Source organism: Arachis hypogaea, chromosome 14, assembly GCF_003086295.3.
Source record: "Arachis hypogaea cultivar Tifrunner chromosome 14, arahy.Tifrunner.gnm2.J5K5, whole genome shotgun sequence".
NCBI classification, from domain to species: domain Eukaryota; kingdom Viridiplantae; phylum Streptophyta; class Magnoliopsida; order Fabales; family Fabaceae; genus Arachis; species Arachis hypogaea.
The window spans coordinates 8,433,948-8,506,036 of NC_092049.1; the positions used below are offsets into that span (position 1 = coordinate 8,433,948).

The 72,089-nt window shown below is 32.0% G+C and overlaps 7 protein-coding genes, 1 long non-coding RNA gene and 1 pseudogene across 9 annotated transcripts; 5 read left to right on the forward strand and 4 right to left on the reverse strand.

Moving 5' to 3' along the window:
• Nucleotides 1-7,216: 7,216 nt before the first annotated feature.
• LOC112740252 (uncharacterized) lies at nucleotides 7,217-9,793 on the forward strand. The gene is made up of 4 exons (XR_003171060.2): nucleotides 7,217-7,386; nucleotides 7,478-7,521; nucleotides 7,610-7,747; nucleotides 9,529-9,793. It is a non-coding gene; the product is annotated as an uncharacterized lncRNA (long non-coding RNA).
• A 2,321-nt stretch (nucleotides 9,794-12,114) lies between these two features.
• Nucleotides 12,115-15,654, reverse strand: LOC112741357 (equilibrative nucleotide transporter 4). Its single transcript, XM_025790307.3, has 6 exons — nucleotides 15,247-15,654; nucleotides 14,143-14,284; nucleotides 13,870-13,975; nucleotides 13,599-13,766; nucleotides 13,197-13,388; nucleotides 12,115-12,691 (listed from the first exon to the last, which is right to left on the reverse strand). The coding sequence occupies exons 2-5, from the start codon at nucleotides 14,182-14,184 to the stop codon at nucleotides 13,351-13,353; spliced, it is 354 nt and encodes a 117-aa protein (XP_025646092.1). The 5' UTR covers nucleotides 14,185-14,284; nucleotides 15,247-15,654; the 3' UTR covers nucleotides 12,115-12,691; nucleotides 13,197-13,350.
• A 5,043-nt stretch (nucleotides 15,655-20,697) lies between these two features.
• LOC112742180 (uncharacterized) lies at nucleotides 20,698-22,507 on the forward strand. The gene is made up of 4 exons (XM_025791423.1): nucleotides 20,698-20,937; nucleotides 21,082-21,597; nucleotides 21,763-22,098; nucleotides 22,415-22,507. Exons 1-4 carry the CDS (start codon nucleotides 20,698-20,700, stop codon nucleotides 22,505-22,507), a joined length of 1,185 nt encoding a protein of 394 aa, XP_025647208.1.
• Nucleotides 22,508-25,909: 3,402 nt separating this feature from the next.
• On the reverse strand, nucleotides 25,910-28,692 carry LOC112741358 (phosphoglycolate phosphatase 2). Its single transcript, XM_025790308.2, has 9 exons — nucleotides 28,349-28,692; nucleotides 28,196-28,267; nucleotides 28,059-28,130; nucleotides 27,487-27,546; nucleotides 27,344-27,396; nucleotides 26,934-27,031; nucleotides 26,745-26,844; nucleotides 26,543-26,646; nucleotides 25,910-26,312 (listed from the first exon to the last, which is right to left on the reverse strand). The coding sequence occupies exons 1-9, from the start codon at nucleotides 28,589-28,591 to the stop codon at nucleotides 26,212-26,214; spliced, it is 903 nt and encodes a 300-aa protein (XP_025646093.1). The 5' UTR covers nucleotides 28,592-28,692; the 3' UTR covers nucleotides 25,910-26,211.
• A 5,063-nt stretch (nucleotides 28,693-33,755) lies between these two features.
• On the forward strand, nucleotides 33,756-34,439 carry LOC114925178 (uncharacterized). Its single transcript, XM_029292424.1, has one exon. It carries the CDS (start codon nucleotides 33,756-33,758, stop codon nucleotides 34,437-34,439), a length of 684 nt encoding a protein of 227 aa, XP_029148257.1.
• A 13,118-nt stretch (nucleotides 34,440-47,557) lies between these two features.
• LOC112741359 (serine/threonine-protein kinase D6PKL2) lies at nucleotides 47,558-51,426 on the forward strand. 2 transcript variants are annotated; one of them, XM_025790310.3, is made up of 3 exons: nucleotides 47,558-47,746; nucleotides 48,622-49,627; nucleotides 50,376-51,426. In XM_025790310.3, exons 2-3 carry the CDS (start codon nucleotides 48,708-48,710, stop codon nucleotides 51,253-51,255), a joined length of 1,800 nt encoding a protein of 599 aa, XP_025646095.1. In that variant the 5' UTR covers nucleotides 47,558-47,746; nucleotides 48,622-48,707; the 3' UTR covers nucleotides 51,256-51,426. The 2 variants fall into 2 exon arrangements, with proteins under 2 accessions (XP_025646095.1, XP_025646094.1); XM_025790309.3 differs by having other exon boundaries at nucleotides 47,563-48,028.
• A 3,804-nt stretch (nucleotides 51,427-55,230) lies between these two features.
• On the reverse strand, nucleotides 55,231-57,737 carry LOC112741360 (U-box domain-containing protein 54-like; annotated as a pseudogene).
• An 850-nt stretch (nucleotides 57,738-58,587) lies between these two features.
• Nucleotides 58,588-59,385, reverse strand: LOC112742181 (uncharacterized). The gene has a single exon (XM_025791424.1). The coding sequence runs from the start codon at nucleotides 59,383-59,385 to the stop codon at nucleotides 58,588-58,590; it is 798 nt and encodes a 265-aa protein (XP_025647209.1).
• A 4,364-nt stretch (nucleotides 59,386-63,749) lies between these two features.
• LOC112742182 (uncharacterized) lies at nucleotides 63,750-65,787 on the forward strand. Its single transcript, XM_025791426.1, has 6 exons — nucleotides 63,750-63,894; nucleotides 64,006-64,244; nucleotides 64,323-64,538; nucleotides 64,814-64,906; nucleotides 65,248-65,349; nucleotides 65,458-65,787. The coding sequence occupies exons 1-6, from the start codon at nucleotides 63,750-63,752 to the stop codon at nucleotides 65,785-65,787; spliced, it is 1,125 nt and encodes a 374-aa protein (XP_025647211.1).
• The last annotated feature ends 6,302 nt before the right edge of the window (nucleotides 65,788-72,089 follow it).

Here is a 72,089-nt window from a genome sequence, read left to right on the forward strand (position 1 = left end):
ATATTTTTAAATTATTTAAATATATTTTTGTTGAGAATAAAATGCAAAAGCATTTTTATTAACAACAAAATACTTCAAATGTATTTTCGTGGTTTACCCCTCAATTTAATTACCAATAATATTTTTTGGTTTTCTTTTTTATTTTTTTAACGAAAACTAGCCCTAATTTACCGGCCAATGATTATCTACTAATTTGTAACTCTATTATGACGTATGAGGAATCTTATTTATCTAACCCAATTCAAGTGAAATATAAAGGTATGTACACAACATTTTTGTTTTCCATTTTTAAGATTTAATTGTTAGACCTTTCTTAATTTCTTTTAAAGGATCCATGTATTATCTAGCATCTTAAGTCTTAACCATTTTCAAAATTATTTTGATTTTTGCTCTTCTCGTTAATGGAAGGCATCGGTGATAATATTCACTACAAATTACAAGGTTAGTAAGGTAATGATAAAAAAAATTGTTTAGACAAAAAGGCTTTTGAAAAACTAATTCATAATTTATAGAAACTTGAAAGTGTGTTTGGAATGCTGAAAAATTAAACTTATGTTAATAATTTTTATTTATATAATCGTTTTTAAAAATAATTGATTAAGTGACTAATATTTGGATACTTTAACTTAAAAATAATTTTGAGATATTAGGGTTTGAATACAATTTTTAAGTAGTATTTTTTTTTTTATCAAAGATAGAAGGTTCGAACCCGCAACCTCTTAATTGAATATGGAGAGACTATGCCATTTGAGCTATAACTCATTTGCTCAATTTCTAAGTAGTATAATTATGAAACTAGGTATAAATTAATTTAGAGAAAAATTAAGGTGTAATTAATTTTATATAAAATTGATAATTAAAAATTATTAAATAAAAATTTAATCAAATCAATTAAATTATTTAACAATTTTTAATTATTAATTTTAAGTAAAATTAAATTTACCTGAATTTTTACTATAATTTATTTATTTTATGAGGTAAATTATATAGTAAAGATATAAGTTTACATATTTTTCTTTTTATGAGATGAAAAAGAGATTGAAAAAAATAGGATACACACTTTAAATAACAATAAAATAATAAAAAATAAATATAAAAAGAATTTATTTTCTCTTCCTATACAATTTTAATATGTATAATAGAGTGTCTCATTTTACGAAAATAGGTGTAAAATCTAGAAGGGAGAGGATGAAGTGAAGTGAGGTGACACGTGTTAATCTGCTATTGGAAGGTTAGTTCCTCGTGTTAGTAGTATCTGATTGGATTATGGGAAGAGGACGAAGATTCTCCCACGATGCCCTCGTTTGTTGCAGCTTGCATTCCACGAGGAATGAGAATCAGATTGTTTTTTATTAGGTACTTCCTAACATTTTGGGTGTTGGATCTCATATTTTTATTTCCAAATAAACGAGTGGTTCAGATTAATCCCAAAGCACTATTAGTTGACAGATCAGTGGGCGGGATGATGAATCGTGTGGTCATGGTGTACTGTTTACAAGTGCGAATGCTTAACCTATCTATCATCAAATCAAAGCTAGGATTAATTTATGTTCCGTATGGTTCACGTGGCACGCTTTTTTAAATATTGCTTTTATGTAGAGCTATTCTACTTTGTTTTGCATCCATTACATCTTGGTCATGCCAACCCCTCAAGTACAAAATACCAAATACTTGAAGGGAAGGTGGAGAATTACACTTTTGACACAAAAGTAAGAAAATGCACTTGATCAAAAACTTGCTGAAAATTTTTAATTTTTTGGTATGTTTAACAAATTTTCTTCAGTAAAGATAAAGCATTTGATAAATAATAAAAGAAAGCATTCTTAAACATGCTCTTTTCATTTTTTCAATTCATATATATGGAATTTGAGAGCCTAGCAGTAGTAAGTGGGAAGGAATTTTCTCGGTTTTTTTTTTTTTCAACAATTGTAATAAATAATAAGCCATATTATGCACGTAATAAAATTATAATTATAATTTTAAATGATTCTATTAAAATTAATTTAAATTATAATAATTTAATTAATAAATAAATAATATGATGTGCATTGTTCGTATTTTTTTAAATATAATATTAAATATATTAACTCAAATGTAACTATTAAGTGTATAAAAATTATGTTTAAATTATAAATTTTTTAAATAAAATTATTCCGTTTAAAATATTTAAATTATGATTTCAATCATAATTACAGTTATGATTTAAAAAAAAAATTAATATAATATTATATTTTTTTCTCTACTTTATTATTAATATATTAATATTACAAGTCTAAATTACAGTATTTTACTGAATTTTGACTGAAAAAGAAAATAGTTACGTATTTCTATTATTTAATTTATTTAATACACCATATGCTAACACTAATGGTATTTTTTAAGAAAATATATTAATAAAAATAGATATAATATAATTACAAATATAACATAAATAAAAAAAATATATAAATAAATGTGAAAGTAAATATGTTTACTAATGCCTTTGTTAAATTTTATAAATTAGAAAATAAATTATGTATTCAGTTGCTAGGTGATCAGATAGATGATCAAATAATTGGATCGTAAATTGATCTCATAGTGTATATCTTATTTTTTTTTCTCATTTTTAAATGAAAGCGAAAATTAAAAGAGTAAATAGTAATACATAAAGAAAAAAAATTTTGCACCACAACACATAATTATTACCAAAATAAATGTTTATATTAAAATATTAAAATTTTACATACTGAAATCATGAAAATAAAATATAATGTACTAGTCATTTCTCTTTATTTTTTACTATGATATAAGTTTTTCTTTTTCAGTCAAGAGTCCAATAACATCCAATTGAACAAAAAAAATTGAATTAAAAGTACCAAATTAAAGACAAATGAGTGAATAATATAAGAAATTATAACTTCGTACGTGTATAAAATAAAGAGAATTTAGTGATTTATTTTATGTTAAACGATAAAACTAACAACAGTATATTAATAAAAGGATATACCTTTCAAAAAAAGTCACAATACAATTTCAAATATTTTCAAAAATAAACTGTTAAAATTTTTGTTATCGATAAAATGATGCTATTACACAATTTGTTGGCAAAACTTAAAATCAAAAGAAAAATAATTTTGTGTGGGTTAATATAAATTAATTACGTACCAAATAAGTAGAATCGTTCATTTGTTTGTTTCAATATATCAGCATGGACAAGTAAATTAAAATGATTATCCGGAATTTTACGATCATCGACCATTCGACCGTATGTACACTCCTTCTCAAAAGATATTCTGCACATGTGTATAGTCAGAAGATATATTCTGCTTGATTTCTCAATCTCAAAATTTGAGAAAACATAGACCTTCCTTTCTACCAATTCATTCTCAAATATTTTTGTCAAATAATTCTTGATTGAACCATGAATTTTATTGTACTGCAAAATAAATTAAATATAAAAGCTATTAGCATTTACAAAGCTATTAAAAAGAATTGTCTTTGACTTGTGAAATGGTGTACTTATAAAATTAACTTAAAATATGAACTACAAATGTTTATAAGAATTTAATTTTGATGCACTGACAGTGTAAAGTAGTTTTACACATGCATCCAATTACGTAATGACACATCAATAAAAATAAATACCTTTCACATTGACCGCGTGAATGGTCATCCAAAAGAACGGATGTGATTGCACGATTGTGTAAAATGCTTTACACTGTCAGTGCATCGAAATTAAACTCTATTTATAAATTAAACTTAGCATTACTTAAAAAAATTTAGTAAATAAATCAACTAATCTTATCATCTATTAAAACTATTTCTATGTAAGCCGTCTTATTCTTGTCAAACTTGGATGGGATTTTCTATAGCCTTATAATTCTTGTCTTTATTTTCCATACTTTCTCTTTGTATAATCTACTATAGGTGATACTATTGATATGATCGTAGTCAATAGTCATTAGGTATGGAAAAAAAAAATAGAATAAAGACTATGTCAAAATTATAAATTTTTTAAATGATAAATATGAAAGAAAATTTACTATTGCTTATTATATATACTAATAATATGTCAATAATTTTAAAAATATACTAATAATATTAATAGTTTAAAGATAATTGTACTACAGTTATAATAAATTTAGTTATTACTCTAAATAAATAAAATAAATAATATATTTGAAAACTAAAGAAAAAAAATTAGCGGTAATTATGTTTGGAATGTTCTCATGTTTTTTTTTATTTTTTTGCTTGCCATTATTTTATCGCAACGTTAGATCAAGAAAACTCTAAATTTAAAATATAATAATAAATATGTCATGTGATAGAAAAATAATAAACTAAAAAGAAATATATATATATATATAAAGAGAGAGAGAGAGCCAATACACAAAGATATGTTGTCGTAATAAAATATCACACTATGATTAATTATATTTGTCAAGTAAATTTATTTATACTCTATATTTATTATATTATTTTATATAAAATTAAAAGCTACTCTTCTAATTTAATATTATATATATATATATATATATATATATATATATATATATATATATATATATTTGCTCTCAACATGGTCCAAAATTAAATTAAAATTATGTCTAAAATCTTAACAGGTAAACGGATATAATTAATATATAATATTTTAATAATTAAATACCTAAAATAAGTTAATAAACAACAATAATTAATACCTAAAATATCATATATATATATATATATATATATTTATTTTTGATATTGTCTAAAATTAAATTAAAATTATGTTCAAAGTCTTAGGACCCGTTTGGAAAGTTTGAAAAGTAACTTTTTTGAGCTTTTGACTTATGAAAAGTAATAATATTAATGTCTGGTGCAATTTTTAAAACTAAATTGCAGTTTTTTAAGAAACTATTTAGGAATTTATAGAGAAGTTAAAAAAATGACTTCTCTCATAATACTACTATTTTTTATCACATTTTTATTAAATAAGCACTTTTAAAACTAAAAATCCAAACACAAAATAACTTATTTATAAGTTACTTTTAATATAGTCATTTATTGTTTAAGTTATTTTTTTAAAAATAGCTTAATTAAGTTGATTTTCCAAACTAGGCCTTAATACCGTAATTGAGGTATAATTAATACCTAAAATTTTAATTTAATACCTAAAATAAGTTAATTAAATAACAACAATTAATACCTAAAATATTGAAAAAGAATTTTTAATAAATGTGAGAAATAAAAATAAAAAAATTAATAAATAATATTAATATTTAAATGAAAGAATCGATAAAGAATAATAATTATAAGTAAAAATAGTATTTTTATTTTGGAAAAAAAAACACATAAAAAATTATTTAATAATCTCTGCCATGTACATGATAATAAATTGTTCAATAATTCATACTATGCACATGATAAGGTTGAAATTATAATTTTAAATTATTTTATTGAAATTAATTTGAATTGTACTTAACTTATATTATTTACGTTTTATTCCCAAAATTAAAAACATACTATATCTTTTTTATTTAATGATTTTTTTTATTTATACTACCAGTATATATTGATCGATTAGTCAATAATTTTTTTATTCATAGGATATATTTATTTATTTTGTTTAAATAATTTTAAATTTTTTCTTATTTAAGTATACATATATATTAAGTCACATATATTAATTATTTTTTGATTTTTTTTATTATAAATAATTTTTTTAGCCTACAATCATTCAATGATTTTGTTATTCCATTAATACCATCATACGTGTAATAATATTTATAAATCATACTAATTTCTGTATTTATTTATATGTATATATATCAATTGTTTAGTTAATAATAAAAATTTTTAGAATATATTTATTTTGTTAAATAATTTTAAATACTTTTTTATGTAGTTTATATATATATATATATATATATATATATTAATTATTTTTTGATCATGATTATTTTCTTTTGAGCTTACAATAATTCAATAATTTTTTTATTCTTTATTATTAATGCCATGGTATGTGTAATTTTCATAAATTATAATAATTTTTTATTTATTTATACATATATCTTAATTTTATTAAATAATTTTAAATATTTGTTTATATATATATATATATATATATATATATATATATATATTATTAATTGTACATATAAAAATTTAAGTCACATATATTAATTATTTTTTTGTTATAATTATTTTTTTTTATATATAATTATTTTTTATTCTACAATCGAGTAATAGTTTTTTATTTTTTATATCCATGCATGATTAACAATTTTTTTTAAATGGTGATATTTAATTTTTTTTCTTTCATGTATTTTTATATATTACCAAGAAAGCAAAACCACATATTGTGATTCTTTTTTCCTTTTTCACGCCTTAATCTTAATTAATCAATCTTATGTCCACATAATATAATTAAAATTTTAATCATTCTAATCTATAGATGAATTACATTTCTCTTAATAATTCTATTACTAATCTGAAATACAAAAAAAAGGTGATACATATATCCAAAAAAAAACAAACCTAAAAATAAAAAAAATGAAAAAAATTCATATTAAAAAGTTTAAAAATAACATATCCAAAAAGAATAGTCATAATATATAAATTGAGACAACAATTTAAATTTCTCTAAAACTAACTTAATCAAATACTAATATTAGAACTAAATTATTTAAATAATATTTAATCTATTCTAATACTTAGATACGTATAGATTAGAGTCATTCTCGTAACAACCAACCGAAATAACATCATAAGATCGAACACTTAGAATCCGTACAAATTCAGACTATCTTCTTGTTAAAATTGTCAAACTAAATTGACTTTTATTCTCCTCAATAGCATTGCATTAATGCACCAGAAGGCTAGTAGTTTCTGAAAAAAATCACAACATGTTATAAAATTATTTTTAATACAAAAAGCTTAAGAGAAGAAAATTTAAATATAGTACCAAACTACCAAGTACCAATATTTGAATTGCATCTTCAAGGTTGACACGTGTAAATCCCGTTAAATTAGAAAATAATTAGTCAATAAATTAGTTTTCAATAAAGAAGATTAAAAATGCGAATATTATATCAAATTAGGATAGAGCTCATCGAAATGAGAATTTTGACACTAATTTCAAAGAAAACAGACTAAGATTGGACCAAACGAACCGAACCGGTTGAACCGAGCCCAAACCAGATAGTAGACCCAACCAGCCCAGCATTAAATGAACCCAAGCTTTGTCTTCTCCCTCATTTCAGCAGCAAAAGGCTTCCACGGAGAAGAGAAACGAGAAACACTCCCGAACCCTTACGCTAGTTTCCAAATCCCGTAACTTCTCCGTCCGAGCTCTGATTGCCGCACCGTTTGTGGCCACGTGTCCACCGCGTTGAGCTCTACGTTTTTACCAGAACAATTTTATAGGTAAGTCATTAAATACTCTCAGCCACTCCTTTCCCCCAATTCTTGAAAGTATGGTACGGGTATTGAATTTCTTTACTCTTTGATGTTTTAGGATCCAATTAGCTATCACTCTTACTTATGTGAAGCTTGGGTAAGGTGAGGATACGATAATTCTATTTTAATTTCATTGAATTTGAGTTTTGAGTATTAAATTGGATATATATGTGTTATGAATGTGTATTAGGTTGAGAATAAATAATTGGAACTTGAAATTGTCAATATTGGAACTTGGAAGAAGCTGAGCTTAGAGTTTATTGAGTTTTGAGGGGCTGCCTTGGTTTTAAATAAATTGCTTTGGTCGCTACGTGAAAAATCAGCTAAGGTATGGTTTAGTTTTCTTGCATTTAATATATAATGTTCTATGAAAACTTAGGCTAGATGACCATAAGATAAGTTTGGAATGCAGGTGTATATTGAATGTTTAGTAAATTGTGAATGAACATGCTTGGTGGGTGCTTGTTGGATAATTGGTGATTTGATTGTGTGATGAAGTTTGTTATTTATGTTGATGTTGAAAAAGAATATGGTTGCGTTGTTGATTGTGAGTTTACAAGAATATTGATTGAAAGTATGATGGAATTGTTGAGAAATGAAATTGTCTAATGTTATTGATTGGTGGTTAGTAGAATGGTGTAGAGTTTTGTTAAGAATTGTTGCTGGCAATTGTATTGGTATTGGCAGGTTTGATATTGGAAGGAATGGAAAATTTGAATGAGTATGAGGTTTTAAAAGTTTGCAAAAATTGGTTTTTGAGCTGAACTTCGGCGGGCTATAATTTGGTTTTCGGAACCCCAAACTGATTCCAACCAGTTTTAAATGAAAATTGAATTCGTGAAGTTTATGCCGTTTGAAGAACGGAAGAAAAATGATTTAAAATGATTGAGTTATTCCCGTTGGAAGATTGAATCTATAAACTGTGCTTATAACAAATTTTGCAGCTTTGCTTCTCCAACTCTGCTATTGTAACTTTGCTAGTGCATCTGCCTTATTTTTTTTTGAAAGAACGTACGCCCACGCGTATGCGTGGAGTGGATTTTTGGCGATGCGTATGCGACGGGTCCCATGTGTGCACGTAAGGAGAAAACAAGCATGTCCACGCATACGCGTGACATGAAGTTTACACCCACGTGTACGCATGACAAGGGACGCGTGAGCCATGCGTACGTGTGGCCTCTATTTCAGCAAACATAATTTTAAACATTTTAAACTGAATTTCAAACTTCTAAACCTCTATTTTCATTCCTCTAATAATTAATAATAGTGTTAAACTTGATATTTAGATGAACTTAGGAAATGGGGATAACTTGGAGATGAAATAAAGCTGTAAAGTGATGAATTAACTATGAAATGTTACGGATGATCATGTATGATACTTGACTTGATAATCAAATGAATGATAATGTATGATACTTGGCTTGAAAGATAAAATGATATGAGATACGAGATTCCCTGGGTAAGTACCATGACTTGCCACCATGTGTACCAGGTTGAAAACTCGAAACTCTGTTGACCCTATGACGTAAGGGTGATCAAAAACTATAAATTCCCGAGAATGTTAACCCCCATTGAGCAATGTTGATTATTTGAGAAAAAGCTATGCATATACTCTTGGGGATGCACGTCGAAAGATAGTCTAAGATTTTCGGACTTGTCGGGTTGGCTGGATAACCGACAGATGAGCCTCATCAGTCATAGGACAGGCATGCATCATATGCATACTACTTGAATTACTTGATTGTGCATTAACTGGGTGTGCCTAAGTGTACTTGCCATGCTAAATGTATATTTGTTACTTGCAGTATTTGTAACATTCTTGTACTTGCCTTTATCTGTTTAATTGTCTGTGAAATGCATGATGGAGTTGGAGGTATGGAGGAATGGCAGTATGGAACTTATATTTAAGGTTAAGTTAAGTTAGATTTAGATACTCTTAGAAAACCACCTTTTGTGACTTCTGTTTAATACTTTAAGCTCTATAATCTGAGTGTCGGCGTTCTAGGAATTGCCTCTGGCATTCTCAGGACCTTATATATTATGTGTGTGGCACCTTTACCATACTGAGAACCTCCGGTTCTCATTCCATACTATGTTGTTGTTTTTCAGATGCAGGTCGAGAGACATCTCGTTAGGCGTCTGGACTCCTGAAGTGAAGTGGATACTGGATTATTTTGTTGTACAGAGTTGTATATATATGCGTACTTAGCTTTCTCTCCACATAACTATTCTTTTGATCCTCTTAGAGGTTCATGGAGAGACAGGATCTTGTTTATGTATGTCTGGAATTTTGGATATATATGTATATATGTGTAAATATTTTCCGGCCAGCCTTGGTTTCGCGGGCTGAGTTAAGAGCTCGTTATTTTGTATCTTTGCCGCTCTACTCCTACTTTTGCTATCTTATGTTCAATAGTTATGGTTTTTCTGATGCGCAGTTTAACTCGTTTCTTGAGCGTTGCGCTTTTATTTCACAATTTTTATTTCCTCTATCCTTCAAGGCTCCTAGTGTATTATAATCTTTCTGCTAATACATGTACATATTTTATTTTAAAGGTCGTAACACCACACCACCTCTGTTTTACGACTTAAGCGTAAAGCTCAGTGTAGTAGGGTGTTACAACACGAATTTTTCAAAATTGAACCTAAATTGAGGAAATTCAATCTCATTATATGCTCCACTTCGAATATTTTCGGACAAACGTAGAAAACGTGGAGGAGATGTGACTTGAACTTGACCTACAAAGCTCCTTAGAAACAATTTCCCAATCAAAGAAAAATAACAAATTAGAAAAAAAGAATACTTTGACTCTTAGATTTAGACTCACTAACCACAAAAAAACACTATATGTAGCCATTAGTAGTACAAAAATAATTATAGAAATTAATTATTGTAATATCAATTTACCACTATGAATGTTAGTATCATATTTATGGCAATTAGAATTATAAATTTATGTTTAATTTTTTTATATAATTATAATTAAGATATTTTTTAAATTAGTATAATTATACATTATTCATTAAATGCTAATTGTAATATAATTCTAATAAAGATATTTTTTAAAATAAATTTAGAAGAGAGATAGAATAGTGCTTTTATTTTGAAAAGAAAATAAATTCATGAGGAATTGACACCTTACTTTCATTAATGGGAGGAAAATTCAATTTTAGTATATTAAGTAGATTATTTTATATAATTATAATAAAAATATTTTCCTAAATTAGTATAATCATGCATTATTCATTAAATGCTAATTGTAATATAATTATAATAAAGATATTCTTTTAAAAATAATTTCAGAAGAGAGAATAGTGCTTTCATTACATGAAAATAGTATTTTCTAAAAATAAAGATATTTTCCTCAATTAATATAATCATACATTATAACTTAAATGCTAATTATAGTATAAATATAATAAAGATATTTTTATAAAATAAACTTAGAAGAAAAAATAGTGCATTCATTTTAGTGGGAAAATGGATTCATGAGGAATCGACACCTCACTTCCATTAGTTGGAGGAAAACCCAGTTTTAGTATATTAAGTAGATAGATTATTTCGTCAAGTATATTTTTTATTGTTTAATATTTGTTTACATATTTTTTTCGTTCCAATTTAAAAATATATGGTGAAAATTTATATTTAATAAAATAATTTGAGAAAAAATAAAAAATATCCATTTTCGTAATAAAACCATTTTATACGGATTTTTTTCTAAAATAAAATAAAAAATATATTATTTCTCCAAACAAATAAAACAGACATTATATACGAGGATACGTTTTTTATTTTGGGTCGCAGGCAAGTTTGCGCGCAGTGCAATAAACTTTGAGTTTTATAGGGTTTGTTATCTCTCGCACTACAAGAAACGTCGTTAAAATCGACGGCTAAACCGTCGATAATATTGAAATTCGACGGCAAAATAGACGACGTAGTTGGTCGCTATAAAACTTGTCGATTTTTCAAAATGCTAATAAAATCGACGGCTTTCATGGTCATCGATAATAATTTAATAAAATCGACGTTTGTTCCGTCTGTACTATTGGTGTGAGAATTTTACATTCTTAATAAAATCGACAACATTGTCGTCGATATTATAATTTAAAATCGACGTCTTCTTTGTCGATAATTGATTCAATAAAATCGACAGCCTTTGTGTCGATATTTAACTCAATAAAATCAACAACACTTTTGTCAATAATATGTTTAATAAAATCGACGACAACGCCGTCGATATGTGATTGAATAAAATCGACACAGTTGCCGTCGATTTAATTATTTAGATAACTTATAAAAGCGACAACTTTGCCGTCGATTTTAATAGTTATATGTTTTCATTATTTTTTATTTGAAAAATAGTAAACCGTTAATACAAATAAAATTTTAAATATAAAAATAAAATTTATACAGAATTTTAGATAACAAGACAAATAAATTTTTAAATATAAAAATAAAATTTATACTAAATATTAAATAATAAGTTTACAAACTTATCAAAATAATAAATAACCCTCTAACATAAAGATTTAAGACAAGATAAATTTTCACAGTAGCCCTTTTTTATTAGTCAACTTAATTCTTAACAAAAGCACTAAAATATTAAACTACAAAACTTAAAAGAATCATTATTACAAAAATTAACTATTATAGTTGAAGGATCAAATTCCTCTAAAGTAAAAAAGTTAATAAGATGATAAAATAATACTCTAATTATCTTGGAATATCCTTTGCTGGCATCATTTACTTGTCCAAGTAACTCAAATAGATAACAGCGATAAATCCTATATAATAGACTACAGTCACACCAGTTAAAAACACCAACCCAAAAGTAAGTCAACTAATTAACTAAACTATCAAATTCCAACCATGAAAAACTACCATTCCATTGCAAGAAAATTGGTACAAACTAGGAACTGTTACCCTCCATGAAAATGATCCTATCAAATCATGTTAGGCCTCTGTGGTAGAAGGAGATTATAAAACATGCAAGAAGAAATTCTTTCCCTTGCTATCAACAGCTTTCTTCCACCCACACCATCCACCATTAACGATTTTTTCAGCCTTCTTCGCCTAGGGCTCAGCATATGTTGTCCAGTTAGAACAGAAAAATCAAAGATTAACGTTTAATCAATTAGCGTTTAATTAACCTAAAGGTTAATGTTACAAAATACGGAACATAGTGAAAATTGAGTGGTAAAGGATGACTTGCCTTGTAACCTTGAAGGCCCTCTAAGCTGCTTGGATTAAGTTTTGCATCATACCAATCACCTTTTTTATTAGCAATGAGTGCCCACATGACACCCCATGAGAGAATTCCACCAATCAGTAGGGATACATTGATTATATATAGGCAAATCATCCCAACCCCAACATAAGTAGCGGAAAAATCAAAGTAGAACATGTTATGCACAAGAAAATAACAAATAGATAAGCAAGTGGTTAAAGGAAATGAAAAACAAAGTACAAATCTATTATTATATAACAATAAACAATTAATAAAAAATGGCATTATTTCATTCAGGATCAATAAGTGCTACCCCATCAAGCTAAGACTAACACTAGAAGGTGAAATGCTTCATCTTAGTTTTTCTTTTATTGGTTTATTATTATTACAATACAAAGTTGGCTAATATTTGACATTCAAGAAGCATATTTTTTAGAGGATAGAGGTTTTGCGAATATATTTACATGTCCTTTATTGAAATAAGTGTTTTAAACACTTCTTCTGTTTGATACTTTGATTCATCAATAAGATATAGAGTGAGTCACATACTTGTTCTTATAGGCCTGTAGACCAAATGTAGGGAAGCTTGAAAATCCGCAATCATCACCAGCAGTGAAAACCATTGGAAGAAACTCCATAAAAAACTCCATAAGAAACCATCAGTGAAAAGCCCTGAATGCTCACTTAGCTAGCTCTGCGCCTTCTAGAGTATGGAAACCATTGATAAGATTGGCTGTAAACCTGAAGAGAAAATACAGAAATAAGCTAAGATTAAATTACTTCTAAGAAATATTAAAATGAAATGACATATCCCCTAGTAACAAAATCCATCCTTAAGATGAGGCAAACTTAAAATGAAATGACATTGCTGATGTAGCACTAATTGTGGTAGCAACTGCAATTTAAAACCATGTTGGAATTGAAAAGAAAAGAAAAGAAAAAGTGGACTACAGATGAGGGTCTGGATGCCAGCGGCTGCAAGATCAGCTGAAACAGTTTTTGCTCCTTCTGATGCTGCTTTTGATCGGTAATACTTCACAATTGGTACTTTGGGAAACACAAATGCATAGAGAATGACACAAAGAAGCTCAAAGAATGTTGTTATGGCAAAGAACAGAACTGCAAATCAAAGGATCAATAAAAAAGAAAGAAAGCATGATCAGTGATTAGTAGTTTAACTAAATTTTTATGTTCCAGAGAAGTTATGTTAGTTGGAATTTACATGCTCCTTTGCGAAGACCATCTTTGGAGTTTTCAAATGCAGCTTTTGTAATTAACCTCAAAGTAGAAGTTAATGCACCTGATGCTGCTCCACCAGCAAGGAAAGACTACAACAAAATCACACCACATAAAAAAGCATGCAGGAGTTAATGGGATTATTCAACACATTCAAAGACACAAATTTGTTTACAGAAGAAAATTTTTGTCGGTTAAAAAAAGAAAGTAACATTGTGAGGAAAGTTATAGAGAGCAATTTTGCAATGGTGATGTTGACCTGAAGCAACTCAGGATGCATATATGAAAGGTCTCCCACCATTCCACCTTGGACATGAGCATCTGCTATTCCAAATGCACCACTTACTACACATACCAATGAAAGTTCCAATTCTTCCTCTACCAGATGTTGCTAAATCTATCTACAAAAGACATAAGCAAAAATCATGTTCTGACTTCTGATGAATTAGAGTGTAAGGAAAGTTCACTGACTATAATGATCAAGACTTACAACTAACACCAAAAGAGTGGTTGCGAAGAAAAGAATGTATCCAAATGTTCACATATACAAATTCTAAAATCACAATGAAATTATCTCATCAACTCATTACATGTTTAAGCTACAAAGAGAAAATAAACTGCTCCATGTTGTTAAACCGATAACCTTTTTAGTTCTTATCAATGCTTTTAAACCGATAACCTTTCTAGGTTTATTGAATGATATTTTTTTTTCATGGATCGGATTTTACTTTCTATCTTTTATTTATTTGTTTTGTTCCAACAAAATACACACCTAAAGACATACAAATTAGTTGTCAGAAAAAAAAAGATTTTAGTCACTATAACCCCAAAAGGACCAAGACACAATACAAATACAACAGAATACCAAGGCACAATACAAGTTAGTTGTGCATACATTATACCAATCATTTGTTAGAAAGAAGTTTACATAAATCAAATTTTTAGGTCACTCGCCTTTGTTTGTTTGGTATATGTCCTAATAAGTTATCCACGCTTACTTATCAAAGTGTTGAAAACTTTCAAAAGAAACTTTAGCTTACATAAGCCACCAGCAATATTACATTTACTTTAATTAAGCTAAGTGTTCCATAATGTAAAGCCTATGCTGATCAAACATAGAAATTAAATAAAAAAATTCCATTCAGGCATTTCTCCGAACATGTGGTGTGCAGAGTTCAAAACAGTAAATTTTAGTTCAATCTAAGCAGCATTCAACCCAGTAATTTCAGAAAGATACATCCAACAACAATTTCAGTCCAGAAACACAAGTTTAACAAACCTAAGCCTAACCAAAATTTCTAAAAACAGAATTAAAAAACAGTGAAAATAAAGAAAAGAAAGACAGGGAATAGGGGAAGGGAACCTGCATTGATGAAAGGAGGAAGAAGAAAGGAGAGGTGGTGGGGTGGTGGTGATGTCGCGGTGGCACAGAAGGTCGCCGCCGCTGGTGGTTGCTTGTCGGTGCTTGAAGACGCGGACAGAAGGTGACTCCACGAACAGGGGTGTCGCACGCAGGAACGAAGAAATGGAGAAATGGGGAAGAAAGAGAAGAAGGAAGAGAGAGAGGGTAGGCGATGGTGGTCGCCGGTGGTGGTGTCGGACGGAGGCAGTGGTGAAGAGGAAGCGAAGTCAACCAAAGGATACCTAGCTTGAAGAATACCTAGCTTGAATTTGGGGAAGTTTGCGTTTCTGAACTTTGGAAGCGGGTGCTGACGCGAGAACTTGTTTTTTTTAGTGATAAAAATCGACGGCATATTTGTCGATTTTAATTAAAAAAAAAACAACACATATAGGGTCTATTTTATAGATTAAATTTACATCATCCATTCTATTTTAGAAAGTAATCAAGACCGTTCAAATTTATCAACGGCAAAGGTGTCGATATTTTAAATAATAAAATAGACCCTATATTCGTCGATTTTAATATAAAAACAACACATATAGCGTCTATTATATAGATTAAATTTAGACCGTTCATTCCATTTTAAAAAGTAATCTAGACCGTTCAAATTTATCGACGGCAAAATTGTCGATATTTAAAATAATAAAATCGACGCCATATTCGTCGATTTTATTTTCGACTTTTGGTTCGCCTATAATATGACGATAATAGGGAAATAAATTAACGCATTATAAAAATATCGACGACTAGGCCGTCGATTTTAATATTTTTATTTTTAATTATTTTTTTTAGTAATATCGACAGCAGGCTGTCGAAAATTATCGACGGCAGAAATAGCCGTCGATTTTTGCCGTTGATAAACACGCTTTTTCTTGTAGTGTCGGCAAACTTATTATTTAATGAGAAGTTTGCCTACCTTTCGGCAAATTTGGGAATGGTTCGCCACACTATATAAGCCGTGATCCCATTCAGTTTTCACCTTTTCAACTTTTTTCGTCTGCATTACGAATAACCAACAAGGAAGCTCGTTGTACAATTCTTCCCTGTTTCCATAAATCCTTGCAATGACTCTTTGTTTCGTAAGTCAAACTTTTCTATACAACGTCTTGTAACGAAAGTGGTTCTCCACAGATCCTTATAGAACTCTTATGTTGATGGTAGAGTCTGCTTTGACCATTGTGAATATGTGTTGAGCAATCACCTTCGATGGTCTTGACTGATGGATGTTTGCATGCAAGTGTAAGGACCATTGTATCTCCTCACCTTCTATTTTTCTTGCTTTCGGCGATAAGATATACGCACGCTCTATTGACAACCCTTTTTCAAACTGAGTGCACTTCACATCATACTTCAATTGGTCACTCTCTATGATCTTATACTCCACGGTCCTCTTAGTGCTATACATCTTGACCGCCATAATAACTTCTTCTTTGTTTTCATATTGTTGCCTAATCTCAAATTCTTCGGTGGAATCATCTTCAGGACCTCCTTGACTAAACGAGTAATCTCGATTCATTGCCTTAAGATTCAGCATGGAAAAGTGATTCGACCGATCATATGGTTGAGAAATCGCAGGCTATGTCAGCGTCAGATCTCTATCAGTGAAGTAGTTCATCTGCTCCTCCTCCTCATCCGAATTTTTCATCGGTTCAGCATCTGCATCTTCACAGTCATCAGGGTTAACTTGATACGGATTTATCATTGGATCTCTAATTTCAGAACATTCGTAACTTTCAAAATCTGCTTGCATCATACTATTATCAAAAGCATCGATATTTGACCCCTCTTGACTATCCTCAGGTGGCATGTTAAGGTCAACCATCGTCTTCCTAATATTTCTTTTGATTGCCCCACTTGATTGGGTTTCATCACCAGTATCCATAGAGGTCCATCCACACAAATCGATCAGAAACACGAATAACTCCAACAAATGGACATTTGGCCCAACGGTTATACTAGATCCTTATAAGACGTAAGTTCTCGTCATCACGTAATCGATACTTAATTCGCACAAAACATAAAATATATGGTCAAATAATAAAATAATAATAAAAATGACATCTACGAAGTATAAAATAACTACAAAACTTAGTAAATGTTAAAAATAATACGATTATACCTCTTGTAAAATAAACTGTCATTCACTTTTGTCGGATATTTATAATAAATTTTTTTACACGACTTTTTGTCTGTACTTGGTGAATGGTATACACTATAAAGTTCTTTAAACTTGTTAGACTACCCACTTCAAGTGGCATGTATGCAAATATTGATTGAGCAGAACTAAATATAATAGATCTATCGTGATGATATAGTATTTCACTATCGTAATAAACAGATAATAATAGAATTTTAGACATTTTATAGAGTAACTAGATGAAGAAAATAGTAGATGAGTGAATAAGAAATGAGTGTCGAAGGTGATTGACCCCCTCTGACACCAAAATTGTCCTTGTCCACTTTGACAATTTTGCCATTGACCCCCGTGTCATTTCCCGCCCCCTCTCCCATCGCAGCGCTTACTCTACCTCTTAGCCTTCACCCCTTCGACACTGAAGTCGTTCTTGTCTACTTTGACAATTTCGCCAATGACCCCGTGTCATTTTCTCTGTCAAGTTATTCTCCGTCGATCTAAATTCCTACGACATCACTTGGCTTCCTCTGGAAAAGAAGGTTCTCGACAGAAAACGTGAGAGGACAATCATCGGTGGCTGCATCAGTGAGGTCGAACGCTCCTTCCTCTTTCTCTTTCCCGTTCAGATCCAAGTTGTTGTCCCACTCCATTCCCCTAATCTCCCCCTTAAAAGTGGCGGTTGCAGTACCTATACACCATCAATGACTGAACCACCGTAGTGATAACTATTTCAATCGGAGTAACAAGAAGCAAAATAAAAAAGTTGATTACTGAACCAACATAGCAATAACTAATTTTTTAATCTATTTTGCTTTTGATTGCTATTGTGTTGATTACTAAAGAGGGGGGATTGTGGCAGCTGAAGAAGATGGGGGCAACAACTGCCGAAAGGAGAAGTGGGGGATGGTGGGACTAGAATTTAAAAAGTTGAATGAGAATATTTTTTTATAAAAAATATTATTAAAATTTTAGTCTTCGTCTCCAAAATTTTAATCCGGATAACAACCATCATAAAATCATTATCAATGCCATTCTCATTGGTGGGAGCTGAATTTATAATAGCTTTACAAACTTTGATTGTATACATGATAATGGAATCTAGATCGGTAATTCTACCATAGTAAACATTAAAATAGTTATCTGAATCGGTCTTTAAGAATTTTAAAAGCAAATACTTTAGTCTCTAATAAAAATTAATACACAAAAATATCTCCAAGATTTTACTCCAGTAGACAAATCAGTCTCCAATTTATTTTCTAGTAGAGTAATTATTCTAATAAGTCTCCAAAGATTTTAAAAGCATACATTTTAGTTCCAAAAAAAATATTACACAAATCAATTCCCAATGTTTTTCTACGTCAATCATAACAATCTCCCATCTATTTTTCAGCATGACTCACTAAATTTTTCAAGTATTTATTAGGAAAAAAATATTAGTAAACATTATAATCAAATTAATTTTTAAGGTTAAATTAAACCTATTTGATTTCTAATATGGTATTTTTTCAAAAAAAATTAATTATTGAACCATCCTCACTACATACACAATTCCAAATCCAACAATAACAACAACAAAGGTTGAAATTATTTGATATTTTTATATTTAATATAACTTAACTTAGTGTGATAGCTAGGAATTAAGTATAATCAAAGTTATTCTTCTATTTTCACTTGAATCTCAATTTGATCACCAAATTATCAATTAACTAAAAAAGCTAACTAAATTTCTACTTCATAATTAGACTAACTTAACATACACATCTATGTGGCACATACATATTATTTTTCTTTGATTTATAATGTGTGCAAAAATCATGTTAACTAAAAAAGTGTCAAATTTCAACTTAATTCCATATGCATAATGTCAAATTGTCAACAAGAATCCGACAATAACCTATTTTAAAAAAACGTTAGTATTAAAAGAAAATATTTTAATTTAGATTTCAAAACATCATTATTTATCTTGCTTGTTTCCAACGAAAACAGTGTGGCAATATACTAGTGTCATCATCCACATACACAAAATTAAGCTAATAATAACAACGATTGACATATAGTAAAAGTAATTATTCTACTGGAAAATATACTGTAAACTGATTTGTCTATCGGAATAAACCTTGAAGATTGATCTTTATATTAATTTTTTTAGGACTAAAATATCCGCTTTTAAAATCTTTGGAACTGATTTGGGTAATTACTCTAAATAATAAATAGTACATTATAATATCAATTATGATCCGGTCGTTACAAATCCAATGTCTTAACTCGGCATTATACACCATAACTCGGCAATTTGCATCATAACTCGGCGGTTACATGTTGTAATCGGACTCAACGGACAACATCCTAGAATAAAACTGTCTAACCAGGTATTTATTACTTATTAAATCTAATAACTGCTCATCAATTCAGATAAAGAACGTAACTGACCTATCTTACGTCACCTATAAAAGTATGATGTTTTATCCTCAACAAGGACACATTGAATTCTCAATACTAACTTAAGCTTCGGAGTACTTTTGCAGGTACACTCCTCCCTTTGCTCATACTCTCCGTGACGTGACACCCCTCTGGACGAGAAGCTCGGACCATCCCAGCTTATAGCTCGGTGCTGAAGGCCAAAGCTCAGTGTTAAAGGCCAAAGCTCGGCGTCAACTCCTATAGCCGAGGTTACGTCCAGGTTGTTCACACAAGAACAATTGGCGCCCACCGTGGGTCCCGAAAATATAATTCTTTTCATTTTCATTGGCCTCGACATTTTCACCTCCAACCATGGCTGAGCAACTTCCACTTCCACCTACACCGTCCGAGCTCCTTTGGATGGTGACTGAGTTACAACAAGCCAACCAGCGCATGACGGAGGAGAATCAAAGAATGGCGTATCAGATTGCTAACCTAACTAATGCTCGGATTGAAAACAATGACGGACGTCAAGAACGAACCGAAGAAGCCGAGCATCAATCTGTTCCAACACATGTCTCTGAAACTGCTCGGAACAAAGAAGTTCGGAACGAAAGAGTCCAACCTGAGCACAATGAGGAAGCTCGGCCAGAAAACGAGGATGGCGAGACAGATAACTCGCCTGGACCATTCACCGCCGAGAAAGAGAAAAGGCGAGCACAACCCATCCTGAACAATCAAGAGGAGTCATTAACTATATTTCTGGAGGTTTTGCAGGTGGAGGCAGCACAAGCTCAGCAAGAAAACGCTCTTACCGAGTTATGTTTTCAATCAAAGCCAGTCCGAACAACCTTCAAACGCCTCCACGCTTCCCCCAGATGACGTTTCAAGCATCCGACTTCAATACAGCTACAACAAATCTGGATGATCATGTGGTAATCTCCATTCAACTTGGAGATCTCCTGGTAAAAAAGGTACTGCTTGACCCGGGGAGCAGCGCCGATGTCCTTTTTTACCCCACTTTCCAGAAGATGAAATTAAGCAACAACCTTCCACCGGATTTAGGCGAACGAGTCCCAGTATTGGGATCTGCGTGGTTACAAACCACACTCGGTGATGTTCCCTTATAAAAAACTTTAGACATTCAATATTTAGTAGTTGACTGTTTTAGCCCATACAATATGATCCTCGGCCGACCTTTTTTGAATAAGTTTGGCGCTATTGTTTCTACAATTTATCTCTGTGTTAAGTTTCCCTTGCAGGATGGCACTATTGCAACAATTCACAGTGACAATCGTGATGCCAGACAATGTTACAACAATAGCCTCAAAAGGCGCAACCGAAATATAAATGCACATGTTCACACCATTAGCAATCAAGACGAATCCCCAGTGTTGGCCGACCTTGACCTAAAGGCCAACGTTCTCGAACGACCAACCCCTACGGAGGACTTACACAAAACCTTTTTTGCAGATAACTCGGAAAAATTCACTTACGTCGGATTCACACTAAGCTTGGAAGAGAAAACCTCATTTCAAAAATTTCTACAACAAAATGCCGATTTGTTTGCTTGGACCCCAGCAGATATGCCAAGCATTGACCCTTCTGTAGTTTCTCATAAGTTAGCATTAAACCCATCTGTCCGACCTATAGCACAAAAGAAGAAAAACCTCGGACTTGAACGAAAACAAGCCTTTTTGGAAGAAACCAAAAAGCTAATCAATGCCGGCTTCATACAAGAGATCAGATTCACAACATGGTTGGCAAATGTCGTCATGGTAAAGAAACACAACGGTAAATGGCGCATGTGTATTGATTTCACGGATCTCAACAAAGCATGCCCAAAAGATTCCTACCCCTTACCATCTATTGATTCCTTAGTAGATAATGCTTCAGTCTATAAAACCTTAAGTTTCATGGACACATATTCTGGTTATAATCAGATTTTAATGCATCCTTCTGACCAAAGTAAGACCGCTTTTATTACTGAATTTGGAAATTATTGTTATAAAGTTATGCCATTTGGTCTTAAGAATGCAGGTGCAATATACCAACACCTTATGGACAAGGTATTTGCAGCACAAATCAGCAGAAACCTCGAAGTTTATGTCGATGACATGGTAGCCAAAACAAAGCTCGGTCACAACCATCTTGACAACCTTGCAGAAATATTCAAACAAATCCGAAAATATAACACGCGGCTAAACCTCAAGAATTGTGCCTTTGGTGTACAAGGGGGCAAATTTCTCGCCTTCATGCTTACCAACCGAGGAATCGAGGCAAATCCTGAAAAATGCCGAGCTGTTTTGGAGATGACAAGCCCACAAACTATCAAAGAAGTCCAACAACTGACAGGAAGACTTGCCGCGCTCTTTAGATTCCTCCCTTGCCTAGCTTCCAAATCTTTCTATTTTTTCCAAACCTTAAAAAAAAGAAAAAAGCTTTTTACTGGACTGATGAATGTGAACAAGTTTTCACATCTATAAAAGAAAATATTTTCAAAACCACCTGTTTTACAAACACCCCTTTAAGGGGAACCGCTTTTTCTATATTTATCTATCACTGACTGGGCTATAAGCTCTGTTCTTATTGCAGAATGGCAAAAGTAGCAGCTGCCGATCTATTTCATCAGCAAGACCCTACAAAATGCCGAACTTTGCTATCCGAAGATCGAAAAGCTGGCTTTAGCTCTAGTATTTTCGGCACGAAGACTTCGGCCATATTTCCAAAGTCATGCAATATATGTTTGAACAGATCAACCCTTGCGGCAAGTCCTTCAAAAGCCAGAATTAGCTGGCCGACTAGTAAACTGGTCGGTTGAGCTCTCCGAGTTTGATATCCGGTATCAAGGACGCGGACCAATCAAATCTCAATATTTAGTAGACTTCATTGCTGAATTCACAGTCCCAGAGACAACCGAAGAATCAACCCAATGGTCTTTATACGTAGACGGTTCTTCTAATCCACAAGGGAGTGGAGCCGGAATCATACTTGAAAACGAAAATGGTAACGTCATCGAACAAATCTCTACACTTTTACTTCAAAGCAAGTAACAATCAGAGTGAGTATGAAGCTCTTATTGCTGGCCTCAAACTCGCCGCCGATCTAAACATTGCCGAATTCAAGTTGTATTGTGATTCCTTGCTCATCGTACAACAGGTAAACGATTTATACCAGGTAAAGGATCATTTATTATCCAAATACCTTGCCATTGTTCAAACCTTACTTTCAAAAGTTCGTAAATATAAAATTCAACATATACCTCGGGAGAATAACAGCCGAGCTGATATCCTATCTAAGCTCGCCAGTACTCAAACAACCAACTCCTCCCTTTACCAATCAACATTAGTTAAACCCAGTATAGATTTACCAAAAGTTCTAAGTGTCACACAGGATGCAGATTGTAGAACACCCTACTAAAACTATCTCAGGAAAGGAATATTATCAGAGAGTATCGAAAATGCTCAGCATTTTCGCCAACAAGCTTCATTTTTTACAATATATAATAATTACCTATATAAACGAGGATTCTCTCGTCCCCTGCTTAAATGCCTTTCCAAGTCGGAGGCCGAACTTACTCTTACCGAGGCACACGAAGGAATTTGTGGCACACACCTCGGAGTCCGTAGTTTATCATCAAAGATACTCCGAGCTGGTTTCTATTGGCCAACATTGCAACAACTGCCAGCAAGACTGTAAAACAAAGCTGTGACAATTGCCAGAAGTACAGTTTGATCACACACCTTCCAGCCGAACTCCTCCATAGTTCCGAGGTAAGTCGGCCCTTCAATCAATGGGGGCTCGACATCCTTGGTTCTTTTCCTCTAACGGAAGGGCATGATTTAAAGATCAGACAACATTTTTAATCAGTAGAGCACCCGTAGACCAATGGCTTGGCCGAGGCTGCAAACAAGGTTATCTTACATGCGTTGAGAAGGAAACTTGACGATGTCAAAGGTCTCTGGGCCGAATTAATACCTGAAGCCATATGGGGATACAACACCACCATCCACTCAACAACAAAGGAAACGCCTTTTCGACTGGTATATGGGTCAGAGGCAATGATACCTGTGGAGATCTCACAATCCTCCCTGCGAACTCAATTAGCCGCCTATACTATAGCAGATACAGGTCGGCAAAATGACCTAGACACCACGGAGGGAATCCGGTCCTCAACAGCAATCACACACCGAGCTATGCAACAGCATATAACTCGGCGGTACAACAAGAAGCTCCACCCAAGGTCCTTCAATGTAAACGGCTTGGTGCTGAGACGAACCGAACAAGCTAGAAAACCACCTAACCATGGTAAAATAGCAGCTAACTGGGAAGGCCCTTTCCGAGTTATCAAAGTCGTCAGGAACGGAGCCTACCGATTACAAACCATAGATGGTAATTCTGTGCCTAACACTTGGAATGTATCATCTTTAAAGTTATATTACAGTTAAAAGCCAGAGCCAGACAAGTACTCTTTTTTCTACTGCCAAGATTTTTTCCAAAAAGAGTTTTGTTTGGAGAGGTTTTAACAAGGCTTGCCTACCTGCACCTTTGTAATCAAAGGTCCATCCATACATCTGAAATCTTATACTTTCTACTTTACTATATCTTCCATTGAGCATTTTAATCTCTTTTCGAATTAAAGATATTATTCTGCTGACTTCTATTCAGAGTCGGGCTCATCAGACTCCGCCAATCAAATTACAAATTGCCAATCTTAATCCAGAATCAAACAAACTGGATAAACAGATAGCCATCTATAACCAAACAAATCGGATAAACCGATTGCCGATCTTAATCCAGAATCAAACAAATTGGGTAAACAGATAGCCGATCTATAACCATACAAATCGGATAAATCGATTGTCGATCTTTATCCAGAATCAAACAAACTGGATAACAAACTACGAACTATCAATCAAATCGGTCTTCGCCAAATTACCGATCTATCAATTAAATTGGTATGCACCGACCATATAACAAATCGCCGAACTTTATCAGATACCCCTATCTCTTCAATTATATCTTTATTAGATATACATATCAGACACCTAATGACTATGGTCATACCAGACATACAGTCAAACATACTACCATCAGACACCTAATGCAAACGCATCAATCAAACAAATAGATACCAAACACATTTTTAAATGTTGCATCTATACCATCACATTGTGTTTAGATACCAAAAATAACATGTTTCAAACAGTCACAACAAGGGCTAAGCATCTGTCGAATGAACAAAGTATAAGAGTTCAAAACAAATGTACAAATTCCACCAGATAACAAAATCTACCCAACATTTTCATCTTCTTCAGCATCACCATCATACCACTCTTTAGCATAAATAACCGTTTAATAAAGCAACCATCATACCACTCTTTAGCATAAATAACCGTTTAATAAAGCAACTTGAACTGGAGGCTCCAAGGCCATATTAGTCATCGAGTTATGAACTCACTCAGAAGCCGACTTATGATTCATTACAAGCTCAACTTGCTTCCTTAAACATATTCTCAAGCTAAGCTTGGGGGCTATGATCCGGCCGTTACAAACCCAATGTCTTAACTCGACATTATACACCATAACTCGGCAATTTGCATCATAACTCGGCGGTTACACGTTATAATCGGACTCAACGGACTACATCCTAGAATAAAACTATCTGACCATGTATTTATTACTTAATAAACCTAATAACTGCTCATCAAGTCAGATAAAGAACGTAACTGACCTATCTTACGTCACCTATAAAGGTATGATGTTTTATTCTCAATAAGGACACATTGAATTCTCAATACTAACTTAAACTTCAGACTACCTTTGCAGGTACACTCCCCTTTTGCTCATACTCTCCGTGACGCGACACCTCTCTGGAGCTCGGACCATTCCAGCTTAAAGCTCGGCGCTGAAAGCCAAAGCTCGGTGTTAAAGGCCAAAGCTCGGCATCAACTCCTGTAGCCGAGGTTACGTCTAGGTTGTTCACACGAGAACAAATTACATTGGGGAGGTTTGAAATTGGTGGAAGATCATAGGGCCATTATTCATCTCTCTTTCTTCATCCCTCAAAATATTAAGGAAAATACATAGTTAGGGAAGAAAGGAGATTCTCTTTGCTTTCTATTATGGTTATTTACTCAAGTTTTGTCTTGATGGTCTACAGCCATAAAAATCAATGCTATTTTGAGCAGCATATCACTCTCACTATGAGCCTCCTATCTTATGTTATAACAGTGACTACTCATGCTACAGCATAATCTGAGTACGGCTCAATCATAACTATTAAATGTTCATGCCATTAAAATCTTCCCAAAAAAATATCCCATGCTTATTATTAATCTACATGGGAGAACAACAATTACAGTGTCATCTGAATTGGAAAGAGAAAAATCTTATGCTTCCAATAAGTCGAGCATATCAGAAATCTTGCTTGTGTAAAAATCAGGGTGAATATTATTTGAAGGGTCTTGCAGAGCTGATTGAGTTGTGCAACCTGTTACCACAACAGTAGTTGTAACATTTCATGAATGACTTATGTGGTTAAGTGTATGCAAAGGTTATCAAACTCAAAGAGTTCACTTAGGTAAATTTGAATCATAAAACTCTTGTAAGCTCATAAGAGTATGAAACCTAAACATGTAAACTCATGAGAGTTTATGATTTAATACAAGTGTTTGATAACTTATGAGTCTATGATGCAGAAAAAAAGGTAAGTTCCCTTACCAGATAGAACAAGAAGAGTTTTGCAACCAGCATTCTGTCCAAACAATATATCGGTATCTAGTCTATCGCCCACCATGCACATCTTGGAGCAACTTACGTTGAATCTGCTTGAAAGAGTGGGTTATATGCTGAGGAGGGAAAAGTAAAACAAGAAAGTCCCTGCCACCAAAATCAATTAATTCAAGCATATTTTAACTCTTACTTCTGGAGTAAAAACTCCATCAGAAAGGTTGATGGTTTTCCAACTACTATAGGCTCCTTCTGGGTTGATCCACACATAGCAGCAACCATACACCCAGCACCTGAAATCCAACTTTTAACCATTATGGGGTCATACAATAAGATAGCAAACTAATTCCACTGTGTGAGATAATGGAATAAGAGATAGAACCAGGCCATTCTTGCCAAGCAGTCATATGTCCAACTGCATCACGGTTGGTAGCAATGAAAAGGCATCCCGGATTCTCACGTATGCAAAGGGTTCCATACCTATTAGATGGAATTTGAACATCACGGTTAGAAATTAAAAGTGGATAGAACTAATTCTACCATCGAAATCGAAGAGGATTTTGGTGAATATCAATCAATATATGATCAATCTATCTTGTGATGATAATATTAATCAGGAAAAAAATGGTATTGATATTGTATATAGTATATACTCCTTCAGGAGTCCATATGTTTAGTTCTTTAAAACTTCTAAGTAATCAAACGTTCTGAATTTGAAATTTCAAATAGTCTGGAACAATAGAAATTAGAAGGTAATGCTGAAAAGAAGAACAAGCGAAAATGTTTTCTTACTGAAGCTTGTAATAGTTAATGTTAGGATCAATGCCAACCACTACAGCCCCAACCTGCAAGAGTGCACTCCTCAATCCTCAGTTAAACAGAAGCATAGTCTCAATGAAGATACTCAAAGAACAATGGGGAAGATGTTACATTACACTCTTATCGTGTTCAAAAAAGATGTTCTGCTTCAGGTCCACTGTTTTATTGGCATCTGCCTGCAATTATTGAATGATTTAGCAACAATAACTTGAGAGGCAATCTTGTGATTCTCAGCCCTCTGTTAGTGTCTTGTTTTTGAAACATGCATTGTCAATTTGGCATTAAGAAAGTGTAGCCAAAATAGAGTTGAATATGATCACATGAATCAAACTGTTAATGTAAGGGTTCCCTTTGAAACAATACATACATGCACAAGAACATCTTCTGATATAATTTTACTGATAAATCTACTCCATTTCAACCTTATACCAATCAGACCCTCAATCTAATAATCCCAAAAGCGAAATGTTAGGGGATCATATGAATTTATTGTTTTTAGCCTCATTTAGCCATCAACTCAACCTTTAGTATAGTAATCCAACAACATTCTTTATTCCATACTTTTAAACATTGATGGCTAAGTGATGGCAAAACAACAATAAATTCTGATGACGCTCTAGCATTCCTCGATGGAAAAATCAAAACTTTACGAGCAAAAGATATCAGTATGAAGATGAACTTAACTTACCGGACCACCGAAAGCATTGAAGCCAGCAAGGCGCAACTCCTCCAGTATACCATCCCCACCAATTACATAAACCTGAACATTGAGAAGAAGATGAAGCAGAAAGAAAAAATAGATATTAGAATATGATGGAAGCGAACCTTGTTTTGAGGAGGGAAATTGTAGAGCTTCAAGTACATGGCAGCTGCATAAGAGGAGGAGAAAATCTCATCCTACAAAAGAGAGAAAGATGAGGAAATGAAATGAAAGGAGAGTGAAGAAGAGAAGAGTGAAGAGTAGAGACTAGAGAGTACCGGGGAAACAGAAATCCCTAAAAAGTGAAACTTTAGGGCGTACTGAGCACGTGACTTGAGGGAGTTGTTGGTGACGAAGACGAGCTTCTTGCCCTTGGAACGAAGAAAGTCGAGGGTTTCAGAAACGCCGTCGATGAGGTTATCTCCCTTCCAAATGACGCCATCGCAGTCGAAGAGGAAGGTGTCCACGGAATCCAGCAGGTGAGTCAGATTCTCACGTGATAGAACCTGGCAACGGTTCATGCTGCTGCTGCTGCTTCTTCTTCACTTGTTTCTGCTTTCGCCCTTTCTTCTTCCTACTATTGGCTGCTTTCTAGCTGCTTCTCTTCTCTTTATTTACCCACGTGCTAAAAATATTTGTTTTCTTTAATCTCAATCTAAGGTTCACGGATTTTTTTTTTTAATAAATAATTTAAATATTTTATTCACATTTGTAGCATATTTATTAATTTTTATTTTTTAATATCTTTCGTTTATAACGTAAACGATATACATTCATAATTATTTTGTTAATGTAAACGATATATGTGTATTTATAAATATAAAATATAATTTTTAAAATAATAAAAAATATTAATAATTTAATTTAAACTAAACTCTTAAAAATAAAAAATTTCAAATAAAAAAAATGATAAGTTTTAAATAACAGAAAGAGGGACCATTTTAAGATAACAGAAGACAAATGATTTTAACTCAAGGTTTTAACATTTATAATTATCTCGCTTATACTACAAATACGCTAAAAATGACATATTTCGATAAATAAAATAATTAAATTATTTATTTAAAAAATTCGAAATTCACTCACGTGTATATTTTTTTATTTTTTTATTTTTAAAATAATTAATTTTCAAAACACAAAATTAGAAAAATGCCATTTTTAGTTTTCTAAAGATTAGGGGTGTATATGATCCAATCCGATACAAAGACTCAGTCAAGATCCGAACACTTTTGGGGTTAATTTAATGTGATTTCACCAAATTTAAAATTAGGTCAGGGTCAAGGTAAATCTGGCTTTATCCGGCTCCATGTACACTTTAAAGGAACTTAAAAAAATATATATGTTTTAAATTAATTCAAATATTATGTTATATTAATTATAAACTTATTGTTTTGTTTTTAATCACACTTGTTGAATTATAAAATAGATCAAAGAATCATGAAATTAAAATTTATGGACAAATTCAAATACAAATATGGATATCAACTTCTCGATAATAAAGTATGTTTTTTTCTTTTTTATAAATAAGTGTATCATAAATTTTTGACATAAAATTTATCAAGATTCGAACTTCACCGATTTAAACCCAGTTTTAATGTGACCTAAAAATAATGTGATTTTACAGGATTTAGAGTCGAATAACTGTATCAAAACATAAACATGATTATTATTTAGGATCGAATTCGGATCAAAACGAACCCGACTTCATCCAACCTGTGTATATCCTTACTAAAGATGATTCATCTCAATCTAAACAAATAAACTATTTTTTATATTATTTTTGTATAAATGATAAATGACTCATGTGTTATATATATATATATATATATATATATATATATATATATATATATATATATATATATATATATATATATATAAAAGGATATCATTTTTTTAAAGTAAACTTAAAAAATAATTGTCTCAAAATTTAATTTTTAAAGTTTTTTAGAGTATATCTCTTCATCTTTTATGTATTTTGTGGTATTGACATCATCTTTAAATAGTCAACATATTATATTATTTTTTTGAAATTTATTTTATTAAAATTAATTTTTTTAAGATGTCTAAAATTAAATAATAATTTATTCATGACTTATTATTTGACACTTATTATTCATGACTTATTATTTGACAATTACTATTTAATTATAAAATGTATAAACTAATTCGATACATATCAAAGATTAAATTAGGTAGATTAATCTCTTATTCATCATATTTTGAATGTAGCATTAAATTAAGTTTGAGTATACTATTTATTAAGTTCAGTTATATTTTTTATGCAATTTGATTATATTTGGTGATTATGAGACTATTCTATATTTTTATACAAATTATTAATTGGTGATTAGTTTCTATATCATTTTTGCATGATAGTTATTCATTTATCTTTTTATCTCCAATAATAATGACCTGTTAATATTTAAAAATACTATTTGTATATCAAATCAATCATCAATATATTTATATATAAATACATACAACATATATTTATATTTTAACATATATTTTATATTAATAATTAATTTTAGTGACTAATTTAAATATATACCTAGGATAATTGATTAATATTATCTATTTGTTTTATCATCCTTTAGTGTTTTAACATATCTCTCCTCTCTCAGTCAGTGAATAAATAAATAAATAAATAACCCTCACAAAACCAAGCTATCTAAGGCAATATTGTAGGCTCAATTTTATGGAAATGGAGCCTGAATGTGAGCTTTTCATCCCTATGGAATCAAGGGGGGTTAGACATGTATGTGGGGCAGAATTTTGGCAGCTTTTGGGAGAAGAACTCGGACCGTCCGAGTCCTTTGTTGTGAATTTCGTAAACTCAAAAACGCACGGTCCGATTTGGGGTGGGGAGGAAAAAACCTTTGGTGCGGAGAAAACGGACCCTTCGATAAGGGTGGTTGGGTAGGGCAACTCGGACGGTCCGAGTTGCATGTAGCTGAAGATGAATGGAGTCGGACCGTCCGGTTTGGGTAGGGATGTCAGAACCGGTTTATGAAAACGCATGGTCCGATTTGGTTGTTTAATATATTTTTGAATGAAGTTAACCTAGTCGAATGGTCCGAGTTGAGTAAAGGGTCTATATAAAAGTGTGCAACGAGTTAGTGTTAGGTTACCCGTCTTCTTCCCCTTCTTCCCCTTCTTCAGCGCCGCTTCCTCTGTTTCGTCTTTCTCAATCTCTTCCATAGTTGTTCTAAATCACAGAAGTTAGTAGTAAATGTTATGATTTTTTTTTGTGAGTAGGAAAAATGAGTGACAGAGTACTACTAAAGGTGTATTATTTTGGTCAGATTTTATTACAAACGTCTGAAGGAGTAAAATTTATTTGTGATAATCCACTAGATGTTGTTATTCCTTTTATTATTTCGTTTGAAGAACTTAAAGGTTTGATCTGTGAGAAGATTGATTCTGAGAGGGCAAAAAAAATATCATGTGTTCTATATAGATATCCATTACCGGTATTTGGTCGGTTCGTCCAATTTCAAACAAGATATGTGACGGACGAAGCGAGCATGCAGGAGATGTTTTCAATGTATATTGAAAACCGGGCTCAGATCTCGTTTATCGAGTTGTATGTTGAGTTTGAACAATCTGAGACTAACCGAAACATTCTACGGGAAGATTATAATAGTGACAGTGAAGAAGAGTTCGAAAGCAACTACGAATGTGTTGGTGCAGATGGAGTTGAAGCTCATGGTGACGGAACTATGGATCCAGATGTGACAGAGGTGGCAGATGCACTCGCAAACGATATGCCGTTTGCGGAGCCTTCATTCATGCGAGTTCTGGACTTGGAAGCCATGCATGTTCCGGAGTATCCGGAATATATGACTGCAGGTACGTTATAAAAAATAATAGTTTCGATTATTTAGTTATTGAATTATTTATGATTGAATTAGTATTTATTAACCATTATTTTAGCATGCGTTGATGTCATGTATGTGTTAGACATTGAACCGGTTTATAAGATCCTATGTAAAAAAAAAAATAAAAAATAGTAAGAAGTTAAAAAAATAGAAGTTAAAATATGTGTTTACTAACATTGGAAAACATATAACGTTATTTTAAACTAATATAGAACATAGAAGTTACTATTTTATTATTATTTATGTTATACATTATAGGTATTGGGTAAAAAATATTAATAAAATTCTTTACATTTTGAAAATGAAAGTTAACGTGTGTTTGTCGAAATGACTTAGAGAACCGGACCGGTTAGTATTTGGTTCATCGGGGTTGACGGTCGAACCGGTCGGTTTGGGCCGGTTTTTTACATCTGACGTTCATGTCCGTATTTGTGATAAAAGTTACACAGTAACATGATGTTAGGGTTGGATTTATATCATACTTGATGCAGTGAATATTGATTTATTAGGGTTTTGAAACATGTTTGTATTTATTGAAATTTTTCCCATGCTGGTTGTCCTGGCAGAAGTTCCTATTGTCGCAGATGGTGAATTTGCTGTTGGGATGGAGTTTAGTTCCCGGGAAGTTGTTATTAAGGCAATAAAAGAGTATTCTATACGACGAAGCGTAGACTACCGGGTGTATGAGTCTGAGCCGTTGACATTTTATGCCAAGTGTACACAGTATGGGTCAGGGTGTGATTGGCTTATCAGGGTTAGTCTGATCAGCAGGAAGTATTGTTGGGTTATAAGGAGGTATAATGGTACTCACACTTGTACCAGAGCCACCATTTCACAGGATCATTCGAAGCTAGACTCCATCACAATTGCAGAAGCAATAAAGCCATTGGTTGAGGCTGACCCCTCCTTAAAGGTAAAATCGGTTATTGCAGAAGTGCAGTCGAAGTTTAACTATACCGTTAGTTATCGGAAAGCTTGGTTGGCTAAGCAAAGGGCAGTAGAAAAAATATTTGGAGGTTGGGAGGCATCGTACGAAGCGTTGCCTATATGGTTTGAGGCCATGTGTCATAAGGAGCCATCAGCTGTTGTCCATTTTGAGACTATGCCTGCATATCAAGGCGATGACTTGGTCAGTCATATTCGGGTACTGCATAGAGTATTCTGGAGTTATTACCCCTGCATCAGGGCATTCAGACATTGTAAGCCACTTGTCCAGGTGGACGGGACTCACTTGTACGGAAAGTATAAGGGTTGTCTACTAGTCGCAGTTTCACAGGATGGCAACAACAACATCATCCCAATTGTGTTTGCTATTGTCGAGGGAGAGACTTCTGATGCATGGCACTTTTTTCTTAGTAACTTGCGTCAACATGTTGTCACTCGGGATGGTGTGGGACTAATATTCGACCGACACGAATCCATCAATGCAGCTGTGGAACGGAGTAACGGAGCCTAGTCACCTCCTAGAGCTTTTCATATGTTCTGCATCAGGCATATAGAGTCGAATTTTCTGCGAAAATTCAAGGCACCGTACCTCCAAAAATTGGTCGTCAACATAGGTAACCATTTACTAAATTTAAGTAACTTAATAACAGAAATAAACATTAATATTTGTTTTTGACATCTATAATTCATCTATTTTTTTTGTTGCTATTCTCTAGGATATTCGAGGACGGTGCGGGAGTACGAAGTGCGTTACCAGCGATTACGGGAACGGGGGGAAGCGTACACTAACTGGTTAAACCGAATTCCTCGCGAACAGTACGCACTGGCGTTTGATGGTGGATACCGATGAGGTCACATGACAACGAATCTAGTGGAATGCATCAATTCAGTGTTGAAGGGTGCACGCAATCTTCCCATTACTGCTCTTGTCAAGGCAACATTCTACAAGCTGAACGAGCTTTTCACCAGAAAAAGAGCGGAGGCAGAAGCGCGGATTAATGCTGGCCATGTGTTCTCCGAAGTCGTGACCTCGAAGTTGCATGCAAACCAACTTGCATCAGGAAACATTCAGGTCAGTTGCTTTGACCAGCAGAATGAGGTCTTTGAGGTGCGTGAGATGCCAAGCGGACTGGAGTTTGCAGTTGATCTACGTGGCCTTCGATGTGACTGTGGAGAGTTCCAGGTGGACCGGATCCCCTGCAGACATGTGTTCGCATGTTGCGCCAACCAGCGACTGGATTGGAAACTGTATGTGCATGATGTGTATAAGATGGACCAAGTTCGGCGGGTGTACCAAGCAAGATTTAGGCCACTAGGTAACCCGACGACATGGCCTGCATACAACGGTCCTCGCTACGTACCGAATCCTTATCTGAGACGTGTCTCGAAAGGGCGCCCGAGGATGACGCGCTTCTTGAATGAGATGGACACGCGAATGTTACGTCGTCCTAGGCGATGTACGCTATGTGGAGCCAAGGGACACAGTCGTAGTAGATGCCGTCGGTCAGCTGGTACAAATGCCGACGGAGATGCTCAGTAGGGTCACATTGTGGTAGGTGTAGAACGTCACTAGTATGGCATGGGTTCTCCTTTTGAGGTAACTTGACCTGACATGTGTAATATTGTATAACATTTTTAATCTGTTTTTATTTCAAAACGGTTTTTATGTTGTAACGTTCTTCAGTTGTTCTTATTTTAATGTATGCCAGATGTATGTGTTAAAACATAAAACGGATACGTATCACAACAATATATTATAATCTGCGAACATGTTGAACCGGCAGGTTCGCGTCACAGTTTTCCTGGTTGACCTGACCGGTCTGGTTATTAGGTTTTCTGATTGAACCGGCCAGTCCGGTTCATTGAGTTTTTCTGAATGAACCGGCTGGTCCGGGTCAGAGGTTTTCTAGTTGAACCGGCCTGTCCGGTTCATTCAGTTTTATCTAAATGAACCGGCCAGTCCGGGTCAGAGGTTTTCTAATTGAACCGGCCAGTCGGGTTCATTCAGTTTTTTCTGAGTTAACCGGCCGGTCCGGGTCATAGGTTTTCTAGTTGAAACAAATTGTCCTTCTCACTAATTCAAATTGTCCAACAGATACAAATTAGTATAAACACAGTCCAGGTGATTACAACTTAAATAAATAATTTAAACCCCAACTACTTTCTCATGGCCCACTTCACATCCTTGACAAAATTCTTGCATTTCTTCGCCGCCTTCTTGAACACAGATGGAGTGTATCGACTAGCGCTGCGACGTGGTGGGTCAATCCTCAGATTGTACCCTTTGGATGCTTCATCCGTAGTGCGTGCCTGACCTGTATACAATTTATAAAAAACAATTAAATGTTGTGCATCAGGTAATCAAAGCAAGACATATACCACATATCATTAACTAAAAGTCAAACAGAGATCCCAGTTAAGAGCAAAAAATAAGTAAGCAATCGAACATGTAAAGTAAAATACAAAACATAATACCGTCATTACGAGATTCCTCATCCTCATCGAACTCCTCTATTTCATCATCCTCATGATCCTCCTCGGCATCCGGGTCATCTACTAGATACTCACCTGTCTCTTGTCCGAGTGTGTTAGCATTTTCCTCAATGAGTCCCATTGAAACACAGTTAGGGTTCTGACTAAAAAAAGCTCCGCGTCCACCATCACTCCTACTAGAGTCAACCGACACAAACCCTCCAGAAGCAACCGATGAGGTATGGCCTGGATACCTCGCATCCAATGAATACCTACCTGCCATGAACTCAGGCTGATGTCCATATTGTGATAGTCCAGGATCTGCAGACATCAACCCAAGCAACTGGCTAAAAGAACCTCCTTCTCCTGTTTCAAACTGTGAGGTTCCCCAATATTGTTGACTTATTGGAAATGATGGGGGTAAATGTGGCTGAGGTACATACTGGCTTGAGGACTGTGGTTGTTCTTCTGGATTCGGGTTTGGAGGTAATATATGCGGCGAATGTGGCTCTTGTCCTTCATTGTCATGATCCATATCCTGACTACCCTCATCGGTATCCTGATTATCCTCATCCAAATCCTGATCACCTTCATCCATATCCTGATCACCTTCATCATTATCTTGACCCACAAGACTTGACAAGTTCAAGTGGTCCACATATTTTGATCGGTACCAATGCATGTAACTATCTAGTAGATGATGTGAAGGCATGGGAAGCTCAGATAGAACGTAGTTATACCTGTTTGACCAATGCATCACCCAATTTGAATGACTCGGTTCCGTGGCCCAATTAAGATTCTTGGGACCCTTCAGGGTTTCTCCATGCGCCTTCTCTAGATTCTGCTCCTGACTAGGTTGTCCCTGAACAAAACCAAACTGTCGCCTAAACCTATCTGTAGCATGCCACTCGATACATTCAAATGATACCAACGGAACTGTAGCGCTCCAAACAACCGACTGCATGTAGATTTCAGGAGGAATGATGTTTGGATCCACGCGATCCACAGCATAAGCAACCCAAACAAACTGGAAAAAATAAAGGAACCTCATGATCACAGTCCAGAATGCCAATTACAGTAACAATGCTGTATAATTATGTCTCAGACCCTAAACCAAAAACTAAAAATACTTTAATTAAAACACACCTGCCCTTCCTGAAGTTCGTCAAATGCCTTCCTAAAGTGACCTAACTTCAGATATCTATATCGCCGGTCACCACGCTCCCAGTTCCGCCACCTAATATGATATACTCAATTACCTCAACTAGCATTAAATGAATCTTAACTATCAAGATACGGGTACATTGAAACAAATTATTACCTGTTTGCTAGCGGAAAACTTCGAGGTTCCCTAGGTAGCGGCGATAGATATGGCAGCCTGATCCAAGCCCAACAGAGTAGAAGTGTTAGTGGACCATCTATTTCCTTGCAGTTAAAACGGGATGCCCGGCATAATGCCCTGTAGAGATGTGCTAGGCACGCCGCTCCCCAACTATACTGACCAATACTAACAAAATCACGTAGCAAGGGTAGAAATTTCCAATGCACTCCTACCCCAGACTTATCCCCAAACAAGATCGTCCCGATCAACAACATAATATGGCACCTCACATACCTCTGTATACTGATATCATCAATCAACTGTAAATTTTCTTTTAGATTCTGCAGCCAGGTAAGTTTTATGCAACTACCTCTACAATCCGACTTAGGCGGTGCAACTCCAAATTGAATCAAGCACTCCGCCTCCAACGCTTCGAAACTGCTCATGGTCATCCCTGTGACTGGAAGACCATCTGTGGGAAGACCAAGAATCAGAGCTACATCTTCAAGTGTCACAGCACATTCACCAATGGAAAGGTGAAACGTATGTGTCTCTGGGTGCCAACGTTCAATTAGAGCATTTACCAATGCTTTTTGACACTGCACTATCCCAATTTGAGATGCATGATAGAACCCGGTAATTCGCAAATGATCCTCCATCCTTTCGTTATACCGATCCGGAGGAAGTGGATGGTTACATGTCAACATTCTTGATTTCTACAAAAAAAAATATAACAAATTACTACTCAAATTATTAAGAATTACTAACTTACCATCATCAATCTCTTGACTGAATCCTTATACAACTAATTCTTGTAACCTCTAAATTTATTTAATTAATCCTCAAAATTATTCATAACTGCTAATGAATTTCATTACAAATACATATATTCCTAATCATAAATCTCAACAATATTACAACATCCACAATAATATCGAACGTTAATTACTCTTTTGTTAAAAATTTTTTCTCCTCCAGTACAAAATATTAATAATCTCTATATGCCATCATTCATATTCTAACAACGGTAATAATTAACTTGCTAATAATAATTACTACAATTAAGATTATTTAAATATTCTCATAAAAAAATATCTAATATGGCTTAATTAAAATAACCTTTCTAATCAATTCAGCATTAACACTTTATCACAATAATAATAACATTTAACCAAAATTGATAACAGTTATACTTAATTTATTAAAAACACATTTAAATAACGTTGGCTTACAAATAATAATTATACTAAAAATAAATAAATTTATAAAAAATTTACATTATCTACTACTTACTACTACACCCAAAAACACAAAACTAAACAACAACAACAACATAATCATAAAAAATTTCCTTATCATGATATATATAATTAATAATCTGTAAAAAAAATTTAAATAAAACCTAATAAATATTTAAAAATTAGTCATAACCATTCTATTTATATACTTCAACTACACGCCTAACAACAACATAATCATAACAAATTTCCTAATCATGATTTATATAACTAATAATCTGTAAAATAATTTTAAATAAATCTAACAAACAATCAAAAATTAGTCATAATCATTCCATTTATGTTCTTCAAGTGCATGTCTAACAACAATATAATCATAAAAAAAAATTTTATTATGATAAATATAATTATTAATCTGTTAAAAATATTTTAAAATAATCTAACTAATATTCATAAATTAGTCATAATCATTCCATTTATATGCTTCGTCAACTATGTGTCTAACAATAATCATAATATTCAAATTTTATATTTTAATCATTATAAATATTAAAAAATTCAAAAAAATTAAAAAAAATTAAAAAAATACTTACATAATCAGGATCACTGAGATAATGAATAATATGAAGTTCAGATCGATCAACATCTTTAGCTTTGTAATTTTTTGGCATTGTTGTTGCTCCTCCACCATGCAAAACTCAGAGAAACTCAGAGAAAGGAAGAAGAAGGCTGTGAGGGTGAAAGGTTAGTCGGAGTGAAGTGTGGTTTCGGTTTCGGATGGTAAGAGAGGTCATATTCCTTTCTGTCATTATGAGGGGCACCGTTTAGGGACTCAGCGGGGAAACAACGCGTGTCCATTGATGAACATACTCGGACCGTGCGATTCGTCCAAGCCCAGCCAACTCGGAGGGTCCGAGTCCCTCAGCAGCCTGACGCACATGCACTGGAGTCGGACCGTGCGTTTTGTCGCTTGAAATCGGAGGGTCCGACTCCCTTTCCCCTGACACTACAACTTGGTTACACACCTCCCACCCCCATATCCTTCTCATACACCACCTTCGGTACAATATGTAAATTAAAAAGCGCAATATTGTAACACTGTGCAATAGTATTATCATAACTTTTTTTTTCCCTTGTATTGTTATAGCACCAAATTTACTTCTTGAATAGAAGACACCAAAATTTGCCACAAAATCATGAGAACGTACAGAAGAAATTATTCTGTCTACCACTTGCAATGACATAACAAAATCATAATTATGGTTATTATTATGAATTATAAATTTTAATCATGCTTACCCAAACATTAATCTCGCTGATTTCCCATCATCATGATTCATGCATGATGAAATTAATACCCTTGTGCTCTTTTTTTTTTGTGTATTCTCTGGGTTCTTTATTGGGCTAAAACTTGGATCCAGTAATAAACTTGGCCCATATTTAGATTGGGCAACTTCTAGCCTATTAAAAAAGGTTCTGAATGGCCCACTATTGTACCAAAAAAAAAAGGTTCTGAAAAATGCATACCAAAAGCAGGTGCTTAACAAAAAAAAAAAAGTGATTTTAATTTGTCCTATTTTGTGGAATATTCTCAAAATATGCTGTGTCATAATAAACTGACTTCTTTGAAGCTTCACCCCTTAGCACAACAATAAGGCCAATAATAAGTTAATAACATTTAAAGATTTAATGTAATAATGTAATGTAATGTGTGTCTATAATTACTCACTTCACATGGTGCCAAAACTATATTTTACCTAGCTACCCATATACCTAGCTAGAAAGTAATAATAATAAAATAATTATAACTTGTCAGGCTTTGACAGCCAAATAATATTGCAACACCCTACATGACCCCTTCTATTATATTATTTTTTTTCCCTCTCACTAAAGAAAAAGCCTCATTATTAATTTTTTCAATTTGAAGATGTTAAGCATAAAGCATACACCCTAGCTAAACTCAGTATGTAATTAAAAAACATCAAACAAAGTTTTCAATATCATATTTGGTCCACATTTTTTTTCTTCTTTCTCTTTCTTTCTTTACCAGACAGATTACAGGTCAAATGGGATGAGAATGATGATAAGACTTAGAAAAGGACATCAAAGAAAGAAAAGAAAGGTATATTATATGACTATATGGACCTTGTTGCCATGCCCAAAACCTTGAGTTTTCCTATTAGGTAATAGGTTTTTCTAAGCTGAGAGAGAGAGCACTAATTTTGAGTTGTAGTTTATTCTTTTAATTATTTTTTTTTAATTTTTATATGACTAAAAATTTAAATATATATTATTTTTCAAAAAAAAAAAAAAACTATATTCTGCTTTTCATTTGGTGCATGGTATAAAGAGATTTTGACATCTAAAGAAACTAAAAAGTGAAGCCAAAAAGTGAAGCTAGCAGCCAAATCCCACATATCCAAAGTGTTTTTTTTTTTTTTCTTTTTTTCAAAACTTTTTTTCTCTCTCTTTCTATAAAGCACTTTTTTTCCTTCTCTTCTCTGCTTGGTGAGGTTATCAAACTCTGAAGAATCAGACTTACCCTCTTGAGAGAATATATTCCCTTGGCTTGTACCAGTTAAAAAACAAAAAAGATTCAAATTTTGTAGAGACCCAAGTAAAATAAAAAACTTTGTAAATTATGTTTGAGTGGCCCAAGGCTCACATGCATGCCACATGTCAAAATCCAGTTGTACTTGTTCTGCCATTGGTTGTTGCTCTCATATCATTTCAGTGTGTACCAGTAATAATATTTAATTTAATCATATCATATAGTAAGTATAAATAATAATGAGATTAATATTATTGGGGGTAGAGGACCACTTCATAAAAATTATATATATGTATTTTTTAATTCAAAAAACAACAAATAGAGTTAGCATATGCATGTGGGTATGGAAGGGTAAGTAGCTCAAACCTCTATGTATGGAGCTGTATGTAGATCTACTTTATTTTATTTTTCTCTTATTACTTAATTTTAACCTTTCTAATTGTTTATGCATTTTTGTTTAGCATTCCCATATGAATCTTTGAATGAAGGGTAAGTGGCATTCTATGCAAATTGCAAAAGCTATATGTATGCTCAACTTTGCATGGGTTTTTAGAAGGCCACAATAATAATGTGTCCTAAAAAGGTCAAAAAGGGTTTTTTCATCACACATTGGTATCACATAGGAGTATTATTTTATGAATTTTACTAACTTGTTTCCTATAGATATAGGTTAAGAACATTATAAAAAATATTTTATAAAAATTATTAAAAAAATAAATATTTTTATATTTTTAATATATTAAATATATTAAAAAATTAAAAAATTTCTATTATTATTTTTTAAATATATCTTTAGGATATAAATTAGCTAAATTCTTATTTAATTAGAAATTAAAAAATATTTGGTACATTGTACTAGAACTTTTAAAATTTGATTTGATCTTCCATTCTCATTAATTAATACTAGTATTTTGATTTAAATTCTCAAACTCATATGCCATTAGCATCATCTATACTCTAAATTGAAATGATTTTTTAGTTAATTATTATTGGAGAAAAGGATAAATCGATCTCTGACTTTTTGGTCTACGAACATTTAAGTCTCTAAAGATTTAAAAATACATTTAAGTTCATGACCTCTTCAAAATTTGAACATATCAATTCCTGAGTCTAATTTGTTCAATTTTAAAAACTCTCTTATGTGTGCATCCGTATCAACCAGGCCAGTACAACGGGAGTCACGTTTGATTTTTAAATGAACATGAAAAATCAATATGTCTAAATTTTAAAAAAGTCAGAAACTTAATTGTATTTTTAAATTCTCAAAAATTTAAATGTCTGCGAATCAAAAAGTCAATGACTTATTTGTCTTTTTCTCTTATTATTTACATAATTATTGATATAATGATAGAAATACACTATAATTCAAGAGATTGTGATCTTTAACAAAAAAAAAAAAAAAAAATAGATGGTACCCTTAAAAAAGATTCTAATTACAAGTTTCACAAATAGTTCTTATTACAATATTCTAAAAAGGGATGATACTCTTTACACTTATCAAATAAAGAAGGAAAAAGACCAGAAAAGTTTCACTAACGATGATAACTACAATGGAATTCTTGCTAGACTAGTTATTATTAATTTATTAATTACCTAAGTTTTTCTCTTAGTAGTAGCTAGTAAATTAAAATGACTATATATGGCTTTAACAATAATGGTTATTATAACTTTGACCATATATATCAAATAATTGAAAAACAAAAATAGCTGTCCAAACAAAAAGGAAATCATCCAAATAAATTCAATGTTACTTTTGAAAGGAATAATTAATAATTGTAAATGGATTGAGCAACTTAAAACCCCATGATACAAAAGCCGACCCTATTTTTGTGTTTTAGAAAAGGTTCCTTATAATAAGTTTGGTTCCACTCACTCTCAAGACATCACATGTATTATCAAAACCTAGAAAAAAAAAAAAGGCAAAGGTATCAAAGGAAAAATCTTATCATCATTCAACATTTTATGATAACGAAAAGAGCCTGTCTATAATAAAGGATAGAATTGGTCCAAATAAAGTAGTTATGTTTGACCCCCCAAAAAAAATATTAAAAAGAGAAAATTAAAGGGGTCTATTAATAAAGGATGAAAAAAATAAAGAGAAAAAGATAAATCGATACCTAACTTTTTGGTTTGTGGACATTTAAGTTCCCGACTTCTTCAAAATCTGGACATATCGATCCCTGAATCTAATTTGTCCAATTTTAAAAACTTTTTCACGTGTGCATCCGTATCAACTAGGTCAGTATAACGGGAGTCACGTTTGATTTTTTTGTTAAATCTGACAGACCATAGTGAACATAAAGAATCAATATGTCCAAATTTTGAAAAGGTCAGAAACTTAAATCTATTTTCAAATTCTCAAAGACTTAAATGTCTACAGATCAAAAAGTCAAAAACCTATTTATCTTTTTCTCGAAAATAAAAAAGCAACTTAGAAAACAAAGTGTCTGTTTTTAGAGAGGGAAAGGACCATAGAAGCGTGAAGTGCCCTACTTTGCTTTTTGATTGGGACCAAACCTTGGTTTCTATATATATTGGGGAGTCAAAATCCAAAACCCAATGATTCTAAGGTTACAACCCCTTAAATTGAAGGACACATAAACCTTTTTCCCTTCTTCAATTGCCCCATGCATGTGGCTGAATGACTACTCCAACCAAATCAAAAGAAATAATGTTTATGCATGCACACCACACTTACAATCAAACAAACGTTGGTAAAATAGAGCCATAGTCAAAGGTTGATTTAATTTATTGTCGTTTTTGGGACACTTATTAGATTCTTAGTTTGTTACTCATGTTTTTCCCATTTGGTGCTAAATTCATTATTTCCCTTTCCCCCCTTTAAATAAATTATGGAACTTATTAACACCATGAGGTGGAGTAGTAACTCAATTTAATTATCATACTTAACTAGCTAGCTAAATAGCTAGTGTTAGTTAAAAAAAAAAAAATTCAAATAATGTTAAGTGAAGTGGTGAGTGAATTGTATTTATGAGAGAGCATGGATTCCATATATGAATAAGGCAATTGTTTGTTGATAAATAATTCTTTTAATAGTAACTGCTATATATAATGTTCCTAAGAATAAACACCTAATAACAAGTATATCATGTGAGTTTAATTGTTTACAATAGGTTGAAGAGTTTTAAATTAGGTGAATTTTAAAATGGCTATGTTACAGTGATTATACAAGTGTATTTAAAATTAAAATTATATCTTTTATATTTTGATAATAATTTTTTAAGTAATACTTTAAAAAAAACGTTGTTTAACAATAAAAAAAAATGTTACTTTAATTTTAACAATATTTTTTAAAATAGCATAATCGTTATAGTTACCGTAATATAATCATACTAAAATGATTCTTTAAATTTATCTATTTTTAGTTAGTGCAATGAACTCAACTTGTTTGGTTGGCCCTCTTCCTTACATATCTTGCCCTAATTGTCACACCAAGAAAAAAATAAAAAATAAAAGGGGAAAAGAAAGAAGAATGACAAGAAGAAGAAGAAAAGGAATTTGTGGAAGGAGATATATTTTGATACTTTATAGAAAGAGAGATATTTGGATTACATATAAAACACCAATAAAGATTAAGACCAAGTTGAGAAAATGAATTTCAACCACCTTAATTATCATTATTTATGAGAGTTCATACTCATTTGGGACCAATACACAGTTGTCCTAATTCTCTTATGTTCACACAAAAATAAAGCCCTACACTCTTAGAGTATAGACCACTTCCCTTAAAAACACTCTTATCTATATGGACATAATGTTAGGATTTGAACCAATTCAAACCATAGGGATGAAATTCTCCTTTTTTTTTTTTTTTTAATCAAAGATAGAGAGACTCGAATCCGCAACTTTTTAGGTGAATATAGGAAGATTATGTCATTTGAGCTATGATGCACTACGCATACATATAAAATATAAAATATTTTTTAGATAAATTGTAATGATATTTTGATATTTTATTGATATTAAAATATAAATTAAAATTTTAATTATTTTTAATGTCTTATTTTAATTATATCAAGTATTTAAAATATTTTTTTATTTTAATAAATAATAATATATACTATATCTAAATTTGTTTTAAGAATATATGTTAAGAATAAGACTGGACACGCTGACACGTGATGGTATTTAGGTGTGTCTGGAAAATAATTTTTTATTTTTTATTAAGACACGGTTGGACACAATAGATACGCGTGTCGGACGAGTGTCAGTAAGTGTCGTGTCCAAAATGTGTCCGACACGTAGACACAACAACTTAGCAAAATATCCGTACTTCATAGCATTTGAACTATAACTCATTAGCTCATTGTCAATGAGTTATAATTAAGATAAAATTTTCATTTATTAATTAACAATGCGATATTAGTATATATTTTATGATATTAATATTTTATGAAAAATTTTATCAATTGAAAACCCTAATTTTAAAATTTCAGTCCAATTTAGTTGAATTAATCAAATTCCCAACAATAAGATTTTGATATCAATATATAATTTAATAAGAAAATAATTGAAATGCTAATTTATTAATGCAAGCTATAAGATCTCTCTTTCTCACTTGCTCACACAAATTAAATAATAGGGTTTGAGTGATCCAAATGCTATCCCTAGTCCCATCATAGCAATTAGCAATAACAAAGGGTTGGGCCCTTCATGGCTAGCATTGTGAAGACATTGAGAATAACAAACGTAATTGCTTGGTAGGGATAATAATACTACAAAACATGACTACAACAACCTCAAATAGACCATATACTTTCCTACCATATACTATACACTATATATTGTATTTTAGGATTCTATATCGGTATTTTAATCGTTTTAACCGTTGATTTTAATTATAAAAAATATATAAATTAAAATTAATGACTAAAAGTATTAAAATATTAGTATTTTTAGTATATTTAATTTTTTTTGTTATTATATTATATCTTTCCTATTTTACAAAGGGGAATTGATTGATAAATAAAAAAATAAAAGGCATAAGTTGGTTGTTTTCTTTTTGGTACATAAACATAATAATAAAAAGCTTTAATGGGGATAGAAGAGGTCCACCAACAAGAAACTTAAAATGTAATTATGGATGATTGAGTGAGTAGTAATATATACACTTCCATTTCTCATTTCTCATTGGATCACTCCAAAACATTCATTCTCTATCCACCCTTACACCATTTTATTGAATGCAAATGGAAAGAGGGCACCTATTTTAGGCAACCAAAAATCTTCATGTCGGCTTTAATTAAGTGATGTGAATTTTTCATGTAATAATAATAATAATAATAATAATAATAATAATAATAATAATAATATACGTAAAAATAAATAAATAATTTGATTGTTATGTATTTTAGGGTAAAATATTTTTGTATGAATAACATCTAATTATTATTGTCATATTAACATTATTTACGTAAATATTTTATTAAGATAATAATAGATATGGGAAGTAACAGATTTTATCAGATATGCCAAGAAGTAATAGCTCAAATGGCATAGTCTCCTCATACTCAATTAAGAGGTTGCGAGTTCGAGTTTCTATATTTTCGGTAAAAAAAAAAAACAGATTTTATCAGATATGACCATGTATACAAATTAAACCATAATAATTTTATTTTTATTTTATTTTTTTTGGAAAAAGTTATTATCGTCATATTTAGATTTGAAGCGAGAATATAGGATAACATGCATGGTTACAATCTATTAGATGCCCTACAATTAGAATATTTGTACTATTTTTTTTTTCATTTCTTTTAATTTCATTATTCTTGTCAATTTATGTACCTTGTGGCTCAAAACTTGTCGATAAATAAAGCCTCAACACTTTAGCCAATTTTTATTATTCAAATGGCAAAGTTGTCAAGTCATACATAAATATATTAAACCAAGAAAAAAAAAATGAAGGAAATAAAATGTTATTTTAGTTGATTTTTCAGGTGGATCATCGGCTTATTAACATATTTTAATAAATAAAAGATGAGGCGAATTTGATATTAAATAGTACAATGATAATATGTCTTTAGAATTAGTGTTTAGTGAGTTGCTGAATACCTATTAAAATATATGAATAAGTCATTTATTAAAATAATCTTTATAGAAGTAGTGAAATCTTTAGTTCATCTATTTATAAAATAAATTTTAAATTATAAAATTTAAAATATTTAATAAAAAACATTTTATTATTAAGTATAAAATATATAAAAATATTAAATTAAATATTTTTGCAACAAATGAAAATATTTTATAATAAATGATCAAGATTATAAATAAATAAAAATATTTCTATTAATAATCAATAAATATATGTTATATTATTATAATTTAAACTAACAAAACAATTATCAATAACATATAAAAGTATTTTTTGTTAAATAAATTAAATAATAACTTATTTTTACTGTTCAAAGAAGTATATATTCTATAAATAAAGAAAAAAATTGTATTTTAATATTTCTCAAGAGAAAAATGATATTTTTATTTTGTTGTAATTTTTTTTACTACAATAACAACATAAGTCATATTTACTCTCTCTCCTCTCTATTTGTTGATAAAGTATTGTTTGAAAGCCAATTAATTATATCTCAAATGATATAGTCTTTCCATACTCAATTAAGAGCTTGCGAGTTCAAATCTTTTATTTTTGGTAAAAAAAAAATATTACTCGAACCAGAAAAGGTTTCTATTGTTTATAATATAAGAATATTTAGGCTATTTTTTTTGTCAATGAAAATAAGAAAAGTGATTTAGTAAAATATTATAATTTTTTTAGTGTTTTTAAAAATTATGAAAGCTATATAAATAGAAGAATTCAATTTCTATACTTTAAATTTGTTAATTTTTAAAAATAAACATTACTAATTTTAAAAATTAAATAGTCTAATTTCTATATTTTTTAAAAATTAAAAAATTCAATTTTTTATTCTAAATTAAATACCGTCATATTTGAGATTAACACTCTAACTGTTCATAATTTAAAAAAATTTTGTTGTCAATTCAATATAAAAAAAAAAACTTAACCAAATGACCATATATAAATAATAATAAAAAAGTAATTTATCCGAATTTAAATTTATGTTGTAGGAAAAAAAAAAGAAAAGAAAAAGCTAGACTTTACTACCTTTGACCCTGATTCTCTCTCTCTTGAATGTGCCTAATAGTCCAACACAGCCATGGGAGCGAGCAAGCAAGCACCTTTCTCTCTCTCTCTCTCTCTCCCTCTTCAACTGCTAAAGCTACGTAGCTGAGTGAGTGTCTCTGATCCCACTTTGAATTTTGTTACTCTCTTCATTCTTCTTCTTCTTCTTCTTCTTACTTTCCCTTTTTACCCTCTCTTCCATTGCATTCTCCTTCTTCTTCTTCTTTCCGCCCCTACCTTCTCCTAACCTCTTACTCCTTCCCAAGTTCCACTTTTTCGCATCTGGGTCTCTCTCTTTTCCCCCGATCTGCCTCAGATTCGGATCAAAATCCATTCTTTATTCCCAATTCACTCTATCATCTAACTTACTTTCATCTTACCCCTCCTTACGGTAATTTCCCCCCTTTTTTCCATCAAAAATCTGTTTTTGCCCCCACTCAATTGGGGTGGCTAATTTGACTAATACCTTGCTTTTTTCTTTGCCTACCCTTTGTTGTTATTTAAATTTGATTTTTGGAATTGATTCTAATCTTGATGGTTGCTAATCACTGTTTAGCTTTACTAAAATGATTATGGTATGTATATGCATGCAGCTTCACAGCTCAAGTTTTCTTCTTTCTAGGGATTCATGCTTTCTTAATTTGCTAACTCTGTTCTTTGGTACTTCTGTCACTGTTGGTTTCATGGATAATAGACCATGTGGGTTCACTCAGAAGGAGGTTATGCTGTTATGCTTTTAACAGTTTTAGCTATGTTTATATGTTGGGATTCATACCTATCGGTGTTTCAGTAGAATGTTTCACTGATTAATGGATCTATTTGTTCCTTGTTTGATTATGTGAGTTACTTCTGTTCAGATTTCAATCATGATTTATAGACTTGTGTTTATCTGTGTACATGTTGTTTGTTAAACTGGTTACTTTTTTTCACAGCATACTTGGTGACATAGCTGAATCTTTTTTATGATATTGATGCTTCTGATAGGTTGCTTCTTTGTGGGAAGACATAAATGGATTTTCAGCCAAGGGTTTTGTCAATTTGATCTCAATTGAAACTCCATAGGATCTCTGATGGACTCGAAAACTAGTGCTAGAGCTCTCCCAAAACATCATCACAACACAACGAAGACGGGCAAACTGGAGCCGACTGCTTCCGAAGGTTCTTTGAAGTCTACACAGAACACAACGAAGAAGGATACCGGGGAGATTCCGGGAAGCAAGAACTTGGGAGCTTCGGTCCAGAAGGTGTCTGCTGATTCCTTGAGTCATAAACTTGCTGCTGCCACTATTGGTACTTCCTCAACTGTTCTTGCCAAAGCATCTAGAGAAGCAGATCACGGCATTAATGAGAGCTTAGGCTCACTGGAGAACTCTGCTGATCAAGAGAAAAAGATATCAGAATATGGAAGTGTGAAGAGCAGTTCTGTATCTGCGAAAGTTAGTGATGGGGCTAGCAGTCTCGCAAAGACAAGTGGGAGTGCTAAGATCAGTGATCGAGTCGACTTTGTTGAGAGCGGTAAGAGCAGTATCTGCAGAGGAAGTACAAGCAGTGATGTGAGTGATGAGAGTACTTGTAGTAGCTTTAGCAGCACCGTAAACAAGCCCCATAAGGCCAATGACTTGAGATGGGAAGCTATCCAAGCTGTTCGATCTAGAGATGGGGCGTTGGGTTTAGGTCACTTTAGACTGCTGAAGAGGTTGGGTTGTGGGGATATTGGGAGTGTATATCTCTCTGAGTTGAGTGGAACTAAATGTTATTTTGCAATGAAGGTAATGGACAAAGGGTCCCTAGCGAGTCGGAAAAAACTACTTCGTGCTCAGACAGAACGAGAAATCCTGCAATCGCTGGACCATCCCTTTCTTCCAACTTTGTATACCCATTTTGAGACGGAGAAGTTCTCATGCTTGGTAATGGAATTCTGCCCCGGCGGAGACCTCCATACACTGAGGCAGAAGCAACCAGGGAAGCATTTTCCTGAGCAGGCAGTAAAGTATGTTTAACATGAAGACTCAATTTTGGTTTATTCATATTGGTTATTGTTCATACTTCGTTTGTTATTTCATACTTTAGTTGATTCTGTTGGTACTGCTTTATCTCTCCCATTAGAAACTAACGGGTTCTGCAAATTTTTGTTAAACATTGATTTCTCTATCTTCATGAAACATGCGGTTGGTTGAGACTTAAAAAAGATTTATGGCTCACAATAGAATATTGAAACAAATGAATACATTATCGTTGTTTGCAGATTCAGGTCCAAATTATACATTCATTGTAAGTTGTCTCCTAGTAATGTGCTTAGTACAATAGCTTTGGAACTGTCATGCATGCATGAAGAGTGCGTTTGGGATTAGGGTTAGGGTTTCGTTTACCTGTGGGTCTGCATGCATGCATGCATGTTTGACCTTATTTATGCATGTTAATTATATGGATGGTTGCTTATTCCAGATAACATCAGTATCAATTTGTTTACAAGGTTGATGAGCACCTTGACTTATTTCGAGTGTCTTCAAACTAATTGTAACAGTCACCAAGAGTAAACCAATTTTTGGAAGCTGGCTTGTGGAAGATAAACTAATTACGAATCTTAATTGTCATTAATAATGAAACAATAATTTAGTCAGTGCAGTGCTGATGACTTGTGATTGTGCCTTTTTGTTTTGGTAATTTGTTTAAGCTGGTGAAGATGTTAATTTAATATATAGTGGTAATGAAAAGGCTAATTTCCTCTGAACTTGCAGGTTTTATGTGGCGGAGGTCCTACTGGCTTTGGAGTACCTTCACATGCTTGGGATCGTCTACCGTGACCTTAAACCGGAAAACGTCTTGGTTAGGGATGATGGTCATATTATGCTCTCTGACTTCGACCTTTCACTCCGCTGTGCTGTTAGCCCAACTCTTGTTAAAAGTGCGTCCATGGATGCCGAGCCTCTAAGAAAGAATCCTGTTTATTGTGTCCAGCCAGCATGTATTGAGCCGACTTCCTGTATCCAGCCATCCTGTGTTGCTCCTACTACATGCTTTTCACCTCGGCTCTTTTCTAGTAAATCAAAGAAGGACCGGAAACCCAAAAATGAAATTGGCAACCAAGTGAGTCCCTTGCCGGAGCTCATTGCAGAGCCTACTGATGCTCGCTCTATGTCATTTGTCGGAACCCATGAATACTTGGCACCTGAGATCATTAAAGGCGAAGGTCACGGAAGTGCAGTTGATTGGTGGACTTTTGGAATCTTTCTATATGAGCTCTTGTTTGGTAAAACTCCTTTTAAGGGATCCGGGAACCGAGCTACATTGTTTAATGTTGTAGGTCAGCCTCTGCGGTTTCCTGAAGCACCTGTTGTCAGTTTCGCGGCGAGGGATCTCATAAGAGGGTTGCTCGTAAAAGAACCTCAGCACAGATTGGCATATAAACGAGGTGCTACCGAGATCAAGCAGCATCCCTTTTTCGAAGGTGTGAACTGGGCATTGATCCGCTGTGCTACCCCACCCGAGATCCCCAAGCCTGTAGAGTTCGAGAAGATACCTTCCCCAGCCTCGTCTGCCGGCGAAAAGGCCGTCAATCACATGTCAATAGCGAATCAGAAGGGTTCGGATAATTATCTGGAGTTTGATTTCTTCTAGATATAGACAATATTGATTGCAAGAATGGTTTCTGTTAGGTGGGGGGTTGGAGGAACTGTTTTTCAATGTTTCAGGAACAGATGATGAGGAATTGTATGTTTGTTTTTGTTGGCTATTTGCAAAGTTTCAAATTTGTATGGCATAATCAAAATGCATGGCTTCTCTCTGTCATCTCAAAGGCATAAAAGAAGGAACTTGAGCTGTGATTAATGGTGGTGATGATGGTAAGCATGAAACTGTGGAAACTCAGCCACATGGGCATCCCCCAAAATTCTGTGCCCATGCAGACCTGAAAATCAATGCTTGATTTGAATGCTTTTATTTCCTTTGAAAACATGAGTGTCATGTTTTTGAAAAATGACAACTTTTTTTTCTGCCTTGGAACTCATCATTTCCTAGAATCTATTTCTCATTACATGACACTCATGTCTCTTAATCTAAAGGAGTATCTACGTCCAATACAACAAGAATTGATGTTAAAAATTTAAGGAACTAAGAAAGGTTCATATCATATATCAAATCCCTGGTCCAAGTCTAATAAAGAAAAAACTTCCTACACTTTCATGCAATCTTTATTTAATATATTGTGGTTATTGAAATCTTGGTCTAAATGCCCTCATAGAATTGTGCATAAGACGTGTAAGAGGAACAGATTCAATGGATTCATCTTCTTTTTGTGAAACTCTGCAGTTGGTAACATCATTAGAGGGTCATAAAGTAAATTCAATTCCAATAATCTGATCAATTACTTCCTCTCCTCTTATGATTTTAACATTACATGTCTCTGCTATAAATTCTTCAGTACCTTGTTTGCCATGCCTTGTCTCCTTTCTAGACACAGATTTTTTCCTACTCATTCAAATAATACAAATAACTTGGCTTCTCAGAAAAAAAAAAAAAAAACTAGTGTTATAAAAATTAATTTAACTTCATATATTGCAAAGATAGGGTATTGTAATAATTTGTACTTAAATTATACTTACAGGTTCCAATCACCAATTTCTTTATATTAAGATTGTTAACAAGGTCCACTATGGCTTTGGCATATTGTCACCCTCAATAAGCAACATCTCCACCTTCACCTGTATCATACTATTATCATTTCTAATAATATAATAATAAATACAAAATTATATTCATGAATTTTTTTTTGCAAAAATAATAGATTTAAGAGTAAGATATGAAAACGGTATCAGATAATTCTCACACTGTCATTACTTTTAGGGTTTTTTTTTTGTTCTAAGAATATTTCGAGTACTCTTTTAATAGTTTACTCTAGTATTAGATTTTTAAAAATAAGCTACATTTAAATATATTAATTGATGAAAGGATTAAACTTGTCAAACAGATTAATAGAATGAAATAGTTGTTTAAGATTGCACAAGTCAATGAACTTTGAAGAAGCGGATTCCTCTTGCCTTTCTCTTCTGTCAAGTAACTAGGGGTGGCAATGGATAGGGTAGGGTAGAGTTTGGAGCTAACCCTAACCCTACCCGCAGGTTGAGATTTTTATATAAACTCAACCCTAATCCTACCCGCTCTTAATCTGCGGGTACCCGATCCTACCCGTGGGTTACAAAAAAAGATGCAACACTATTATATAACTTGATAAATTAAAATAGAACTGACTTTTATGTAAAAAAAAATTAAATTATCAATTAATGATCTTCTTTTAATGACTAAGGATCTTTTGTATTTAGTGAGAGGTCTTTGGTATAACATCCACTTAAAACATATTTTTATATAAGTATATAATATATACATATATAAGATGCGAGTTGGTCGGGTAGGGTTGAGGCACAACCCGCACCCTACCCGACCCGCACGAGAACCCTACTCGCTGCGGATTGGATTGGCAATTCTACCCGACCGAGTAGGGTCGGGTTGGATACCCGTGGGTAGGGTACATGTTGCCACCCCTACAAGTAACTGTCAGCATACTTCTCATTCACAGGAGTCCTTGGAATTTTTCCAACTACCATTAAACATTAAGAAAAAACAGAGAAACATCAAGAAGACAAAGTCATAGCTAGTTACTTTCTTTTATTAATTAAGAATTGAAACAACCGTTTTGTTCGTTAGTTGAATTTAGCATTCTTTATCAATCAAAAAGTCAGTTAAACAATTAAAGTTGGTAGAAAATTTTGCATCATAAACCAATAAAACTCTTGTATTCATCACATTCCTTATTTCTAACAATAACCTATTTTTGTTAGGGACTAATGTTTTCTAAGTTCGCCAATCTTATTTGAATCTTATTAATTGAGCTTTTCTTCGGTTCTGGTGAGAATTAGAGAAGCAATTAATATTGAACTTAGTTGAGATAACATGAAAAATTGTGCAAATATAATTTCTTTATTTATAATTTTGTTAGTCTTTGTTTAAAATAGTATGAACAAGGCAAAATTAAATCATTTGGTCAAATCATGTATTTATTAATATAAGACTAAAAAAGATATACATGAGAAACAAAATTATACTTCACATGTCAATAAGTAAAAAAAAATTAAAATTAAGAGTTTATTACTATTGTTATTTTATTTGGGCAACAACTGTGACAATAATAATCACATGAATTTGATTTTAGGTAAAAAGAAACCATAAAAGGTTAAATTTTTAGGTTGCTGAGGTGTAAAGGGATTAAACCTTAGGATTTCCGAAAGGTTAAGTTTCTGAAAAGACAATTTTATTTTCCATGTTACAACTTTTGTTCATCACCTGTGATAATTTACATGAAGCAAAATTATTAATATATATATTGTCTGGTTTAAACTTTAAAGTAAAATATAATTTATACCATGTATTCTCTTTAAAGTTCTAATTAAATTATTCGGAACGAAAATATTTGATAATTAAAAATATTAACCAAAAATAGCTCAAATTTATTTTATTTAGCATTATTAATTGTCGTTAAAATTAATAAATGTTAAATAACACAAATTTAAATTGATTGAGTGGTCATCAATTCATTCGTTCGATTAAACAAATTTTGAGAATTCGAATTCTATCTTGTACATACACAATTTATTGTCCAACAACAAATCTTTAAATAAAGTTCAAATTTACAACAGATTAAAAAAAAAACGGCATAAAAGAGCATCATTATAAGAATTAATTATTAGTATTTACCTCAGACAAACTTAACTACTTGCATGTATCTACGTTGAAGAAAATTTGTATGGGAAATTGAGAGGTTTGTTCTTCAAAATTTGATAGTCATACTTTCTCTTATATATTATATTAATAATTCATCTAAATTAAACTAAAGCTAATATAAAACTAATTATATATATTTTTTTCTTTGAGATCAGCTGATCATCATGGATGCATACACGTTTCTTTTGTTTGGCTGCACCTATCATAAGAAATTAACTTTAGTTTTAATAATCATATAGTTATTCCTTTCAAGCAAGAACAACAGCTAAAGTCCACACGAAATTTTTAGCGGTAATATGATAATTATTGAGTATCTATTGTATTTATTTATTAATTATAACTACTTTATTATCAATATTATTATATTTTTTAATAAAAATCTTCTGTCACTCTTCAATTATTTCAATAATTAAGAGATAAATTAAAAATATTACGATAATTTCAATATATTGATAATATCATAAACTTTGACCAACCAACTAAATTTAGAATATATTTCAAAATTTAATAAATACTTACTGTTAAAATATAATTAGGATCAATTAGTTAGTATATCTGAATATTTATTGTAGGAGATTACGTCTTTATTATTACGATTCTCTTAATACCTATAAATACCTTTTTATATTGTATCATTCTAGACAATTTGAATAGACACACAAATCCTTTCTCCAGTTTAGTCTCTTGTTTCTAACACTTACCAAAAACAAAACTCAAACCTGCATTCATATAAGAGACATTACATGACCAATCTTTATCACCTATGTCAATATTCGTTTACATACAGTATAACCAAATTATAAATCATTGTTTCATTCCATAATTTGTAATATCCTATATAGAAATTATACAATAATAATTCATAGTGATGAATCATGACATATATACCAACACAGAATGGAATGAAATTGAAGAAGTTTGGCTTAAAAGTTAAAACAAGTGCATGAAACAGAATCTTTTTTGAGAGGCTCTTTATGGGGCATGGAAGTGGCATGAGGAGAAGGAGAGGGTGACCCTGAACCTAACCCTGATCCAGTTATGTTTTCACTAATTTCCTTCCCTTCACACACAATTCTCACCTTGCACATTTCTGGTGCACTCTGAAGTACTTGATCTGCTATGCCATTCCCTTTTCTTGATCTTAGTTTTCTGTTCATCCAAAATCTTATAAGTGCAACTTCCATTTCACTCCCCTATGCATTTATATGTGATCTTTGATAATTGATTTTAAAAACCAAAATAATAAATGATTAAAAATTTTTCAAATATTCCTGAAATATCAGTGTGATATATAGTCATTTTAACCGTTGATTTCAATTAACGTATATTACATATTTTTTATAATTGAGATCGACTATTAAAATTACTAGAACACTGATATTCTTAAGTAATTACATGTGATTAGGTTATATAAAAGAGTATAATTCCAAATTTATCTTCAAATATTTTTTGAACAATCACTTTGATCACTAACCTTTACAATTTAAAATCTTAATGACTAAGGAGTAATATAAAATCATGATTTATAAAAAAATGTACCTTAATTGGGATTTGTTGAGTCCAAGAACTAGTTTTGTAATATGAAGAATGGGGATCAAGTCCAATATAGCCTTTGCAACAAAATCACTCTCAATGAGAATGGTGTCCACCTTAACCTTGCAAGCAGAACAAGTTTGGAGGAACTTGTGAAGGAGCTGTCTTCTCTTGGCTCTTTCTTGGGCCATGTAGGTCTCTACTTGCTCACCACTCACTTGGCTCTTTGGGATCATTCCCATTCCCACTGTCATTGCATAAACAACAGCTAGTCCCAAATACACACTATTTACACATTGCTTAATTATTACAAATTTAACTATCTATCTATTAAGGCTTTTACCATTTACATTCTAATAAAATACCTAAAAATTATTTATGTATGTTTTGGGATATATACACTTTTCAGTAGAGCTATTAAATAGGTTAATTTTGTTTTTAAGTTTTTTTTTTTAAAACTAAACTACAAAATATATATTAGATGATTTTGACATTTTGTAACTAATATCCATGCAAGCTGAGAAATTATGACATCATTTTTGTTGTTAGACTTGTCATTTTTACTAATAAACCAAACCAGCTTATTTTATATAGTATTTGAATATTAATATATAAAAAAAATAATGCAATGCAAATTAAATATGTTGAAAACAATGCAACATCTTGAACTAATCTAAAAGTATTCTTCATGATGGTTGACTTTTTGTCCTTGGAACTCACATTCTTGCTTCATTAATGATTGTACAAGCTAGCCAAGGTTTACTGATCTAAATTAAAGTTCATCAAACTGAGAATTCAATCTTCAGCAGTCTTTTGTTGACTTAGGCATCATTTTAAGCTCACAAATTAAAATTGGTTCACAGGTGATGTTGGAAAAACAAACTGTGTTTATTAGTACTTTGTTTCAATCAAAGATTCAACAATTTTCTATATATGTCCATGAATACTTGATACTTTACTATTAAAACAAGGATCATATATTTCTGATCTTAAAACAACTTGGTGGTTAAGGTCTCAACCTCACTTATGTAGGACCAGGGCCTGAAAATCTTGCACCATCCAACAATCACACACAGACAAACTAAAATGGTATGAAAAATTGATATATAAAAAAAAAAAAATTATTTATTTAAACCATATATATTTTATGTTTGTTACTGAAATTGAAAAGATTGATATGATAAGAAGACTAAGGTTTTAAAATAGAAAAAAGAAAAAAGAGAGTGTTTGACTTACATGGATTTGGAATGTGTTTGATCTCAGGAAAAACATGGATGAGATAAATTATGGTAGATGAGGTAGTAGCCAAGTTCTTGAGAGTCCATGTTAGAGCTTCCATGCTTGTCTCACTCTTACCAACTGCTACATAAACACTTTCTTCTTCCTCACTACTCTTCCCTTCACTAATTCTTGACATAGTCCTAGGAGCATCATTATTAAGGTACAATTTTGATGTCTTCATGTCTTGTTCTTCTTCTTCTTCTTCTATCTCTACTATCTCACTACTACTACTAGTGATGATTCCATAGTAGTTGTTGAACATTTGGGAACTTCCCATGGTGGATTTAGCACCTTCATCTGATGATGATGATGATGATTGGTGCATACTATGCAAGGACTCGGTTAATAATGTTGCAGAAGACATGTTATTATGTTGAAGGTTTCAGAGAAAGAGAAAAGAGATAGTATTGGTGTTACCAATGCATTGGTGATGATGATGAATTCAGATGTTGACTTGTGATATTGTAGCTTTGCTATTATAAGAGCCTGTGGGAAATAATTCAGAAGTTCAAACACCAACTTTGACTTTTGAGGTTTTTTTTTTTTTTTTTTTTTTTTTCATTTTTCATTTTTCAAAAAATTATTGTGCTATGCGTGCTATATCAATAAACAACAATGAAGTCTAGTTGATACTTTTAATAAATTTGTCCCTCAATTTTATTTCTAGTCTCTTTGCAAATAAACACTACCTCAAGATACATCTCAATATTATAATATTTAAATATTTTTATTTACTAAATTATTTGTCTCTTTATTATAATATTTAAATATTTATTGATAATAGACAAGTATTATTTAAGGTATATATATATTGTTTTGCCTTAAATTGTATGATGATTTAATTTCAAAAATTCATTCTCTATTTTTTCAATTTTAGTGGAGACAAAAATTTTTTTTAAAAAGCGGATGATTTAGATTAGTTGAAATATGATGATTCGTCCAAGAAGAAAAAAAGACATTGAATTTAAAGATCTTAGAATTTTAGAAATGGTAATGCTATAATTGCAAAAAATTAGAGTATTATCTTTTTAAGGATGGAAGAGCATACTGAAAAAGGTCGAAAAATTGTTGAAGAGGACCTTACCTGAATTGTGGATGGGAGAGAATATTTAAACCTTTGAAAATCCTTGATTGTCTCCTCTATATCTTTTAATAATTTGTAAAAAATACCAAATAGAGAGGCTACTTTCAATTTAGTTCCAAGAGTTAAAGACTCAATTATTGAAAACAGGAATTGGAATCAGAGTCTCATTCAAAAATTATTTTTCGAAGACGTTGCAAATAGGATTTTGTTTATTAAAATTATTGGAGTAGTGACAAATTGCAATGTGATTTGAATAAATTCAAACATTATGATACTAATTAAGACTGGCAAAACTGGGCACCAGGGACCAACTGAGCCTCTGCCGTCTGACCTCGAATCACAAAAAACTCCGCAAGCCGACCATATGTCGACTTAACCAGGGCGGTTACTGGAAGATTTCTTGTACCCTTTAATACAAAATTAACACACTCAGATATATTGGTCGTCATGTGACCGAATCGTCTGCCACTATTCTGGTGCTGAGTCCAATTATCGTACTCTATTCTGTTCGCCCAGTCACACATCGCCGGATTCTCAGTCCGCATGATATCAAACCAATAGTCAAACTCTGCCTCAGTCTTCGCATAAGCAGCGTTCACAAGTAAATGCTTTGCATCCGTGCCCTTGAAACTAAGTGAGAAGTTAGCTGCAACATGTCGAATGCAAAATGCTTGATACGCATGAGGGGGTAACCACCCACTGTCAGGTACCTCAAGTGCAGCCTTGATGCCGTTGTGCCTATCCAAGATGACTAGTATCCCCTCTTGCGGAGTCACATGTTGCCGCAGGTTGGTCAGGAAGAAAGACAATGACTCCGCATTTTCCCCTTCAACGAGACTAAAGGCAATTGGCATGATGTTGGAGTTTTCGTCTTGCGCGATGGCCAGGAGCAACATCCCACCATACTTGCCATACAGATGAGTACCGTCTATGCTGACCAAAGGCTTGCAATGTCGGAAGGCTTCAACACAAGGAGGAAAGGTCCAAAAAAGACGATGAAAGTACACGGTGGAATCGTCAACCTGATCACTGACTCGAACCGGAGAAGTCTTCAACAAGGCAACGGTACTCTCCATGGTAGACTACACACCAAGGATCCAACGGGGTAGCTCGACATAGAACTCTTCTCAATCCCCGTAGATCTGTGCTACTGCCTTCTGTTTTACCAACCAGGCCTTCCTGTAACTTGCCTTGAACCCGTACGTTGCTTCAGTAGCTTCTTGTAGCACCTTTATCGATACCGCCGCATCGGCTCGAACCAGAGGAAAGATCTTCGCACAAATGACATGATAATAAAGCTGTCGGTGGTCACTGGATATCGATGTAGCCAAGCATGTGTGCGGTCCGTTGTACCGTCAAACCTCCCAGGTACTCTTTCGCTGCCGAAGGCTGATGCGAATCATCCACGAGCAACCTTTACCAAACTCCTTGCACCTCCCATGATACTTAAGATGATCCGACTCCATCACCCTGTATTCGACACCACGGCGAATGCTGTAATCCTTTACACTCAGAACAGCTTTCTCCTTACTTTGGAAAGATTGGCCAACTTGAAATTCAACTACAGCATTTCCCTCATACAATCCTTGACCCCTAAAGGTTGGAACTGTGTCCGGCGGTTGGCCGATGACTTCCAAGTTCAGGGTAGAGAAGTGTGGAGGATGCTGATGTGTGCCGGAACCTGACGGACCTGACCTGTTGCTGGGTTTGTCCGAATCTCATCGTCACTGTCCCCACCAATGTCAGCAGGCTCATCATCCTCTTGCATCGCATTTTCAACCCAATCCGGTTTCCCCTCACGCCTAGCATCTGGAATCGGACGGGCTGAAAAAACTACCCAACTGCACTAGCTGGACGATTAGGCAACAAACAATCAGGTGCAATGACAGGCATCGAGGTAGAAGCACCACCCATCGTAGTCGACTGAGGCTTTGGCGCCGATGCCCCAGAATTATCGATGATATCTTCCAACTTCGCAAACAACTCGTGTATCCTCACTTCCGAAAAACTCCGGCGACAATGAAATAACACCTGCATATCTTCATCGGATCCTATAACAAATGTTTCATATTTCATGCCGATTGACACAACCGCAATAGGAATCTTATAGAACAGCTTCTTCACCGACTTTATGCCGTACACACCCAACTTCTGCAATATACTAGTTTTCAGATCTAACAGTGTATTAGATGACCAGATAAAAACACTCAGTGGTTCTCTATCGGTAAACTTTACACCTGACTTTTATTCTTTTTTATTTTTTCAGAGTAATGCACTAACACTAAAAAGCTCTCCTCACTCTCCATTCTAAAGTTTTCAATGAAAATGACATATTACACAAATGGCTGGGTATATATAATCATTTTCGAAGCTGCCACGCCCTTCGTAAACCGCTACAGGGTCTAGCGGTTTATGTTGTTTCAGCCTCTGAACGTAAACCACGACAAAGTGTAGCGGTTTACGTGTTAATGAAATTCGCGACAGGGTGCAGCGATTTACATACAAATTGAAAAGTTGCAAATGCATCTGGTAATTTATAAAGTTGTAATTGCATAAGCTTTCTTCCCAATTGTTTTATTTGTGTAAATTGCCCTAATATATATTTTGTTACTAATTTATAGGCAAATGAATTTTTTAAAGAAAAATTAATCGGGTATTTTATACATGAAAGTAAATTTGATGTTTTATAGTGTTTTAAATTTTAGAATATTTTTTGTTATAATAATTAAAAATTTTGACATTTTGATTGTTTGAAAAATGTTTGCATCAATAATGAATTTTTAGAATTTAAAATAATTAAAACAATTTAATAGACAAACGTATTAGTTTTTAATTGCATATATTTTGTTTATTAATAAAACAAAGACACTAAATAATAATTTAGCCAAATTATTAAAATTTTGCTTGAAGAAATAACATGAATAATATATATTTTTTTGATTGTATTTTATATAATGGAAAAGTTCAATTTATTAAAAAATAATACATAATTGGTAAAATAAAAGTTCTCTTCCACACCGTCGTCAGTCAAGTTCTCTTCCACACTTTCATCGTGTTCGTTGAAGTAACAAGTTCTCATCTTCATGTTAATCCTTATCCTCCTTCTATTACTTCAATTTCTTGCGTTTTTGAATTGCTGACCATATATAATCACATGCATCCCTTCTTGCATTTTTAATTATTCACCTTATCCTGTTAAAAAATTATATAAGAGTATGAACAATCACAGCTAAGATTTGATGGATTTAGCGGGTTGCATGTTCATATATTCAATATAACTAGAAAATTTTTTTTAAAAATACGGTCTCTGATTCATTGAATTATTTTCTGATTTAAAAAGGTTTCATTTATGTAATTAATATATGTACATATATCTAATGTTATTTTCTATACATAGCTAGCATGATGCGTCAATTACTACTGGTACTTGTCTATTAGTTAAACTCAGTCAATTTAAAGGGGAATAATATTTACCTACTTCACAAATGCAAGTTGGAAGTTCTAATTAATCACCTTAGGTTATTAATGAGTTTAGCGCTCTAGATGAATTAATGCTAAGTATTCAACTTTTGATGCTGTGAGTAAATGGTTCCTCCAAAGCCAAATATATTTTTGTGGTGTTCAATTCATATAGTTGGGACAAAATCTATTAGGAAAAGTATAGGTAACCAATAACATTTTTGAACAATGTGTAAAGAATGTGAATTAATAGGGTTAAAAGAATAAATTTAATTAGTAGCATTAAATTAGGGTGTAGTATATTTTTATTTGATTGGTGGTTGTTCATGTTGTTCAAGATAGTCATTGTTTACCTAGCATTTCCCATTCTATTAAGGGTGTGTTTGGATTTGCGTTGGAGAAGAGAAAAGCGCATTTGAGTTCCTTGAACGCTTCATCTATCTTCATGTTTAAAAACATTTTTATCCTCTAAACGCAGAAGTGATTTCTATCTTCAATCCACGTTTACCAAAAGCTACAAATTCTAACTTTTCCGTTCACCTTCTCATGTTGAATTGAAATTTATGTTCTATGTACTAATTATGTCTTTCATTATTTATATGTTTATTTTTTTTATAGTATTTTTTTTAATACCCTCTTATGCATATTATTATTTTTTATGAAACTTTTTTTTGTTTATACGAGTTCTTTTACAGTTATTGTTATTTTTTTTTGTATGGAATATTTTTTTACTTTGTATTATGATTCTATTAATCCTATTAGAGTACTAAAGAATACTAAGAGTACTAAAAAAAGAATGTTAAAATTTATTTAAATATTTAAAATAAAATTATAAGATAATATAAAATTATTATTTAAATTTATGTCCTTTTTTGTAATTTTTCATCTAAAAGTGATTTTGAATAATGTAATCCAAATAATATTTAGTTTATTATAATCCATTTTGAATAAAAATTATCAAACATAAATCATGTTAATACTAACTCACTTCTTATCAAAATCAATTTTACAAAATTAATTTTATACAAACTTCCGTTTGCAAACGGTAATCCAAACACACGCTAATTCATATGTCTGGTTGAATTGTGAAGATGAGCAACTAAAATATAATGAATATAGCAAAAAATTATAGATTAGATTTTAGGCAAACTAATCACTCCCAAGATTCAATTAAATAAACCAAATATGCATGTTACACCGGGTTTCATCCCACATTATTTTCAGATATATTTAAAAGATATTATAAAATTAACGCAAATAATTTTAGTATGTATTAAGTTTTTTATTTTGTAATTTTTCTTTTTAACTTATTTTGGATATGATTCAACAAAATGTAACAAAATTAGACATATAATATTAAAACCCAAAGGGATTATTATTATTGGACTGGAAATGGTTGGGTCTATTATCCAATTCCATACTCTCAGTTGACCTCATCCATCACCGATGAAAAATATGCCACCGGACCCATCTTTGTGAGTGTATGTTACTTCTATTATCCAATTCTATATTTATTTGTCTTTGTGCGTGTATGTTACTTCTAACTGTTCACTTTCTGTAGTAACCACACCTGTACAAGAGAGAAATCAAGATTACAAAAATTATATACTAGTAAATGATACGAATTCAACAAATAATGTAAACTAACCTTTACTGTTTTATCCAATTGCGTTAATAATATCCCTTGTTAATTATTATATTAGTCTAAGATTAATTAATATTTTTTGGCATGATATATGTGTTTATACAAGGATTTTAAGATGCCAAGGAAAGCTCGCTACACGAAAGGCACAAGAGTGGAGCCACCACGTCAGCAGCCTCTAGTTGCACCTATTGCGTCTTCACCATCCGCTGACGATGACTGGCTCATCCCCCCGCCCCCAGTAACGGTGGGGTCTCCGCAGCGGCTCCTCTCTGACCATTTTGTCTGCCCCGAAATGAACCAAGACCTGAGCCACAGACCGCTAACGGTGTACAAGTGATGGAACCGTGCAATGAATACATGGACCCGGAGGCGAACAAGGTAGATTCGTTTGACGAACACATTGACAAGATGTTTGCTGCTTTTGATGTTGAAAAGTGCAAAGGACGAAAGACTATTGAGTTTTGGGATGCTGATCTCATTGGTAACAAGTGTTGAACCATACGACTTTTTAATTGATTAGCCAATGATATTGTTATGTTTCTCACATGTTGGGCACATTGGACACACAAATAAGATTTTTTTTTTTAAATAGATTCTGATGGAATAGTCAAGCACGCTAAAATGAGTGTGAGGGAGGCTATGAAGCGATCTCTTAATGGTAGCAAGATCATACTGAGGTTCAACGAGGAACTGCAAGCAGTCGGAGATGGAGCTGGCCTGTTAAGGGGCATTCTAGGAGCACTGGGTTCTGATTACAATAAATTTTCTATCTGTGAGAAGAGTTTGGCAAAGGTGCAGGGCAAAGACAGGATTTATGATTATTGCATAAAGGTAATGACTTTCGGCATTGTTTAATCATATCAAACCTTTCAACTTACAATTACTTACAGCTGGACATTGTCATCGCAGGAGATGTTCCACTTTCAAGAAGATAGCGGTGGTAGAATCAAGAAAATATTTTTGCAACAAATGGGGAGGTCCTGGAAGGATACAAGGGGGAGGCTGTATGACTCGCATTCCAAACCAACTTTGACACTTGAGCAGAATCTTAACAACCACCCGAAGGGAATTCCTAGAGTGCATTGGAGGTGGTTCATTGATTATCGTAATGATGTTGCCGCAAAGGTACCCCATTTTTTAAGTAGCCCTTGTCTTTAATCCACCTAGGATCCATATAAATGCATATAATACCAACTAATTTTCAGTCTTAGAGATTACTTTATTGCATTCAAGCTTTTTTGGAGTTATATACATTACTTTTCAAAGAAAGAGAAAAAAAAACGTATATATAAGTAATACACCAAAGTAAAAGAGAAATATAAGAATATTTAACTATTTATGGTACACTCGTATGTTTTCATTCTGTGTCTAACCAATGTTACTGTTGATGACATAAATAGACAAAGTGCAAGCAAAACGCGCTGAATCGAAAGAAGCAGCTTTACACGAACACTGGCGGTTCTAAAAGCTTGGCTAGGACAAGGGAAGAAGAGGTAATATAAATTTTTAATCAAGTATAGGTGCCTATCATTGTCTCAAATAATTCTCTATATTTTTAAGCAAATCATTCTTTAGTTTTGATTTATAAGGAATTGACAGCTGATGTTGATTTCCAAAAAATAAATGTTGGAGCTATTAAAATAAATTTACTATTTAGGTATAATCAATTACTCAATCCTTATAAAATAAATGGAGCAATCATTAGACTGTTAACCGATTGAGGTAAAATAATTTGGTTGGTATGTAGTTTGAATTTATTTATAGGGAAGAAGAAAAAAAATTATTGGAGAAAATTAATTAGGTGAAACTTATGGTATAAATTGTATTGTCATAGTCACAAAAACAAGGGAAGAGAGTTGGTAGGGAAAAAGTATGGATCCTAAAGCACAAACGATGTGATGGCACCTACATACACGAAGAAGCGCAGAGGATTGGTGTAAGTACAGTTAATCAATTATTATGGTACATGTTATTTTTTATTATTAAAATGTCTTGAGTATGCTATATTCCTAGTGTGATTGTGTATGCTTATTTACGTTTGTAGGAAAAAATATCTGAGATTGAGAAGCTGGATGAAACTACGAGAATATTGTCTGAAAATGATTCCCTTGCCCAAACTCTCGGTAAAGAGCACTCAGGTAGAGTGCGTGGCATAGGTTTCGGGCCGACATTAATTCAACTCTTTCATCCGAGTTCGCAGCCGCCATTGGATAGAGTTCGAATAGAAGAGGCCCAAAGGATGCTGTTTGAACTACAGGCGGAGGTGACGGCTGAGAAATTGAAAAGGAAGACGGTGGAGGATGAAGTAGCAGCAAAAAAATTGAAAAGGAAGGCAATAGAGGATGAAATAGTAGCAGAAAAAACAAAGAGATAGGCATTAGAGAGTGTGCTGAGTTTTGTAGTCCAACAGCAAGGTGGAGAGCTGCTACCAGACATTGCTGCACGGATGAATTCTTTGGATGGACATGGCGGAAAATAGAAATTAGGATATATGTGATAGTTTATTTTTCGATATATGTTTTGTTTATGTTACTATGCAGCATTAATTATTAGCCAAATACTTTACTTTTTTGGGTGATTATTGAAATACTTTATTAATATTACAATAAATATGTTAGTTTTTTTGCAATTAAATATTCTTGAGTTTTTTGCCTACAATATAGAACTTTAGAGAAGAACAAAAAGATTTTTAAAATAAAAAAAATACTCCATACGATTAAGAAACACTCCTAGGTTAACTAAATAAATCAAAATAAAATTTTAGAATTTATAAAAAAAAAAGTGCGCATAAATAATTAGCGGCGGTTTTACCGCAAATGAATACCATATAAACACGTTGATCAAATAGCGGCGGTTAAAATACGTCGCGAATAAGCTGGCTAAATCTTTCTTGGTAACCGCCGCTAAACCAACCAACGCAAAACAATTGATTTGCTACGGTTATGCCAGCGTTTGCTGGAAACCGCCGCAAAATATCATCTCCGTCCCCTTATGCTCTGCATTTGTATTTAAAACCGCCGCAAATTGGTATTTTAACCGTCGCTAATCACCGTTCTTGTTGTAGTGTAATTGGGTTATACACGAATACATCATGGATGAAGAAGAATTCATTAGGTGTCACGATATTAAAGTATTTTCTTCGAGTAACATTTTTTTTAAAAAAAATTACTTTTTGAATATTTTCTATACTCTATATTGTCATTCATCACAAAAAGAATTATGTCTAATGAAATAGAAACAAATAAATTAAATATGTACTAAATATTAAGTTGGGATAATTATACAAATAAAAAGAGATAATTTAAATATTGAATGAGTATAATCTATTAATATATAGATGGAGCCATCTCAATAGTTGATTTTATTTTTATATAACAACAAATTTATTTACTTATTTAATTTTTTTTATTAGTTAAAATATGCTCTAAAAATGACTCTAATTTTTAAATACTTACTCTTTGTAATATGATTAAATATATCAATCATGTTATGTGTATACCAAAATCAATCACCAAAGTCAATCACCAGTATAAAATATATATTATAATATAAATACATATTAAAAATAAATTAAAATATACATGTATTTATATATAAATATATTAGTAGCTAATTTTAGTAACTGATTTTGATATACAAATAATATTTTTGTATATAACCTGTAGCGACCCTTAGTTTTAAAAATATAAATATAAATAAGTTATAATTTATTTCATAAATTAGAATTTTCTATTTTTAAAAATTATTTTATTATCAGTAATTGAACTAATTTTATAACTATTTGAATTCAATCAAATTCATATTCTTATATATATTTATATTTTATAATGAAATATTTTACAAAATTAAAACTATAATTCTAGTAATTTATAAGTAATGAAACTTATATGTATATTTTAATTTGAGTAATTAATATTTTAATTTAAAAATAGAGTTTAGTTAATAATATTATTATCGAGTTCAATATCTGCCAATATGAATAAATATCGGTACTTTTTGTTAAGCTTAGCTTTGCTAATGCTTCACCAAATATCTTTCACTCTTGAGTTACTAATGTCATTTAGATTAGTAACTCATATATTATTAACTTTATATATAAATTATTATTATTATTATTATTATTATTATTATTATTATTATTATTATTATTATTATTATTATTATCTACTAAAGACTATGCATATACGTATTAATGTACTTCAATCATTAATTCATTATATATAAATATGTCCACTAAAATTTATCATTATCATTATGCAGTGACGGACTCAGAAAATTTTAGGAGTGGGGACAAAAATATATATATATATATATATATATATATATATATATATATTAAATAAGTTTTGTTAAATATTATTAATTATATGGAGATATAAAAATTAAAAAGAGTTAATGAACACTTTATTCTTAAAATACTATTCATTATATATAATTTATAAAAAAATATTTTTTTATTTCTAAAATTTAAAATTAAAATATTTTAATTAAATTATAAATAACTTATTATCCTAACTAATCTTTTTATACATATTTAATAATAAAAGACTGAATTAACTGGCATATTAGTGCCTAATGATACATCAGTATTTATAATTTGAAATTAAAATTATATATAAATACTAGAAAAATTAAATCTTTATATGAAAAGTATGTTTATATAAAATAATAAAAATATAATTTATAATTTTTTTATTTCTTTTTAAAATAATTAAATTTGTTATATATTTTTTAATTTAATTTTGATATAATGTTAGATAAAAGATTTTATGTATTTGTTTAATTATATATTGTAATTAAAATATTTTTAATCTTTATTTTTAAAAATAAAAAATATATTCTAAATTAGTAAATTAATCAGTTCATTTTAAAATTTTATATGCAACATAGGTACATATAATAGAACAAAAGATAAAAAATAAGTAATAAGGATGAATAAATCGAAAATAAAATAAAATATATAAAGTCACAAAAAAATAAAATATTAGATTAATACCTAAACTATAATTGTTTGAATTAAAAATTGCAATTGAAAATATCAAAAAGAGAAATAATGAAATTGAAAGATACATAGAGTCATGGAGAGCTATATAAAAAAAATTGGAGAATTTAAAATTTACTTTTTGATGAAGAGAAGATGACCATTAGACAAGGAATAGAAAAAGAAAGTTGAAATATAAAAATAAGAAGATGATTTAAGAGAATAAAGAAGTGACGGTACAATAATTAAATTTGATTAGGTTAAATAATAGTCAAAATCATAAAAAAAAAATAATTTTAAAACTTTAGCTAATTGAATTTATTTTATTTGTAGTGAAGTCATTTAAAATTTGAAGTGGGGGCATAATTATATATAACTATATTTTTTAAAACAAAAAATAAAAACACCGTGGGGGCAAGTGCCCCCTCATTGTTGTGCTTGGGTCCGTCCCCGTCGTTATGTATATATAATAAGTTATGTATATATAATAAAGAAAGCCAAGGCTGCTTACTAATTAATCATACACATATATATATATATATGATCAGCGTATGCGAGAGAAAAAGAGAAAGAAGACATGAGAGAGAAGAGCGTAACCGCGAAAGAACTAAACTCCTACCAAATTTCTGGCTTCGATTTCTTATAATCTGTAACTCCAATAAAAAATTTAATCCGGTAAAAGTATTCGTATCATTTTTCTCTACACATTGGTACTACTTTTGATCGGTGAAAGTTGACAGTGACGTAGCTCTCCTATCTCTTGAGTTTGGCCAACGGGAGTTTTAGGAGGCACAGATGATTCTGGACGGTTTCTTCTTCGATAGCTCGGTCCAAAAGCTTCTCCAGAGCTTCGAATATTTTGATTCCGTACGAAGGTATGGTTTTGGTTTTTCGTAGTTAATGTTTAATGTCACATGAAAACTTAGGCTAGCAGACCTTAAGATATGAATGAACTGAATGAATAATTGATGGATTGTGTATATGGTATAAAATGTGTGGTTTAGCTGTTGTTAATAATTTACTGTTGAAGTTGGTCGGTTTTGGGAAAAGATTTAATATTAGTATTTGTTTGATTTTGAAATAATTTGTTACTGGAAATGATTTGAATGACTGAGAGGTGTTTGGTTTGGTAGTTGGGACCCTTTTAAGGGTGGCAGAAATTCGAGTTTTAGAGGAGATACTGCCAAGATTTCTATGAGAATTAGAGTTTTGATTTGAAGGGTTATTTTAAAAAGGAAAGAGATTATTATGTGGCCTGTGTATTTGAGACTATTTGTTGACCCTCTGTCGCAAGATGTGACTGGGCACTTTAACTCTCCGGATTCCCCCATGGGCATGCATATAAATATGAATATTGAATATTATTGAGCTTGGAGTTTAACTCTATGGAATACTATATTATTGAGCTTGGAGTGTGACTCCATGGAATATTATATTTGAGCTTGGAGTTTGACTTCATGGAATATTATTGAGCTTGGGGATGCGCGCACATAGGGACTGTCCAATGGTTAACTACCAAGACATGTCGGGTTGGCTATATAACCGACAGATGATACTCATCAGCCATAGGACAGACATACATCATATGCATTTGTTTGTTTGCTTGAGTGTGCATTGTTTTGGTTTGCTTAACTGTTTAATTCTGCTTATCCGCTACTTGTTCTACTTGCTGTAAATGCTTCTCTATCTGTGTTTTTCTTTCTTGAACTGTATGTGTATGTTTTCTGAGAAATTTCTCTTGATGAAGATGTGAGGGGAGAGGGTTGTTCCACCAGTGATTCGAAGGATTGGAGGAAACAGAATGTGAAGTATTAGGTTAAAGTTAGATTCAGAACTAGAATACCTTAGAGAACTTACCTAATCTCTGGTTTAGTTGAATTCTTAAGTTGAAATCTGAGTGTCGAAGTTCTAGGAATACCTCTGGCTCTCCCGGGACCTTTTATATTAACTATGCGGGCACCTTTACCATACTGAGAACCTCTGGTTCTCATTCCATATATATTTTGTTATTTTCAGATGCAGGTCGAGATGCACCTCGTTGAGCGTCTAGAGACCCTCCTTACAAGCGAAGAACTACCTTTTGGACTGTCATATTTTGTTTTAGGCTATGTATATATGTTTATAGAATCTCCGCATGTATATTTTGTGTTTTGTCCCCCCTAGAGGTCGATTTGGAGATACAGGTGTTTATTTTGTAGTTTGAGTTTTGTTTGGGGTTGTATATATATATAATTATATACTCTGACCAGCCTTAGCTTCGCAGGTCGAGTCTGGAGCTTGCTATCTGAGTTTTGGAACTCTGATATGTATATATGTTTTCAGTTTTCTTTCGATTTTACCTGTCCGTTTTACGAATATCCATGCGAGTGTGACACGATTTTCTGTTTATCGATTTTGTTTAGCTTATCCTTTAAGGTTCCTAGATATGATTTCATCCAACTATATTTATGTACATATCATTTTCTTTTAGAGGTCGTAATACCTTGCCGCCTTTGCTTTACGACTTAAGCGTAAGGCTCTGTGTGGTAGGGTGTTACCTAACAAATATAATAAAAAAGATAATCTCTCATTTCATATAATATGTAAAATAACTTTATAAATTTTTTTATTCATAGATTACAAAATTAAATCATAAAAATAAAGAATAAAACTCAAAACAGTCCCTGACAATTTTCTCGAAAGACAACGAGACCCTTAACAAAAAAAAAACTTAATTCGGCCCTTGACAATTACCTCGAAAGGACAACGAGGCCCCTGTGCCAAAAAAAGTTAATGTTGTTTTTTTTTTTGCACAGGAACTAATCAGTCCCAAAAAAAATCAAAGATCGAATTGGATATTTTTTTTCTTAAAGATCTCGTTGTCCTTTCGAAGTAATTGTCAGAGATCGAATGAGGTATTCACTCTAAAATAAATTTACGAAAACAACCCGCACTTTCGCGTGGGAGACACACTAATGTAAACTAATAAAATAAGAGGGAGCGAATGTATGAACAACCATTGTTAGACGAGACAAGATTATAATAAGTATGTAGTTTCAATAATTACACTAATAATATGGTTGTTATTAGAAGAAAGAAGCAGCAGCAGAACATAATATAAAATGATTAAAATCTATTGGTATTAGTCAACGGTTGACCGAAACTACGGCCACACGTCACTCATCACGATTTCAAAAGAAAATTTTTTAAGATAATTTTTGCGATCAAGCGATCTTTTTGACCAAATCAAACGACATTCTTTTCTTTTAATTTCTTTCGTAAAATAACCAATGATCATATAATTGAATAATGGTTTGTCTTCAGAAGAACATTGGACATTTCTCAGTATATATATAATTATTAGATTTAGGGAGTAAATATTATCATTTTTATTTTAATAATTATAATATATTGTTAGAAATATAATTATTTATATTTTTTATCAATTTATTTTTTTTTTCAAAAAATAGTATGATGACATGTATGTAAAAGTGATGTTATATGAAAGAACTAAATAAAAGAGACTAAGGCTCACAAAAAATAACAGAAATAATATTTTGATAAGTGTCGAATTTTATTGTGTCTTTTGATAAAAATGATATAATTGAGATATTGTTTATTTTTTTTAAGTCAATATATATTACACGTATTTTTTAATAAATTAATAATTTTTTTATAAACATAATCGAATAAAAGAATTTAGCAAATAGAGATCT

Excerpts from the sequence above, each read along its gene's own strand:
- LOC112742182 (XM_025791426.1), top strand. The coding sequence starts at position 63,750 with ATGGAACCGTGCAATGAATACATGGACCCGGAGGCGAACAAGGTAGAT. Across the intron at positions 63,895-64,005 it reads TTGGGATGCTGATCTCATTG|ATTCTGATGGAATAGTCAAG; the intron begins GTAACAAGTGTT and ends TTTTTTAAATAG. Across the intron at positions 65,350-65,457 it reads AAGAAGCGCAGAGGATTGGT|GAAAAAATATCTGAGATTGA; the intron begins GTAAGTACAGTT and ends TTACGTTTGTAG.
- LOC112741358 (XM_025790308.2), bottom strand. The coding sequence starts at position 28,591 with ATGAACCGTTGCCAGGTTCTATCACGTGAGAATCTGACTCACCTGCTG. Across the intron at positions 27,547-28,058 it reads TCAATGCTTTCGGTGGTCCG|GCAGATGCCAATAAAACAGT; the intron begins GTAAGTTAAGTT and ends CAATAATTGCAG. Across the intron at positions 27,032-27,343 it reads ATTAACTATTACAAGCTTCA|GTATGGAACCCTTTGCATAC; the intron begins GTAAGAAAACAT and ends TCCATCTAATAG.
- LOC112741357 (XM_025790307.3), bottom strand. The coding sequence starts at position 14,184 with ATGGTGGGAGACCTTTCATATATGCATCCTGAGTTGCTTCAG. Across the intron at positions 13,976-14,142 it reads TGCATCCTGAGTTGCTTCAG|TCTTTCCTTGCTGGTGGAGC; the intron begins GTCAACATCACC and ends ATTTTGTTGTAG. Across the intron at positions 13,767-13,869 it reads TGGTCTTCGCAAAGGAGCAT|TTCTGTTCTTTGCCATAACA; the intron begins GTAAATTCCAAC and ends TTTGATTTGCAG.
- LOC112742181 (XM_025791424.1), bottom strand. The coding sequence starts at position 59,385 with ATGGAGAGTACCGTTGCCTTGTTGAAGACTTCTCCGGTTCGAGTCAGT.
- LOC112742180 (XM_025791423.1), top strand. The coding sequence starts at position 20,698 with ATGACGTTTCAAGCATCCGACTTCAATACAGCTACAACAAATCTGGAT. Across the intron at positions 21,598-21,762 it reads GGTTGGCAAATGTCGTCATG|ATTTTAATGCATCCTTCTGA; the intron begins GTAAAGAAACAC and ends GGTTATAATCAG. Across the intron at positions 22,099-22,414 it reads TTACCAACCGAGGAATCGAG|AATGGCAAAAGTAGCAGCTG; the intron begins GCAAATCCTGAA and ends TTCTTATTGCAG.
- LOC114925178 (XM_029292424.1), top strand. The coding sequence starts at position 33,756 with ATGACAACGAATCTAGTGGAATGCATCAATTCAGTGTTGAAGGGTGCA.
- LOC112741359 (XM_025790310.3), top strand. The coding sequence starts at position 48,708 with ATGGACTCGAAAACTAGTGCTAGAGCTCTCCCAAAACATCATCACAAC. Across the intron at positions 49,628-50,375 it reads TTTCCTGAGCAGGCAGTAAA|GTTTTATGTGGCGGAGGTCC; the intron begins GTATGTTTAACA and ends CTGAACTTGCAG.